The sequence below is a fragment of the Piliocolobus tephrosceles genome, chromosome 9 (assembly GCF_002776525.5).
Source record: "Piliocolobus tephrosceles isolate RC106 chromosome 9, ASM277652v3, whole genome shotgun sequence".
Lineage (NCBI taxonomy): Eukaryota > Metazoa > Chordata > Mammalia > Primates > Cercopithecidae > Piliocolobus > Piliocolobus tephrosceles.
This window is the reverse complement of record NC_045442.1, coordinates 34,023,050-34,094,843: the sequence shown is the minus strand read 5'-3', so window position 1 is coordinate 34,094,843 and position 71,794 is coordinate 34,023,050. Positions and strand designations below refer to the sequence as shown.

Here is a 71,794-nt window from a genome sequence, read left to right as displayed (position 1 = left end):
TTACCTGACATGAAAAAAAGAAATGAACTTAGCTCTATTTTAATTAACTCTATTTCAAACAAATAATATTAAGATGCTGAAGGGAGGATAAAACCAAACAAACAAGCCCAACAAATATTTAATTCTAGTTATAAGGATTTTTTCTGTAGTGATATGGGTTAGCGGTTCTGAAATACCTTTTGTGTGCTGTAGAGTTGGGCAAATGAGTAAATGTACTGAGGATATTGGAAGCTAGTTCTTGCTGTTGGAGAGAGTTATAAATATGGAGAAAGGGAGGACTAAAATGAATCTTGTAGTGTCGAGTTGGAACTGGAGGTATCTATATGAATCCATGATTGTGTGTGTGTGTGTGTGTATACAGATGTAGAAATTAAGATATGTCTATTTCTTAGCTCTGTGGGCTAAAGGGCTTAGAAGTAGACACTATGGTAGCATTGAGTACACCTGGCACTCGAATCTTGGTTTCTAAATACCATTTGTACTGAAAAAAAAAAAAAAAAAAAACTAGGGCTCCTTGGAGAAATGGCTAATTCTAGGGCTGAGAGGGGGAAAGTACAAGATAAGCTTAGAATATCATGTTGTGCCAGAAAGCAAGGAAGTGCTTTTTAAAAAATGGAGATATGAAAAAAGAACACAGGAATCAGAAGGGACCCCCATAGGCCAAATCTGGGACTATTTGAACATCAGAATAAATAATGGTAATTCTTTATTATCATTATAGTGGTATTATATGACAATATTACAGTGGTAATATCACTATAGAATAGCCATAGAATAAAATAATCTATGAGTTCATACAAATATAAATAAATAAAGGAGAAAGGATAGCTCTCTCTTATAGTAGAAATGATGGAGTCAGAATATCATCTTTGTGCAACCATGATTTAGACAAGAATTATCAATGGATGCTAAAACTAGTGGGTAGAAGTTTGATAAAGAAGAGTATATGTACAAAGATTCTGAGCACCTCCATGAAAATAACTTGTTGATTATAAAGGGAAAATTAGTAACTCCACGGTGAGTTAATCTGATGAACACAACCATAACCATTTAACCACAGTTAACAATACCAATAAAGAGATGCACTGACCTCACTGCCTTGAAAAGGACTCCATATCATTTCTATGGTACACCTGCCAAAACTGTATAACCTTAACCTAATTATGAGGCAGCATCAAACAAACCAAACTGAAGGACATTCTACATAACAACTGGCCTGTAATCTAAAAACAAAATAAAACAAAAAAAAATCAAATTCATGAAAGGTAAGGGAAGGCTGAGAACCTGATCTAGCTGAAAGAAGACTTAAGAGATATGAACAGTAAATGCAAAGTGTGATCATTAATTGGATGCTGGATCAGAAAAAAAAAAAGATATGAAGGACATTATTGGAGCAATGGGTGAAATTTAAATATAAACTATAGCTCAGATAAGCATTTTGTATCAGTGTTACAAATTCCCTGATTTCCATACATGTGTTGGGATTACGTAAGAGAAAATCCTGCCTTTTCAGACTGAGTCGCCTTGTTGTTGTCGCGGAGATTTTCCTGCTACTGCTGCTGCTGCCGCCGCCACTACCACTAGGCTCATTTGCCCCAACCCCTTCCCACTGCCCCGCCCCCAGCCCCACACAAGATGTCAGAGGATTTAGCAAAGCAGCTGGCAAGCTACAAAGCTCAGCTCCAGCAAGTTGAAGCTGCATTATCTGGAAATGGAGAAAATGAAGATTTGCTAAAATTGAAGAAAGATTTACAAGAAGTTATAGAACTAACCAAAGACCTGTCAACTCAACCTTCTGAGATGCTTGCAAGTTCAGACAGTTTTGCTTCTATTCAACCTACTCATGGAAAGTAGGAGACAAGTGTATGGCAATCTGAAGTCAAGATGGATAGTGTTATGAAGCGGAGATTGAAGAGATAGATGAAGAAAATGGCACTGCTGCAATCACTTTTGCTGGTTATGGCAATGCTGAAGTGACTTCACTGTTGAACCTCAAGCCTGTAGAAGGAAGGAAGGCAAAGGAGGACAGTGGTAACAAACCCATGTCAAAAAAAGAAATGATTGCCCAGCAGCATGAATATAAAAAGAAGGCGGCTTTGAAAAAAGCTCAGAGAATAAAAGAATTTGAGCAGGAAAGAGAGGACCAGAAAGTGAAATGGCAACAATTCAACAACAGAGCCTATTCCAAAAGCAAAAAAGGCCAGGTAAAGAGGAGTATTTTTGCTTCTGAGAGTGTGACTGGCAAAGTTGGAGTAGGAACTTGTGGAATTGCCGATAAAACTATGACACAATATCAAGATAACTCTACATATAATGTCAGGCATTTGATGCCTCAATAATCAGAAAAACTGTTGGATTTTATCTCTGCAGGGCTTTACATTTACCTTTTTATCCTTATATTTTTCTAAAGGTAAATTATTTGTTAGATGAGTAAGCAAGATACCATTGTCGTCATTGGTTGACTTCACTAGAATGAAACGTGAAGAAATTGCATTTGATAACTGCTATTTGTTTAACTTTTCTCATTATCAGTACCATGGACCCCTCAAACTTTGTTGAATAAAGCAACTTTTGTAGATGCTGTTTCATACAGCACTTAGATGAATTATTGATCTTCCTAATATCAGGCGCCTACTTAACCTATGGTATGTACTTTTTGTAAGCTGTAATTTGAAACTTTCAGATGCTTTGAACTTGACACATACTCTAGCAATTCATTGGAACACCAAGGCAAAAACACCAACCTGCTAAAGAGATCCTTTCATTTTTCTTATTTTCAACTTTAAAACTTGGCTGTTGTTCAGTTAAGCCTAAAGATAGGTTAACTTGTAAATGGCAAAGTTTGTTTTGAGGTTTTTCCTCAAAAACTTGTTTCCTAGGCCTATTAGGCCATCTCTAAAATTGATCTGTTTTATTTTTATGTACTCTTAGTTTTATGTAAGAAACCTTAGAATGAGCTCCCTTTTCTAAGGTGTTTTTGTGTTTTGTATGTTTGCCTTTTTCCTGTTTTTTGTTTTTTTCATTTACGGCAGTGGTACCATGTTTTGGATGTGTAATGTTTATATGGGAGAACAAAAAGCTGATGTATAGCCCTGTATACAGCGTAGATACTATTTTTGTAAAAACACAAGGCTAAATTAACGAACAAGAGAACTGAATGTTTCATCATTAAAATATTCTTGTATTTCTTGTGCATTAATCTGACCATAATTTCCCTGTATATTATGTTCATTTAGCTGTTTGTAATTTTTGTTAATTAGATCAAATTGTCTGCATTTGTTGGTGTAAATGAACATCACAATTATCCTGAGTTGAGTTTAAGCCAGATACATCCATAGGAAAGGGTCTTCCTATTAATGGAAGAAGGTAATTTTTAGGATGTGTGTTATTTCAGTTTTGTATGTTTAACTTTTATTAAATAAAGTGTTTTTAAAATTAAAAAAATCCTTGTTCTTAGGAAATACTTACATATTTATGGATAAAGGGGGCATAAATAGTTCAGAAAAAAATATGTGTATGCACATATATGGATTGATAGAAAGACGATAGATCCAATGGGGCAAAATTATAGCAATTAGTGAATCTGGTAAAGAATATGCTGTTTCTGCAACTTTTCTGTAAAAGTGTGAAATTATATAAAAATTAAAAAGTAGATAAAAAGAGTATTTGCTGTAAGCTGTAACTCTTTTTTTTGGAGACAGAGTCTTGCTGTGTCATGTATGCTGGAGTGCAGTGGTGCAACCTTGGCTTACTGCAACCTCCCAGGGTCAAGAGATTCTCATGCCTCAGCCTCCTGAGTAGCTGGGACCACAGGCATGTGCCACCACACCCGGCTAATTTTTGTATTTTAGTGGAGAAGGGGTTTTACTATGTTGGCCAGGCTGGTCTCAAACTTCTGACCTCAGGTGATCTGCCCACCTCAGTCTCACAAAGTGCTGGGATTACAGGCATAATCCTACTGCGCCCAGCTAAGCTGGAACTCTTATACATTGCTGGAGGGAATACAAATTGCTACGACCTCTTTGGAACTTCGGTAGTATCTTCTAAGGCTAAACACATATATCCCTGTCACCCAGCAAGTTTGCTTTCATATTTAACCAATGGAAAAGGTGCTTCTTTTCACTAAAGGACAGGTACAAGAATGTTTATAGTAGTAAAAACTGGAAACAGTGAAACACTGGAAGCAACCTGTGATGGTTAATTTTATGTATAGTTGGCTAGGCAATGGTGCCTAGTTGGTTGGCCAAATATTAGTCTGGATGTTATTGTGAAATATTTTGTAGAGGTGATTAACCTTTACAATCAACTAACTTTAGGTAAGGGGAATTATCCATAATGGCCTCATCCAATCTGTTAAAGGCCTTAAAAGCAAAAACTGAGGTTTCCCAGAGAAGAAGGAATTCTGCCTTAAGGCTGTGACATAGAAACTCTGCCTGAGTTTCCAGCCTGCTGCTTTACAGAGCAGCAGGACTTTTGTACTTGCCAGTCCCCACATGTAGTGAATTCCTTAAAAAAATAAAAAAATAAAAAAACTCTCCTCTTTCTCTCTCATACATATATATAATTGGTTATATGTAACATGTATAATTGGCTCTGTTTCTCTGGAGAACTATGACTAATATACAACCCAAATATGTTTTGGTTGTATGAAAGAGGTAGTCAATGAGAGAATGGATACATAAAATGCATCTATATTATTCAAACTACATAGATTATTCAAACTACCCAGCAATGGAAAAGAACAAATTGCTAGATGCACAAACATAGATGAATCTTACAGACATAAAGTTGAGCCAGACACAAAAGAATATATACTGTATGAATTAATTTTTACAAAGTTCAGGAACGAGCAAGACTAATCTGTAATGACAGAAATCAGAATATTGGTTACCTTTGAGGGATGATAGTAACTAGGAGGGCACACAAAGCAGTCTTCTGGGGTTTTGGAACTGTTGTGTGTCAGTGTGGTAGTTACGCAGGAGCAAATATATGTCAAATTTTATCCAGCTGTGCGTTTTATGTATTTTTTTAAAAGAGGTTAAAAAAGAGTACTTATTTTAAATGCTCACTTTCTCCGTCCCCTCTATGGCTAAGCTGTAACCTCTGTACCAGATATTTCTACATCCATATTGCAGATCCTGAAAATCTACTCAGGCCTTAAATACATGTTCATAACTCTATTTCTTATTCCTATCCAAAAAACTTGTTTTCCTTTTAGAATTTGCAAGCCATTCAAGAATCCTCCTTCTCTGTAACCCCGAGTACATCTGATGGCCAAGTGCTGTTGATCAACTTCCTAAATATCCCTCCATTTTGTGTCTTCCTCTCTTTCCCATCACTGCCTTTGTTTAGGCACAATAATTTCTGCTTCAGTTGCATCATCACCTCGGTGACAACAACACCTAAATTAGTGTTTAAATAACTAAGGACTGTAGCTTTGCCATGCTGACACATAAAACTGACCATCACATAGGCCTAGCATCTACTCCAGTGCCCCCATCTGCTCAATCTATATGTTTGTGAAATGAAATGGCTCATTTCTAACCCCAGTACCATCATGTTCCAGACAAGTCTTGGTGTCTGACCATGGGAAGCAAGTAGTTATCATGCATCCATTATAAGTACTGCAGTGCAGAGGGTGATTCCAGAAATATATGATTCTGGGTTTTAATCTAGAGAGACAAAACACAGTCGGATGAGTACAAGACAACCTACAGGTAAGTTCCCACATGAATGTCTAAACCATCATCAGGTGCTTTTCATCTTCTTGTAACAATTTTTCTCAGGTTCATCTTTGTTTAAACGATGACAGTAGCCCCTCTGCTGGAGTCCCTGTCTCTAGCTCAGGCTCTCCCTGCTCCAGGGTCTCCTGTATCTGGGCTGCTGGTTGAATTGTCCTCAGATATTACTTTAGTCATGTCCCTCCCTGCTCAAGAACCATAGAGCTCCTCATTAGCTGCCAAGTCAACTCTAAACTCCTCTGCCTAGCTTTCAGGACCTCCATGCTCTGACCCCTCCCAGGGTGATATGACAGCTGTCTTAATATTTTTGAAGGGCTGTCAGAGAGAAGGATTAGTCTGATTTGTGCTGCCCCAGCAAGCAGAAGTATTATCATAGGTGGAAATTACAGAAAGATTTAAGTGCCTCGAAGTGTAAACATTTTCCTTTCTACTTAGTGTGTGAATGTGGGTGGCAGAGGTGGTGGTGGCAGTGGTGGCAATGTATGGAATACTGTGTGTGACTCTGACAGAACTTGTTCTCCACTCACCAGTCTAAGGTTCCAGGAAATAACAAAATACTGCACATCCAGTATTTTGATGTATACATTGTTTTTTTAATGTATATTTTTTTTTGTAATTTTCAAGAATGAGATCTCACTGTAACCAATTTCTTTCACATAACAGAATACAGTGTCTATCTTTCCACATCATTAATTTTCTTCCATCACCTCAGTGTAAATAGCCATGCCACATTTCATTGTATGAATGTTTGATAATATCAGTATCTTATTCACTAAGTCCCCTGTGGCACTTTATTTTTATTTTTATTTTTTGAGACAGAGTCTTGATCTGTCACCCAGTCTGGAGTGCAGTGGCACCATCTTGGCCTACTACAACCTCTGCCTCCTAGGTTCAAGCGATTCTTGTGCTTCAGCCTCCCGAGTAGCTGGGACTACAGGTGCATGCCACCACCCTCAGCTAATTTTTGTATTTTTAGTAGAGATGGGGTTTCACTATGTTGGCCAGGCTGGTCTCAAACTCCTGGGCTTAAGTGATCTGCCTGCCTCGGCCTCCCAAAGTGCTGGGATACAGGCTTGAGCCACCATGCCCGGCCCCCTTGGCACCTTTATAATAATTTATTATCAGAAACATTGCTATGGGTAGGTAGAATCTGAATGATCAAAATGAGAGTAGATAGGTTGGTGGAGAGAGAAAGTTCAGAGTGGTGAGACAGCCTGGCAGCACCTCCTGACAGGCACTGAAGAGATATGGCCTGACGACCAGGACGCAGGTTAGAGGATAGTGGGGCTGAGACTGTCCCTGAGAACATCTAGGGCTAGGAGGCTTCTTAGAGGTCATCTAGCTTTGCATCCCTCCGGGAGTTTGACTTCACTGTATAGAATCCCTGGCAGGGCTGACCAGCCCCAGCTCCTGTATTTGAGAGCTCGCTGCTGTGCAAGGCTGTCCGTGTCATTGCTGCAAAGCTCTGTCTGTTAGAAGGTCAAGTTCTTTGGGTAATGGGATTCGAAGTATTTTCTTTTTATCAATGCTTCTCAAATTTTATAAAATTAGCATGATTCAACTTTTATTGGCTTTTACAAAAGTATTTTTTAATTCTGTTCATCAAAGCCACCTTCTTCTCTGTTTACTCTGACCTACACTTATCTTTCCTGTCTCTAAATCTCATTGTTAATTTCTGTATAATCCAGTACATGTCTATATACTGTCTTGTGTTATTACAAGTTTGTTTCACTCATGTTGGTCTCAGCTGTCCAGTGAAGAACATTTTCCTCTGGCCAAATTGTGACTTATTTTCTCATTTTCCCTGACACATAGCACTGTGCAGGAATTGGCCACTTATGATGGCTTGGTACTGGATTCTCCAGGTGTCACATGAATTATCTGGCATTCCACAGAGGCTCTGGACCTGGGGATGCCCCCAAACACCCACAGTTCTCCTGGGCCTGCTGAACCCCTTGAAAATGACCCAGGTATCCAGTCACTGGCATTGCTAATGTTCAACCTGTCACATTATTCTGCCTCTATCTCCTCTTTGACCTCTAGTGACTGGGCCAAGAGACCTGCAGAACCTAATGTCCTGTCCAGATTTCAGATTAAATGTCCTCCAGTAGCTACAGCACAATCAGAGGCTGGAAGATCACTTTTGTATTCTTTTCTCATTATTTGTGAACAGCATTAGAGCAGAGGTGGTCTCTAGCGGTTACCAATCTTTAAGAAATTACCCCGCGTTCTATTCTTGAAAAATGAGCCTTATTGCCATCGTGTCTACTGTGTGCCAGATACCATGCCAGACAGCTCTGTAAAGCTGACTGCAGGGACTAGGTCCTGACAGCCATCCCTTTGCTCTCTTGCTCAGTCCATACTGGGAGGCAGCTACTCAATTACATTTTTACTAGCAAACCCTCTGAAATGACCTCTACAATGATATCATCACACTCTTTTTACTCAGAAACCACTGCTTAGCACTATTAACATCTCTCCTCTCCGTGCTAAATCAGAGGGGCAGGATAGCCTACTTAAATAAAGCTTAGAACAGGAGACCCTGCTGGTTTCTTGACAGTTTTTTTCAAGTGCATTCAGACATGATTCTCCAGATATTGAAGGGCTGTCAGGTGGGAGGAGGACAAGATCTACTTTGTGACCAAATCCTGTTGCTTCTACAATCCTAACATGGCTCCCTGCTCCATGCCACAGTCCTGCTTCAGACCACCATGCACTTGCCTGGATTACTGCAGCAGCCTCCTAACCAGTTGGCCTGCCTGTCCAGTCTTGCTCCTCTAATCCTTTCTCCAGAGAGCCTAAGTGATCTGTTTAAATTGTAAATCTGATCACACCACACCTCTGCTTAAAACTCCATAATGCTTTTTTGTATGGCCTTCAGGAAAAAACCTAAACTCTGTAGCATTGCTTTGAAGACCCAGTCTCTGCTTGGCTTTCAGGCTGCATGTCTTGCCCAGACTGTTTCAGTCCTACCAAACCACTTGCACACTGAATCCCAAATACTTTTTTTTTTTTTTTTGAGACGGAGTCTCACTCTGTCCACGGGGCTGGAGTGCAGTGGCGCGATCTCGGCTCACTGCAAGCTCCGCCTCCTGGGTTCACGCCATTCTCCTGCCTCAGCCTCCCTAGTAGCTGGGACTACAGGCGCCCGCCACTGCGCCTGGCTAATTTTTTGTATTTTTAGTAGAGACGGGGTTTCACCGTGGTCTCGGTCTCCTGACCTTGTGATCCGCCCGCATCGGCCTCCCAAAGTGCTGGGATTACAGGCATGAGCCACCGCGCCCGGCCCAAATACTTTTTAATTCTCTTACCTCTAGGTCTTTGCCTAGAACATAACCCCTCCTCTGTTCACCAAGTTGGCTCATTTGCCTTCCAGGTGTTACCTCAGATGTCACTTCCTCCAAAAGTCTACCCTGGTCACTCAAGGCTACGCTGGGTATCCTTCTGTCTTTTGAGTATTCTAAGTGTATTCTATCTTCTCTCCTGTCGTTTTATCTCGTGATTGCCTGTTTCCGTGTATCTTCCTCTCCAGACAATAAGCTCCTTGAGGGCTGGGATTGTTTTATCTATCATTGTATTTCCAACACCAGTGCTTGGCACAGAGACACTGAATAGTTAATGAATGAATGACAGATGAGCTAACAAGAATAGGTGGAAGACTCAGAGGGGTACATTTGTACTGAAGAACTTGCTAATAACTAGTGATATTAAAAAAAAAAAAAAAAGAACACACTGACCTACCAAGCACAGGGAAAGCCCCATCTCTGAAAAGTCTCCAAGCAGAGCCCAGCTGGTCATCAGGGAGCTTCTTCAGTAGATGGCAGTAGATGTGAGATGCCCTCCACTCACTTCCCATCTGTAGGAAGCCACGCTTAGATTCATTTGTGAGGTCAAAGGACTTGGGCCGGGGTCCCAGTTCTGCACTGACTGTGAGGCTTTGGACCAGTCACAGCCTCTGAGCTTTCTTGCTTGTGAAATAGAAATGACACCTGCACTGCCTACTTCAGATTTTTGAGGTTCGAATGAGATCACACATGCTCAAGTACTCTGTGAGAGCCTTAAAATAAAATGAAATGTATTATTTACCATGTAATCTTCAGGACTTGCAGCCTCACTGAATAATTTGAGTTTCACAACTAAAATGGAAACCAAGTGCCACATGTAAAGTACTGCTGCAAGCAGAGCTGCGAATTAGAGCAGAGACCTGCCTCTTCCGTACTGCACTACCGCCCTAGGGAAGATGGTGGGCATCTGGAGCATCTGGTTGGTTGGGGTCTGTCAAGGGCTTGTTGTTCTAGCCATCAGAGAGATTGCTTGGGGCCTAGTACTAATGTCTTAAGTCGTCATGAAAATCAGCAGAAAACAAAAACTACAGACATACGCAATAAACCTTTCCTTTGGGTCCCTTGATTTATGCTTAAAGGAAAGTCAAGAACAATTAACAGCATTTCACTTCCCCTTTAGCAAGACAAACCCAACGAAACCATTAACCATTTAATTTAAAGGCTTTTTATTAGGAACCAGGGGAATGAGCTGCTTATCCCTCTATAACAGTCTAGAGCAGGTCGTCAGGCCCAGGATGGAGAGAGGTTATCAAAGGTGCTGTGGTGTGCTTTGCTGCACGTGCTTAGGGCCTGGAAGGAAAGGTGGTGGCAACAGAGGTTGGCAGGAACTGGTGTTAGTCGAAACACCAAAATCCTGGGGGAAAGCCGCTCTACCTTCCTTCTAACTCCACTTGAGGTGGGAGCATTCCAGGAGACAGAGAATGTGAGCAGGATGCAGCAGTGTCATCTGAACCCCTGGCTTCGTTCAGTGCTACTTCACTTGCCGGCCCTCCACTCTTCTTGTCGTTTAGTGATTAGGTATTTGAAGAACTCATACACAGACCACGCTATGGCTGTGGAGGGGATCTGGTAAATTACTCTAGCCTGCACCCCTCGGAAGTAGGCGGTCACCCCACCTACTTGATATACCGTCCTGAAGGCACTAGCCATGCCTGTGATATGTCCTGTAATGTGTGAGTTCAAAGCCAAGGACTCCTGGGTGTTGAGCAGTGTTTTGCAAACGTCCAGTGGGGTTGTGGCTGCGGCAGCTACAGCTCCTGCGCAAGCTCCAGAGAGGACGTGGGAGCTTGGGTTGTACCGTCTCTGGGGGTTAAAGTGCTCCTGCAGGAATTCATAGGTCATGAAGTGAATGGCTTGGAAGGGAACGTTCATGGTCAGCTGGGTGGTGTAGCTGCGGTAAAAGGCCCCAGCCCCTTCATTTTGCCACACTGCCCGTACACAGTCTGTCACCCGGTGGTATGGCGAGTTGTACATCTGCATCCTCTGCTTGACCACTAGTAGTGCCATCATCAAGGAAGGAAATGGTGACAACAGCCAACCGGTCATGGAGATTATCCAGATTCAGAGTCCCAAGTCAGCAGATCAGCCAATGGAATAGAGAGAGAAAAAAGTATGAGTGAGCTGCTGGCTAACATGAGAAGTCAGCTTCCCTTTTTTGAGGGGAGGGAGTAGGCAGAGGGTTGGTAACGAGTCAAAAAACAATAAACTCTCTTCCATCAGGACTTTTGTAAAGCCAGCCAATTCACACACAGGACATATCTATGGTTTGGGAGCTCGAGAGAGTCTTCTTGAACTAAGTACCTATCTCTAATCTTACCCTCTTACAACTCCCAACAAGAAATGACTCCATGACAGCGAATATTATCATGAACACAGGCCCCTAACAATCCCAATCCTCAGGTACAAAGAGCACCTAACTTTTAAAATATGAGATGGTGATCCTCCTAGAGGGGAGAAGAGAGAAGTGCTACCAAAGAAAAGATTCTTAGCCAAAAAGAGTTGGCTTTAGTTTTCAAACACCTCCCACTCCCTCAAGTATATAACATGGTGTGAGCTCTGTGGAGCTTCAGCTTAGCTTTGGCTCTGTCCACCCCATGTCCTTGCCCAGACAGAAAATGAACATGGCAACGATGCTATCCCCTCCTATTTGTTCATCCTCACATGGAGAATGTTTTTGGAGAATTTTCCTCCAGCTGAAAAGCCAAGACCCCAGTAGAAATGCAGGGACTGAGTTCTACAATTTAACCTTTCATTCCTATCCCAACTAGCTTCATTCCGATAAGAAAGGCAATATATTTAAGTGTCAGTTCCTGCAAATCATAAGGGGGCTAAAAAAAAAAAAAAAAAAAGAATCCATCTTCACCTCTTCGAAGAAAAATGAACCTGCTAAACTTTCAGGACAGATCAAATCTACTACAAAGGAGACTCCCAGGAAAGCCCAAAAACAGGCCACATCTTTTTCTAGGGAAGCCCCAAGGATTAGTGAAATCCCAGTGAATCTGCTTCCTGTCCAAGAGGGTGCCTCCTAACTACCAAAAACATGGAGGGAGCACCCTCTTGTGGTAAAACAAGGTAAGAGAATTTCCCACCAAAACTGATGTGCTCTTTCTTCTGCAAACGGGAAAGAAACACAGGTGCAGCTGCCCAGAGTGATAGGTTGAGGAATCATTACCTTCCGCAGGGTTCATGGCTGCATCATGAAGTAATGTTGCCACACACCCGGCCGCACCTGCAAACAAGAAAACAACTGCCACATGTAAGGCCAAGAGAGCATGACCAACTCACTGAAGTTCCCCACTGAAGGGGAGTGGCTGTGCTACACCACAAGGTAACGTTAGGAGGTAGTCCAAAAGATGGGGACCCACTGCTCCTAAACTCCTGTTTAAGAAGGGAAGTATCTGTTCCCACCAACTTTGTAAGGTCACCAATGCATTCCACATCCATGATAGGAAGGCCAGCTCAGGTCTCATCAATAAAGATCGTTCTGAGAATAAATGCAGCGCCCCGGACAGGAAGCAGACACATTGCTGCCTAGGGATGCCAGCACATCACCTGCCATCCCTGCCAGTGGAGGCAGATACAGGCGCCAGGTGGTCAGATCTCATAGAATCCACCACAGAATCCCACCTCTGTCCTGCTGCAGAACCCATTTGCAGATCCTAACATTTGTCTATAAAGATCTTTTGTTCAGGTCCTGAACTACTCTGCCCCTCACCCTCTCCACACTCAACTTGGTTCCAGCCAGTCCTGAAGCCCTAGGCTGCTATCCTTTCTCTTACTTCCATACAACCTTTTGGTTTCTTCATGTAGTTCCTTGGCCCCACCCCCATTCACTTTGTCATGTTCTCAACAACACAAACTGCCTCTGGTGAGTTGGGATCCTGAAAAGGTGAGGTGAAAAGCAGGGGCTTCATTAGTATCTTCCTTGGGTGGCTGGCTGGGTCGCCTCCAATCCTGCCCTGAGGAGCAGGACACCATACAACTATGAAACATACACTGGGGGTAGTTCAGTGTGTCTCCACGTTACCAGGGCATTAGAAGTTGATGCCAGGGAGATGAGAGGAACAAGTCAAGCTGGTAGGTAAGGGAGGATACTGTAACCCTTTGTTGAGATGCCCCAAAGGAAAAGGCAGGGTTGAAGCGGCCCGTTGTCTGAGAACATCAGGTTTGGAAGTCCCTCCCTTATAATCTGGCCTATCCCAGCCCAAAGCTTCAGCTCCAAACCATGCTGAGACTGGAAAGCACTGACAGCAGCAAAGCCCAAAGAGTTGGGAAAGTGGGGGAACCAGCACAGGAAGGCTCAATACCATTGGCAATATGGCTATTGCCCCCAGGGTGGATTACATCACTCAATGTCTTTTTTAACTTTTCGTAGCAGGCAAAATAAAGGGCGTGGGCAGGCCCTGCGCCTGTTGCTGTGACGTTCAGCCCTCTCATGGGCCTCCATAGGCCCTCCGTTCTTATAATCCTCCAGAGGGCTTCCAACACATTGCGATAGCGGGCAGCTGGGTCAGGCTGTAGACTCTGCATCCGGGTCTGAAATTACAGCAAGGAGAAGCGCAATGTCAGCAATGCCAACTTCTCACCCCACCTCAACACACTGGGCAGACCTTCTACATGGAGCTGTGCCCATCTGTGAGAGGGATATCTGACATTCAGCTTATTTCCAATCTATGGCTGATCTTTCTTTTAAGCCTTGGACCTTTCTTTTTCTAGTCATCAATGACCCTGAGAGTGGAACATCATTATTTTCCTTGAAAAAATAATACCACCATTTGCTAAGTGTCCTGGTACTCCAAAATGATTCAGAGCCCCAGCAACAAATATCAAGCTTTCAGAAGTTGCTTTTGTGCCTTAATACACTCAAGCTGACAGTTCTTCACAGATGGATTCTAAATTCAAGTATTTACTGTCTATGACATACTTTATGCTTTATACCTAAAGACTGCCCCTGGCCCTGCTTTGTGACCACACACTGAGGGGCGGCTAATATTTTGATACTTTTTCAGACTATCTGGTAATGGCGGCTGGGTCTACACCGAGTCTGGGCAGAAGTAGCATTCTTAATAGATGATTTTATTTCTTGGGAAAGAAAGTTTACCCTGAAACTGCAAAGGTGGGAGTATCTAGCTAGAAACCAATCTAGTCTCCAATCCTGAAGGGCCCTTCCAGATTTCTAATCTAAATTGATTGAATCCCAAAATTGGCATTAGCAAATAAAATCAGTCTCAGTGAAACATAATCCTTGGAATCTCTCTAAAGGATTCAATGATTGGAATAAAAGCGTAGGGTAGACACTTTGTATGATGTTCCTTGACAAAGTTTTGTTGAAATTTGGGAAATTAATCTCACTTGAAACACCTCCCTAAATTAGACCTTTTCTGAAGAGTGTGTTTCCCCAGGAAAATTTCTCATCTACTGACCCATTTCAAGGTAAAGTAACATGGAAACTAATAGTTAATATAAAATCAATGTCTAAAAAGAAAAACCAATGTCTGGTGCCTGACACACAATAAGCACTTCTGATTTGTCTGTTGAATGAATGAATCTTTTGTCACATAACTGTATCAGCTACAAATCACTGGTGAGCCAATGGGAGCACGTGACGCCCAAGTACAGTTTAAATTTCTGCATCAATCTAATCACTAGATTCTATTTGGAATTAAAAGCTTGAACCTTTGGCCAGGCACAGTGGCTCACGCCTGTAATCCCAGCACTTTGAGAGGCTGAGGCGAGTGGATCACCTGAGGTCAGGAGTTCGAGACCAGCCTCGCCAACATGGTGAAACCCCGTCTCTACTAAAAATACAAAAAAATTAGCTGAGCATGGTGGTATGCGCCTGTAATCCCAGCTACTCAGGAGGCAGGAGAATCGCTTGAACCTGCAAGACAGAGGTTGTAGTGAGCCTTTGCTGGTTTGAGCCACTGCACTGCAGCCAGGGCAACAAGAGCAAAACTCCATCTCAAAAAAAAAAAAAAAGCTTCAACCTTCCTCTTGGCCAACTGGAATCCAAGAGTAATACCTTTCCTCAAGATCATGGGAGAAAAGAAACTAACCAGATGAACAGGTCCCGGCTAGCTGCAAGCAATCCACATTCCTCTGGTTATTTTCTCCTGCCTGCTACCAACAAAAAACCGGAAGCTTAAAAGGTTAGTTACTGGTGGTCAATCAGAAATACTCTATACAGTATCACTTATCACAATTTGACACATTCTTTCCTACTTCCCCCCACAAAACCTCATGTATTTCCAATAAAGGGTTTGTTTACTGATCTTTCACATCACACAAGGCATATAAAATCCATCAGAAGAGTTGTTCATAGAGACTACGGGTCAAATGCTGGCTAGAGCTACTAATAAGCAAAGATAAATTGAGCCTCTTGGCTTATCGTGTTTCCATGCATTTATTCAAAACTGATCTTGTATAGGGAGAATGTTCAGAAATCGCATTGCTCTGCCGCAGTCAATGGTGTATTTGGCTACCAATTCTGAAAGGTATGGCTTCGGAGGCCTGGAACTCCTCACCCCCAAGAGAAAACCAGATTGTGGGAAGCTACTTTGAACATTCTATACACACATCTAAGTCTAACTCAACAATTCTAACTCGATAAAAATACACCCTTATGGGGAGGACCTGGGCATAAGCTATGCCAAGTATAAAAATGAATATGGCTCCTCAAATTTGTGGGCCAATAAATCTGCCTTTTACAGAAAGATAAAATATCTAAGTAAGAATTTCTGAAAAATCTCAATATGAAAAACCTCGACCTGGCTTGGAGAAAAGTCAAACAACCCAGTAGAGAGGTAAGTGGTTTGGTAAAAGACAAGCCACATTTGAGTCTAAAAGCCTGAGTCTGAACCTCAGCTTTGCTAGTTGTATGATCTTGGGTATGTCACTTAACCTCTCTAAGCTTCAAAATTGTCATCTATAACAACAGGCCAAGAATGACTGGCTCATAGGGCTGTTGTGGGGATTAAAAGAGACAAGGTATGTAAAAGCCATTGGTAATGTATAAGGTTCTAGAAATATAAAGATCTTTATTGTATTCAAAATGATTCTAAGATATATTTGTTCATATCTAAGAATTTACAGATCATGGTAGCATTGCCTCCTGTATAAGTCATTTCACAAATATACATGGGCAACTAACTGTCCTTAGCCACTAATAAATCGGGGTTAATTTTGTATTTTTTGTTTTCCTTTTAAAGTTTCTCTGTGGCTATAATGATTTACATGTCCCACTATTAATCTGAAGGTCATATGTTCAGGGACAAGCTTTACTGTGAAATTCTGTGCCTTGCCTGGTTCTTGTAATCTGCTTTTGGGAAGCTATATGGAAGGCTTGAGAGTCTGATACACTGAGTTCAAACCACAACTGTGCCACTTAAACTCTGTGACCTTGGACAAGTTATATAACTGTTCCCTAAGCCTCCTTTCAACTGTAAAATAATGAAAATGGTTTCTACTTCATCAAATTGCTTCACAGATTAAATGAATAAATGTATGTAAGGTACTTCAGATAGTGCTTGGCACACAAGATCACTGAACACTTATTATTAGTTGCAAGAAAATCAAATAAGCTAATGTTTCCATTTCCTAATCTTTCACAGGTGAATATGTACAGATACCATTTACATTTGGAAACTGGAGATTTATCTCCCTCTGCTCTTCCCCTCTTTATTATATAAGTGGATATTTGCTTCACCACTTCAGAGCCAACAACAGCAGCTTGATGATAGGTGGTTACTTAGCCAGATGATTTTGAGAAGGGTTCTGACTGTTTTGGGTTGCAGAATCTGTCCCCGTAGATAAAGTCTGGAGCTTGCCTCTGAGGCCCAGAAAAGGAAACTGGGATTTATCTGGGCTCCCAAGCCTCTCCATTATGGACATGGAAATAGCTGGTTGAATAACCATGGTCCAGCAAGGCTACACTGACTTCTCATGGTCCCTCTCAAGGATATTTAAAGTCAACTTGACCCTGATAAGTAGCTGAGGACGGACAGGTTTGCATGCCAAGAGGCAATGTCAGCTTTCATTTGCAAACACTATGGTTGCCCTTTAGGCTCCAACAACATAGATACCTGCCTCCAGTCTTAAAGACTGGGCTGCTTTTCCTCCCCACCATCCACTTATTAAAAGAAGAAGAATAACTGCCGGAACATGCAAACTGGGAAGCCCTTTCTGAAGGAAGGGATTTGAATTTTACTTTCATGCCTGCACAAAAGCATTTAACATACTCACTGACACTAAATCATACTGGCCTCACCTAGTTTTTCCCTCTAAGTCATTTAAATCCCAGCATTAAGTGCAAGTCAAAATGAGCCTTCTAAAATAAGCTTTCGTTATTGTTGACAACTCCTGAGCATTTTTTTCTCAGATCATTATTTCCTTAATGGAGGGCTTTCAGATATAACTGCAATGTTGTATGACTAATTTTTAAGAAACCAAAATGCCAAAGCTTATGTAAATGAGTAAGAACTGTTCTTCAAAATAGTTACCTTGGAAGGCTACAATTGACTTATTCCAGCAATGCTGTGGTTATGCAAAACCTTTCTGGAACTTCTCTTTCAGAGGTGTTTCCTCAATGGGTTTATAGGCCTCAGAAGTAAAGCAGTCTCCTTGCTTTCAAGTCCCACCTTATTTTGACGCCAAGCAGTATTACCCATTTTGACCTCCCACTTTGTTCACCATATTTGATTCTGAATAGTCTTTGTTCCTGCAAAATCAATTTCATCTTGTCACAGGGCAAAGATTTGCCTCCCTTAAGGACATGCACCCAAATATTCTAGAAGCATTTTTAACAGGGATTTATAAAATGTTTATAGCAACAATAGCACTATGTAAATATATGGAGTAAGGAGATAACCTCCCATTATGTTATAATGGAACAGTGGTTAAATTGATAAGTTACAGTAATATTTGTAAAATAAATTATTACACTGTATTTTTCAAGCCATTAAATAATTTTCATGGTTTTCTTTGATCTGTTTTCCATTCAATACTCATCCAGAAAAACAGCATCCTAAACCCTGCACTCTACTCACACTGCACTCACTCCCTAGTCTAAGTCTAGGGAGCTAGATTATATTAACTTTTGGATACGGCATTATTAATTCACAAGTCATTCAACCTAGAGTCTATACATATAATGTATGCATCTTTTTTATTTGTACTTACTCGTTTTGCATTTCAATGTTGTTACTTCTCATGGATTTTACTGTTTATTTCTATTTCTCCCAATTGACAAGGGCATTTAACATTCTAATGCTCATTTTAGTCAAGTGCATTTACCCCATTTTCAATGGATATGGCCCTTGTTAGGAGTTACCTTGTGCTAAAATACTCCTGCCAGTTTACTGTCATTCACAAAGCTTAATGAGCACTCCCCCCATTTCCTTATCCACATTACTAACGCAAACATGAAACAGTACTGGAATCAGAGGGAGATAAAAGGGATCTACTTTGCATTTCCCAAGTTGATTCTCTCCTCCTTTTGAATACATAACACTTTCCTGATTTGACGAGAAAACATAAATCAAAAAGCTGCCAGGTTACTGTTTGACTATTACCCTTAACATGTAAAGGAGGTATCGGTCTTTGTCATATCAACAGTCCCCTCTAGTTTACCTCTCCCTCAATTCAGTCCTCACCTTTAGTGGCTGCTACCTTTACTAATGCAAGAATAAGAACTGTAAAGAACAATAATCTGTTTCTTTCTTCACCCAGCTTTCTTCAGAAGGACCTGACTTCTGTACACATTAATCATCCTGCTTGGTTGTGAATGCAATTATACTTTCACAAGAATCGTGTCCTTTTGTTGATCTCATTCCATTGTCTTCATACTTACATCTACTTTCTAATACCGTCACATTTCCTTTCTAGGCAACTTCTCCCTTTTTGTCAACTTCAGGTGGCCAAAGAAATTGCTATCAGTTTCATCTCTCTTGTTTGGAGGCTGATGTGCTCCCTGCACATACAGTTCTAATCCCAGCTCAATTTTCATGTTCAGGAAATAGGTGGGGTATCACGCTTGCTTCACAGAGAAACTGAAACCTTTTCCTGAATACGATCTTTCCCATATTACTTCCAGTCTGGAACTCTGCATTCTCACTGCACAATGATTTCCAATCACTCATGTGTTAAGATTTAACGTGTAAGTCCTTTATCTAGCTGAAAGATCCCAGATTCGGGTTCCTGCCCCGTCAGTAAAGGAAGATACAGTAAGGAGTTTGTAAAAGCACTAGCCCAGAAAACATCTCAAGCCGTTAGATCCATTTCAGGGTCTGGGTCACGCCAGCTGGCTTCACCTTAATCGAGTTAGTAGCACTTACCTGAGCTTTGGGATACCCCATCCCACCCTATTCCTGTTTAGTCCCAGGTGGGGTCCAGGGCTTTGGCTGACAGATTTTCGATCCTGAGTCCCGATTCAGATTTCACTGACGGTTAGAAATAGGTCCTGGTTCCTGACTGGGATCAACTCCCAGCTGGGACCTTGCTTGAATGGAGTGTCGGTTCGAATCGTGTGGTAGTGGCAGGAGCCAGGAAGGAACCCATGTCGGCTCCGGCTCTCAGCCGGGATCCTGGCTCCGAACAAGACCCAGGGGTCGGGTCAGCCCCAGGTCGGGTTCGAAGCCCGGTGCAGGTCTCACCTTGACGCAGTCGATGGGGTACATCACGCAGTGCTCCAGGATCCCTGCCACGGCGCCTGCCACCATGTGCGTGGTGACAGTGGCTCCAGCCGGCAGCGCCTCGTAGTCCGGGCCGGAGTCCGGATCTTGACGTACTGGGGGCCTGCAGGCCCCGGCCTCCCCGCCGCCGGCCCCCCGGCCCACGCCCCGCTGCAGCCACCCGTCCAGCAGCGCCGACTCCCCGGGGCTCCGCCCGGGCCCTGCCGCCGGCCCCCCCGCCACACCGCCAGCACCCCGCCCCTCCAACTCCATCCACCCGCGCCAGCTGCGGCGCCCACCCCCGCCGCCGCTGCCACCAGTGCCGCCGCCGCCCCCCGGCCCCGTAGCGTCCGCCTCAGGCGCGGCCCAGAGAGCCCGGGGCCTCCGGCTCCCGCTTGGCCCCGCGGACACGCCCCACAACCAACCATTGGTGCAGACCCCGAGTTAGGCCCACCCCTTTCCTGACGTGAGAAAAATCAGTCGGTAGTATTAGCGAAGTCGCCTGTCATTCCTCCACCCTGAGGCGTTGCTAGCGCCTAAATCCCACCCCTTCCCCTTTGATCTTGGAAGCTTCTTGTTTATTGGTCACTGATTGGCCGACATGTGCGATCAACCCGCCTCTGACTTTTTAGAAGGGCGGGAGAAACTTAAGGCTGAACTTTGATAGGCTCAACCACTCTTGATACTTTGACCGCGGCCATTGGCCCGCACCACGTCGGTCCCCGATTGGCTATAGAAAGAGCGGAGCGACAAGGGACTCTAGGGACCGACTTCGGGCCCCTCACTGGCGCCTGCAGGGCTGCGGTCCCGGTGCGCGGGATCGCGTCGGGGGCGGGGCGGTGACAGGCCTTCAACGTCAAACTGCTGACGGGCACCGTTACGACCCGCGCTCGAGTGCGCTCCTCAAATTCTGAGACGCGTGGCTGGAGAGCCGGCGGCCCTGGCCCGGGAGAGCCGTGTTCCCGCGGGATCTCGTCGCGGGCATGAGGCGGAGCCGGCCTGGACCGGTCATCCCCTGGCTGGCGCGACCTGCAGCCTGTCCGGGAAGCCGTTGCGACATGCGGGCCGGGAACCGCCTCACAGCCAGGGGGGGCTGCGGCGGCCTGCTAGACTCTTGTCGGGTCTGGAGTGGTCCCTGGGGCCGGACCCGGTGCTCCTCAGGCCCCGGCGGCCGGCACTGAGCCTCGCATCCACATTCGCACAGTAAACCCAACAAGTGTTGAATGAATGAGGTCTCCCGGGCCCCGGCTGTCACTGGGCTCTGCGCCAGGCCGAGAGCCGAAGGCGGGGAAGGAAGATGTCGAAATGGGCGGGATGATTCAGAGATGACGGCCGGTGGCGAGGCGGGGCTGGAATCCGCATCCCAAAGGCAGCAGGAAAGTGCGGCGGCTGTGGGGAAGCTCGGACACACTCCGTGGCCCAGTCTGAAGCATCAGCATCTTGTTCCTGAGCAGGCGCGCTGATGGGCCCCTTGCCTGGCGATGAGGGCCTCTCCCTCCCTCCGGTCAGCCCGGGTCCTGAGAGGCAAGGCCAGCGATTCCCGGCCTTAGGACCTCCTGCGCTAGGGAGCACGGCCGCTTTCTTCCGTTTGCCTTCCCTGAGCGTGTTGGCACAAGCCGCCCGCGGTTTCCAGCTCTGTCTTCTCTGTTTTACCCAGATGATGCAACTGTGGACTTCTTCATCTGTTTATAGCTTTTCCTTGGATAGGAAAGATGTTTTCCTTTTTTTCTTTCTAAAGTTTAGCCCTTCTCTGGGCTTCCTTTTTAAAAACATTTTGTACTCTTAAGCGGTCGTTGTTAACCGTTGGGTCGCGACCGTTTGGAAAATAATAAACCTACGAATTCTTTTCTCCTACTTCCACCTCCCGTCCCCTCTGTGCACCCAAAATTGTGCATATCATTTCTGCATTTCAGAGTCCCTGAAGGTGCCATGTGGACACTCTAGGGGGTCCATTAACCTAGTTAACCTCTCCCTGGCCGACGCAGTGGCTCACACCTGTAACCCCAACACTTTGAGAGGCCGAGGTGGGACGATTGCTTGAGCTCAGGAGTTCGAGACCAGCCTGGACAACATGGCAGAACCCCGTCTCTACAAAATAATAATACAAAAAAATACAAAAATTCAAAAATTAGGTGGGTATGGTGGCGTGCACCTGTAGTCTCAGCTACTTGGGGGAGGATTGCTTGCACCGGGGAGGCCGAGGCTGCAGTGAGCCGTGTTGACGCCACTACACTCCAGCCTGGGTGACAAAGCAGAACTTTGTCTCAAAAAAAATTTTTTAAAAGGAAGTCCCCCACAGCATGTTCAGTCTCTCCTTTTCTCTAGCATATATAGCTTGAGAAATGAATAGGTCTACCAAAAGACCCATTCAATCCTGCTAGAGTACTAATTCCCTTTACTGCCAGATTACTCGAGTAATGACCTATCCACCTCTATGTCCCTTCTCTCCTTAAGCTGTTTTCATTTTTCACTCTCTTATTCATTGGTCATAAATGACTTTTCCAAATCCAATGGTCTTTTTCTATTCCTGTTTTTCTTAACAGAGCTAACACTTTGCCTCCACCCCTCATTGGCACTTTTTCCTAGCTTCAGAAACCGCTCTACCTTTTAGACTTCTCAGTCACTTACACTTCTCTAGCCACTAAAGTGGAACATCCCTAAAAGTTTAATGCTTCATGGTCATCTTTAATACCTTAGAGAACTTTGCCATTCCAAACCAGGTGTCCTCATTGGAACCTATCTTTATTTCCCTTATTGCATACTTTTAACTGAAATTTCCATGGGAACATTCAGTAATGTTTATTGAATACCAACTGTGTACTCGAAGCTGGGGATACAGGACAGACAGAATCCATGTTCTCATGGAGCTTTTTAATGATGGGGGTGGGGAGGTGGGACAGAAAAACACAAAATGTCAGCTCTGGATGCTATGCTGATCTTTGAAATAGGGTGGTATGATATAGTGTGACTGGGTGGCTACATTTGTATGGCCAAGGAAGGCCTTTCTGAGGAGATGACATGTGAGTTCTGAATGACAGGCAGGAGCCAGTCACGACAGACTTGGAGAAGTCAGCAGAAGAAACAGTAGGTACGACAACCCTAAGATGAGAACAAGGTTGGTGCATGAGGAACAGAAGGCCAGTGTGGCTAGAGCATGGTGAGTGAGTGGGGAGGGGATACAACATGAGGTTGGAAAGATAAACAAGTGGTGAATATTCACCTTGATTTCCGACTCAGCATGTCCATTCCAAACTCAGCCTTTCCACTCCCCACCCTAACCCATTCCTCCACAATGTTCGTTTTCCATGAAAGTCTTCACTATTTGCTCAATCAATGAGACTGTGAAGCTGGAGTCTTCCTTGAGTGCCCATTCAGAATCATTATTCTGAACTGTTTCTTCTGTTTATGTCCTCCTTTTCCTCTGTATTGATATACTTTCCCTGAATCTGGTTACATCTGTATTGTCATAACCCCTTGAAAGGCCTGCCTGCGTCAAGGATACCCTAGCTTCAGCAGTATTTTGATTCTCCTCTTTCCAGGTACATAGTAGGATGTTTATTCCACCACCTTCCACCATGGCCGTGGGATTTGATTTCACTGGAAATACGAGGGAAGCACAAGAGTCACACATTTCCTCCTCTGCCACATGACTAGTGGAGGTTCTGTCAGCCTGCGGCTGTGGTGAGGATGACATGAAGCAGAGTTCCCTACTTGCTACCTGCTTGCTCCCAGACAGACTTCAGCATCAGTGAGAAATAAATCTTAGTTGTTTCAAGACACAGAACTTTTAGGATTATTCCACACCGTAGCATAAACTAACCCAGTACTTCTGAGACTTTAATGTGATGATAAATGATATTACCTGAAGAATTTGTTAAAATGCAGATTGCAGTTCTGTATGTCTGGGTGGGGCCTAAGATTCTTCCCTCCTCCCTCCCTCCCTCCCTCCCTTCCTTCCTTCCTTCCTTCCTTCCTCTTTCTCTTCTTTCTTCCTTTCTCCTTCCTTCCTTCATTCCTTCCTTCCTTTCCTTCCTTCTTTCTTTCTTTCTCTTTCTTCTTTCTTTTCTCCTCCCTCCTTTCCTTCCTTCCTTCCTTCTTTCTTTTTCTTTCTCTCTTTTTTTCTTTCTCTCTCTTCTTTCTTTCTCTCTTTTTCTTTCTCTCTCTCTCTTTCTTTTGTAGACACAGGGTCTTGCTATCTTGCCCAAAATGGCCTTAGAACTCCTGGACTCAAGCAATCCTCTTGTCTCAGCTTCCCAAAGTGCTGAGATTACAGGTGTGAGCCACCATGCCTACCTAGATTCTGCATTTCTGACAAGCTCCCGAGTGATGCTGATGCTGCTAGACCTTGGACCACACTTTGAATAGTAAGCACCTAACCTGCACACAAACCCATACACACTGTCGTACATCTCACCAGCATTAAACCTTCCTAAAAAATTAATAGTGGTAAGCAGGCCAGGCACGGTGGCTCATGCGTGTAATCCCAGCACTTTGGGAGACCGAGGCAGGCGGATCACTTGAGGTCAGGAGTTTGAGATCAGCCTGGCCAAAATGGTGAAACTCCATCTCTACTGAAAATACAAAAATTAGCCAGGTGTGGTGGTGTGTGCCTGTAATCCCAGCTACTCAGGAGGGTGAGGTGGGAGAATCACTTGAACCTGGGATGCAGATGTTGCAGTGAGCCAAGATTGTGCCACTGCACTCCAGCCTGGGTGATAGAGTGAGACTCTATCTCGAAGAAAATAAAAGTAGGCAAGGAACTTCATTGGTGATATTCTTCACAAACCCTCAACAGTTTCCTCCACCTGCAACTCCTCAGGTACTATAGTCATGTTTTCTTGTATTCCAGTGTCCGGAATTTATTCCTTCCAGTGGGTTCTTGGTCTTGCTGACTTCAAGAATGAAGCTGCGGACCCTTGCAGTGAGTGTTACAGTTCTTAAAGATGGTGTGTACGGAGTTTGTTCCTTCAGATGTTCAGATGTGTCCAGAGTTTCTTCCTTCCAGTGGGTTTGTGGTCTCGCTGACTTCAGGAGTGAAGCTGCAGACCTTCGCAGTGAGTGTTACAGCCCTTAAAGGTGGCGTGTCCGGAGTTGTTTGTTTCTCCTGGTGATTTCGTGGTCTCGCTGACTTCAGAAATGAAGCCGCAGACACCTGCGATGAGTGTTATAGCTGATAAAGGTAGTGTGGACCCAAAGAGTGAGCAGCAGAGAGACTTATCGTGAAGAGTGAAAGAACAAAACTTCCACAGCGTGGAAGGGGACCTGAGTGGGTTTCCGCTGCTGGCTTGGGTGGCCAGCTTTTATTCCCTTACTTGGCCCCCACGCCCCACATCCTGCTGATTGGTCCATTTTACAGAGCGTTGATTGGCCCATTTTATGGAGTCCTGATTGGTCCATTTCACAGAGTGCTGACTGATGCGTTTACAATTCTTTAGCTAGACACAGAGTGCTGATTGGTGCATTTACAATCCGTTAGATAGACACAGAGTGCTGACTGGTGTGTTTACAATCCTCTAGCTAGACAGAGAAGTTCTCCAAGTCCCCACCTGACTCAGAAGCCCAGCTGGCTTCACCTCTCAATCCCCCCTGTAAACAGGACACCCCAACTGCTATTGGAAATTGGGTGATGACCACTGTAGCTACTTCCTGCTGGATAGGGGCAATGAAGGGGCCCTGCAGTTGTAGTGTCCTCCAGAGGGGAGCTCGTTAGGCCAGTGAAAGGGCCAGTGGGTTGGTCCAGGGGTCTTCGGTAGAAGTTGTTAGTTGAGCTCATTTGGGGTTCCATTTGTAAGACCATCTGTAGCTTGATGGCCTCGATCCTAGAGGAAACAAATTTGACAAGGAGATTCAAAATACAGGGCCTGAATGCGAGTAATAGCAAGATGGCTGTCACAAGACCTAGAAAAGGGAGAAGCAATGTCGCCCAACTCCAGAGGTTGGTTATGAGAGTTTGAAAGGCATTGTCTGATTTCAGAAACCTTTTCCTGTAAATGCCGGGTGGCATCTCATACTATCCCTGACTGGTTAATGTAAAAACAACACTCTTCCCCTAAGAAGGTGCAGAGTCCTCCTTTCTCAACAGTGAGGAGGTCTAGGCCTTGGTGGTTTTGGAGAGTCACTGCTGCCAAAGAGTCTATTTGGGATTATAGAGTAAGGATAGATTTTGCTATTTCTTGCAAACTGTCTGAGAAATCTTTTGAGAGTGTGTGGTAGTAGCATAATGAAGTAGATAAACTGGCTATTCCAGTTCCTGTAACAGTAGCCGTTCCTAACCATATAAGTAGGGGTATTAGTTGTATGGCTATGTGCTGACAGACCTGAGCTTTGAGGGGTACTGATAGGGTCTGATTTCCATAAGATTAGAAGTTATGATAATACATGTTACACTGTTAACTTTTAGCAAATTTTACTTTTGTTGAAAACCTTGTAAGTTTGGGATTTTAATTTTTCTTTGCTATTAATAAAACCTCATTCAGTCCATATTAACTTAGAATTGGTATAGATGGCTCCTTCCTGATTCTGCATGTACTTTAAGGTCTGGCTGAGTGCAAACAACTCGCATGTTTGAGCAGACCAATTATTAGGCAATTTTCCTAACTCTGCTTCTACAAGAGTTTGCTTATCACTTACTGAATACCCACTGTGTCTTTTTTCCTTAATCTCTGGGTAGGAACCATCTATCGTCCTGCCCTGAAGGGAGTTCCTCCTAGGTCTGGTCAGACCTTTGTATGGTAATTAATTAAGATTTAGATCCCCTGTTAGGAAACCTGCTGGGTTAAGGATTTTTGATAGGAAAGCTATGGGTTGTCACTGGCCTTAGTGCTTTCAGGCTATGCCCTTGTTTACACTGACAACAAGGTGGTATTGGAGTATTATAGGGTTACAGAGAAGACCTTCAATTATCAATTATAGGTTTTAAATTTACCCTGGCTTTTAAGGGAATAGGGTACACTGTTTTTTCTTTACTACTTCTATCTCTCTCTTTTTCTCTCTTTGACTTCTTTGTCTGTCTCTCTCTTTCTCTCTGATTCCCTCTTTGTCTCTTCCTCTCTTTCCGTCTTTGGCTTTCTGTCTCTCTGTCTCTTCCTCTCTCTGTCTCTCTCTTTGACTCCTTTTGTCTCTGTCTCTTCCTCTCTCTGTCTCCTTCTCTGTCTCTCTGTTTCTTCCTCTCTCTCTTTCTCTGACTTTCTCTTTCTCTCCTTTCTACTGCCTCTGCCAGCTGCTTATGCTGCTGTTCTCCCCTCTCCTTTCCTTTTTGATGGTTTTGACCATGTAAGACTGACACTTCTTTGGGTTTTTGCTTTGCATGCAATAACTCCATGGTTTCCTTGTGATGTTTAATGGGGGTTCCCCCAGAGGTTAGGAACTCCCTTTCTTTCCATATTGCAGCATGGGCATGTAGGATTAGATAAGCATACTTACTATCTGTAGCAAAGTCTCCCAATTACAACTGAGGAGGTGGGAGAAATACCTGGTTACAGGCTGTCCCAGGATTCCTCAGATGGTAATGGACCTTGAGGACAGTTGTCCGGGACAGGAGATTAATACTGAGAAAGCCGCACCAGTATCAAGGAGGAAGTCAATTTCCTGGCCTTCACTGGTTATAGGTACCCAGGGCTCAGTGAAGGTGATGATATGAGCTGGTGCTTGCCTCAGTCCTATTGTTGGATCATCTGGTTGGGGGCTTCTGGCCCAGAGAAACTTTGTCCTTCCAGTGATTGCCTCAACATAGTGGACATGGGAAAGGGGACAGCTTATTTCTCATAGGACACTCTTTTTTAAAGTGTCCTTGTAAATAACAAGCCCTACCAGGTGATTGGCCTGCTCCATTTTCTGTCCTCTCTGAACCACCAAGGTTTGTTTGTCTGACGGCCATGACTAAGGCCGCAGCCTTTCTCTGATCTCACTTTTCCTTTTCGGTCTGTTCCCCTTGGTCCCTATTATAGAACACCAAGGTTGCCAGGTTTAATAATGCCTCCAGATTTTGTTTCGGGCCCAGGGCTCGCTTTTGTAGTATTCTCCTGATATCTGCAACTGATTGGGTAATAAACTTATCTTTTAGGATCAATTGACCCTCGAGTGAGTCGGATGACAGGGTAGTATATTTTCTTAAGGCCTCCCGTAGCTGCTCAAGGAAGGCAGAAGGATTTTCTTCCTTTCCCTGAGTTTTGGTGGACATCATTGAATAATTCATGGGCTTTTTCCTAATTCTCCTTAGTCCTTCTACAACACAGGTCAACAGATGTTTGTGTCTCCAGTCCCCATGATCTGAATTGAGGTCCCAGTGGGGATCCATACTGGGGATGGCTTGCTGACCAGTAGGGAATTTGTCCCTTTCTTTGGCTGTCATCCTGTCATTTACTTGACTAAGATACTAGGTATCTCCAAACTCTCAGGCTACAGCTAAAGTTGCATGCTTTTCATTAAAGGCCAGGGTTTGATCTAATAATAGCATGACATCTCTCCAAGTGAGATAGAAAGTTTGCGCTAGACCCTATAGGACATCTATGTACCTATCAGGATCATCTGAAAACTTCTCCAGGTCTGCCTTGATCTGCTTTAAATCAGAGAAGGAGAGGGGACATGTACCTGGTTGGGCTAAATTCCCCTCCCCCCTCAGCTTGAAGGGGACATAACCGATAGTCCTGGGGGTTTTTGTGGTCCTTTGGAGATTTCTTTGCTTATTTTCTTCTGGGCAGGGGAGATTAGAGGAGGCTTATCATTAATAGGAAAGGGAGCTATATATTAATAGGAAGGATATGGAGGTAAGCAGAGAGGTCCTCCTGTGGGATGTAAATTGCAAGCTTTGCATAGTTGTGGATTCTCCTTCAGTGAAAAGAAAGCTTGGACATAATGTATTTCACTCCATTTGCCTTCCCTCTTATAGAAAAGGTCAAGCTGCAGGATAGTATTGTAATTTATACTTCCCTCAGGTGGCCATTTTTCCCCATCAGAGAGAGAATATTGTGGCTAGGCTGTAGTGCAGAAAAAAAAATGAGCTGCCTCTTTTTCAGGGTTTGTGGGTCAAATTGGTCCCAATGGCTTAGGATGCATTTCAAGGGTGAGCCTGTTGATGCCTGAGTGTTTCCCATATGAAAGACAAAACAGCCCACAGTTTTGGTTTGTTTCTCCCCCTGCTCAAGAACCCTCAATGGTCCCTGGACCCTGCTGATAGGTAATAGTTGTGCTCACAGATGCAGCAGCAGACATCTCTTGCCAAGAACCCCCAACAGTCCCTGGACTCTGCTGGTCAGAATAGTTGTGCTCACTGATGCAGCAGTAGAAACACTAGTTTTCCTCCTAGACCACAAGGAGGACTGAGAAAGGTCGGAATAGTGACCCTTACTGACGTAGTCTCTAAAACCTGTTAGAGTCCTAAGCATTCTCCTGTTAATATTGGGACATTACTCCTGTCCTATAAAGATGTTATGTCCCCAAAATGAAGTGGATGGCCATACCCTGAGGGAGGGGAGGGATCTCCATAGTTGGAAGAGTGATGCCTTTTGCCCTCACTTATATGAATAGGAATGACACAATTTCTGAGGATCCCCAAATCCTAGCTTCAGGAATAGCTTTTGTTAGGCCTGCTAGTCTGAGGAGGGATCCTAAGATTCCAGATAGTCCCCACTTTGATGGGGCTTTGGGCAAAAATTATGTCTTTCTAATTGGTGAACCCGGGTGCCTAAAGAAGGGAATAGAGTCCTGAAGTTTATACTAGAAATCATTCTTATAGGAGAAACTAGAAAAGCACCAGAGACAGGGAGTGGTTTTTAGAAGCAGGACTAGCTTTGGAGAAGAGAGGCGAGAGGAAGTTTGTCTGACAGGTAGTAGGACCCAGGAGGCAAGGGTCAGGATAGATAGGATAGATGGGTGAGTCTCGCTTGGGCGACGTGACTTTGAGAGTTGTGCTCATGGCCACAGGGTCAACCAACTTGTTGGCTTTCCTCTCTGTTGACCCTCAGCTCAGCCCAGAAGTACAGGAAAAGCAGAAGCTGGTTCCAGGCAAACCAACGCTCCCAACCCCAAAGAGTCAGAGGCTGTTAGAGAGCCCTTTCCCAGAAAGCCTGATGTGTCTTTAGTCCGGCAGCCATGCTAGTCACTTTTAACTGGCTGACAGGTGCCCGGTATTTAGCCCCCAAATCCTAAGGAAAAATAGGCCACAATAGCAAGCGAAAGGGGTCCAGTGGTACTCACCACTTGGCAATAGCTCCATGTTAGTTGCCAAAATGTGTCCCTTCATGGTCACCAAAATGTTTCCAGAATTTATTCCTTCCGGTTAGTTCTTGGTCTTGCTGACTTCAAGAATGAAGCCACAGACCCTCATGGTGAGTGTTACAGTTGTTAAAGATGGTGTGTCTGGAGTTTGTTCCTTCAGATGTTCAGATGTGTCCAGAGTTTCTTCCTTCTGGCGGGCTTGTGGTCTCACGGATTTCAGGAATGAAGCCACAAACCCTCACAGTGAGTGTTACAGCTCATAAAGGTAGTGTGGACCCAAAGAGTGAGCAGCAGCAAGATTTATTGTGAAGAGCAAAAGAACAAAGCTTCCACAGCGTGGAAGGGGACCCAAGAGGGTTGCTGCGGCTGGCTTGGGTGGCTAACTTTTATTCCTTTATTTGGCCCCACCCACATCCTGCTGATTGGTCTATTTTACAAAGCATTGATTGGTCCATTTTTCAGAGTGCTGATTAGTGTGTTTACAATCCTTTAGCTAGACACAGAGCACTGACTGGTGCATTTTTACAGAGTGTTGATTGGTGCGTTTACAATCCTCTAGCTAGACAGAAAAGTTCTCCAAGTCCCCACCCAACCCAGAAGCCCAGCTGGCTTCACCTTTCATTCCCAGTACAATTGTTTTTCACATTCTCCCTTCTATCTTGTCATTTTCTACATCTCTCTATGAGACCACTGGTTTTCTTAACGTCAAGTCTCATTTTTTTTCTTTAGTAATAGAAACCTCAAGTTTCAAACTGGGCATGTGGCTTCCCAGCTAAAGCTGATTCCTAAATTGTGAAGAAACAGAACATAAGAGCTGCAGGAATTCAGAGATGGAGTGATATTTTCCCCAGCTTCCCTGGCAACCAACATTGGCTGTATGACTAAGTTCAAGTTAGTGGCATGTGAGTGAAAGTGATGTTTGAAACACCTGGGTTGTGCCTTTAAAAGAAACGGGTATGTTCTCCTTGTGCTCATTTTCTCCCTTCTTGTCAGAACACAGACCCAGAAGATAATTATTTTTGGTCATGAGGACAAGGCCTATACCTTAGCTGGTGGCAGAGCAAAAGTTAGAAGAAACCTGTGTCCTTAACACCATGAGGCATCCTATCACCTCAGACCACTTGTGCTCAGATATGAGAGAGCTTGTTAAGCAATTGCTGTTAATGGGAATCTTTGTTACAGCAGCTGAATTTGTATCCTAGAGAAACTGCTCTTCCCTAGAATGCATTTTGCCCTTTGTTCGTATCAAAATTCTCATTATTGAAGATTCAAAACAGGTCCCACTGCTGCCTCCAGCTTACACTACCCTCCTTCCCTGAGCTGCCATCATACCTGGGCATGAGGTATGAGTGTAGAATAAAATGAGATAGATTCCAGCAGCCACACATGAAAATTAAGACTGCTAACCTTACAGTCACTTAAAGATAAACTGATTCCTAAATTATGAAGAAACAGAACATAAGAGCTGCAGGAATTCAGAGATGGGGTAAGCAATGGGGACTGAAAGGATCAGGAGAGTCATTATTTATTTCATTAGTTTTCAAACTGGAGACTGTGTACAGGAAGACTTTCCAAGGGGTAGTTAGGAAACATTGTTTCAAGGGAATCAATTTGCTACTCCTCATCTGGATTAATTCTTTCCTAAAATTCATCTTCCTGAAAAAGCCATTGAAACAATTCTTCTTTCTTACCTCCCTTTTCTCAATCTTTCCTTTCATCTTGCAAAAGAAAAGTGTGACCTGACTCACTTTTCATCTTATTATCATTTATTTTCTGGATGCATAAAACATCCAGGTTGTCAAACAATCCTTGTGCTGGCAAGGCCTTCAATCAAGATATAACAGTAGACTTCATGTCTTTCCCTGACTCACGTATATTCCTGCTAAGGGCAAAACATGGCTTTAAGGATGGATATTTCAGCCCATGTGGGATATTCTGAGTACATAAATATTGTACAGTGGAGCAGTGTTTTTTTAATTTGTAATCTCATTTATTGAGGAAAATATAAGTAGAGGGCAGTTTTCTATCCCAACGTTAGTCCTTCTTCCCCAGATTTCTTATTCCACTTTTGTCTGTCTGATGAGTCACTTTCATTCTTTAATCCTGCTCTTTGTATTTTTAAAAAAATAATTAATTTTTTTGGCCAGATATGGTGGCTCACACCTCCCAGCACTTTGGGAGGCCACAGTGGGCAGATCACTTAAGTCCAGGAGTTCAAGACCAGCCTGGCCAACATGGTGAAACGCTGTCTGTACTAAAAATACAAAAATTAGCTGGGTATGGTGTTGCATGCCTGTAATCCCAGCTACCTGGGAGGCTGAGGCATGAGAATGGCTTGAACCAGGGAGGCAGAGGTTGCAGTGAGCAAAGATCATGCCACCACACTCCAGCCTAGGAGACAGACTGAGACAATCTCAAAAAACAAAACAAACAAATAAACAAAACAAAAAATAACTTTTTTTGGATACATAGTTGTATATTTATAGGGTATATGAGATGTTTTAATATAGGCCTGCAGTGTAAAATAATCACATCATGGAGAATGGGGTATCCATCCCCTCAAGCATTTATCCTTCAAGCTATAAACAATCCAGTTACACGCTTTATTTATGTATTTGTTTATTTATTCATCTTTTATTTTTTATTTATTTTTTTATTTTTTTTGAGACGAAGTCTCGCTCTGTCGCCCAGGCTGGAGTGCAGTGGCCGGATCTCAGCTCACTGCAAGCTCTGCCTCCCGGGTTCCCGCCATTCTCCTGCCTCAGCCTCCCAAGTAGCTGGGACTACAGGCGCCCGCCACCTCGCCCGGCTAGTTTTTTGTATTTTTAGTAGAGACGGGGTTTCACGGTGTTAGCCAGGATGGTCTCGATCTCCTGACCTCGTGATCCACCCGTCTCGGCCTCCCAAAGTGCTGGGATTACAGGCTTGAGCCACCGCGCCCGGCCCATCTTTTATTTTTTTGAGACAAGGTATTGCTCCATCACTCAGACTAGAATACAGTAGCATGATCATGGCTCACTGCACCTTTGACCTCCTAGTCTCAAGTGATCTTCCTGCTTCTGTCCCCCAAGTAGTGGGACTACAGTCATGCGCTAATACATCCGGCTAATTTTTTTGAATTTTAGTAGAGACAAGGTCACATTATGTTGCTCAGACTGGTCTCAAACTCCTGAGCTCAAGTGACCCTCCCACTTCAGCCTCCCAAAGTGATGGGATTACAGGCATGGGCTACCATACCCTGCCCACTTTTAAGTTATTTTAAAACGTACAATTAAGTTATTATCGACTATAGTCACCCTATTTTGCTGTCAAATAGTAGGTCTTATTCATTCTTTCAATTTTTTTTTTGGACCCATTAACCATTCTTACCCCCTGCAAGCTCCCCACCACCCTTCCCAGCCTCTGGTAACCATCTTTCTACTCTCTATGTCCATGAGTTCAATTGTTTTGATTTTTAGATCCCACAAATAAGTGAGAACAGAGTAGTGCGTTTTTGATTTACATCACTGATTCCAATCTCTGACTATTTTCAAAGAATACGTTGCTTCTGGAGGGAGATTCTCCTGAGAGCAAAGTGAAAAGAGCATAATTAAATATTAAAGGTGAGAGAGCCTTATTTCATTTAAGTGGCACATTCATGGCAAGGTTTGTGGCTTATCTCTCTTGGGACTATGATATTCAAGACTTAACAATTTTTATTTTTTGCTGGGAAGAAATAAAGGGCAATGATCCCTCTCTGGTCAGAAACAAGAAAAAGCTGAGTAATACTCCTCATTTATTCATGTCTCAACTTGAGTTTCAATTTTATATTTTGCATCATTTCTAGAAGAAGTATAGGGAAAGTACATGTTTACATGTTTTCACAGATCGACATGCCATCAAGTAAAAGGAAAATATGTCAAAAACAAATTTGTCTTTTATATTTTTTTGAATGTTTATCCAGGCTTGCAGTAAAAACGTTTTCATCTTCCTTTGTCAAAAGATTATTGGCTATGCCACTTCATACCTATGAGGATGGCTATAATAAAAAAACACAATCAGCCGGGCGCGGTGGCTCAAGCCTGTAATCCCAGCACTTTGGGAGGCCGAGACGGGCGGATCACGAGGTCAGGAGATCGAGACCATCCTGGCTAACACGGTGAAACCCCGTCTCTACTAAAAATACAAAAAAAACTAGCCGGGCGAGGTGGCGGGCGCCTGTAGTCCCAGCTACTCGGGAGGCTGAGGCAGGAGAATGGCGGAAACCCGGGAGGCGGAGCTTGCAGTGAGCTGAGATCTGGCCACTGCACTCCAGCCCGGGCGGCAGAGCAAGACTCGGTCTCAAAAAAAAAAAAAAAACAAAAAAACAAAAAAACAAAAAAAACACACAATCATTGGGCTGGGTGCCATGGCTCACGCCTGCAATCCTAGCACTTTGGGAGGCCGAGGTGGGCGGATCACCTGAGGTCGGGAGTTCAAGACCAGCCTGACCAACATGGAGAAACCCCGTCTCTACTAAAAATTAATTAGCCGGGCCTGGTGGTGCATGCCTGTAATCCCAGCTACTCAGGAGGCTGACGTAGGAGAATCGCTTGAACACGGAAGGCAGAGGTTGTGGTGAGCTGAGATCATGCCATTGGACTCCAGCCTGCACAAAAAGAGCAAAACTCTGCCTCAAAAACAACAACAAAAAAACCCACCACAATCATTGTTGAAAATAACAACCATTGAGGAAATTGGAACCCTCATACATTGCTGGTGAGAATGCAAAATCATTCAGCCACTATGGAAAACAGTTTGGCAGTTCCTCAAAAAGTTAAACATAGAATTACCATATGACCCAGGAATTCCACTCCTAGATATATGTCTGCTATAATTTGAATGCTCACTGCAACCTCTGCCTCCCGTGTCCAAGCGATTCTCCTGCCTCAGCCTCCCGAGTAGCTGGGATTACAGGCATGTGCCACCATGCCTGGCTAATTAATTTTTAGTTGAGACGGGGTTTCTCCATGTTGGTCAGGCTGGTCTTGAACTCCCGACCTCAGGTGATCCACTCGCCTCAGCCTCCCAAAGTGCTGGGATTGCAGGCGTGAGCCATGGCGCCCGGCCCACTGAATGTCCCCTCCAAATCTCATGATGAAATTTGATCTCCAGTGTTCCAGGTGGGCCTACTGGGAGGTATTTGAGTCATGGGACTAGATCTCTCATGAATAGATTAATGCCCTCTGTGGGGGACAGGTGTGAGTGAGTTCTCATTCTATTACTTTCAGAGAGAGCTGGTTATTAAAAAGAGCCTGGCACACCCCCCACCCTACCGCCCCATGCCCCTTGCCTCATCTCTTGTCATGTGATCTCTGCAGAAGCAGAGATGCTGATTTCCTGCTTCTTGTATAACCTGCACAACCATGAGCCAAATAAACCTCTTTTCTTAATAAATTACCCAGCCTCAGGTATTCCTTTATAGCAACGCAAAATAGACTAAGACAATATCCAAAAGAATTGAAAATAAGTACTCAAGCAAGTACATGCATGTTCACAGCAGCACCTTTCACATTAGGCAAAAGGTGGAAACAGTCCAAATGTCCATCAGACAAATAATGGATAAACAAATTGTGTATACATGCAATGAATATAATTCAACCATAGAAAGAAACAAAGAACTGATACATGCTACAATGTGAATGAATCTTGAAACAAGCCAAATGCAAAAGGTCACATACTATTCCATTTATATGAAATATCCAGAATAGATACCTCTATAGAGACAGAACACAGATTGGTGGTTACCAGATGCAGCAGGCAGAGGAGAATGAGAATAACTGCTTAATGGGGATGGGGTTTCTTGTCAGGGTGATGAAATGAGTCAGAACTAGGTAGACGTAGTGGTTGTACCACATTGTGAATGTACTAAATGCCACCGAATAGTCCACTTTAAAATGGTTAATTTGGCCAGGCACAGTGGCTCACGCCTGTAATACCAACCCTTTGGGAGGCCGAGGTGGGTGGATCACTTGAGCCCAGGAGTTCAAGACCAGCCTGGGCACCACAGGGAAACCTCCAGCTCAAAAAAGAAGAGGGGAAAAAAAAGGGTAGTGAGACTGTAAAGCAGTTTCTTCCTCTTCTTTCCTTTCTTTCCTTCCTTACGTACCAGTGGCTCTCAAATCATCCAGGGGAGCTTCGATGCACACTTTTTCTTTTCTTTATGAGAAGGAGTCTCATTCTGTCACCCTGGCTGGAGTGTGGTGGTACAGATCTCAGCTCACTGCAAACTCTGCCCCCGGGGTTCAAGCAATTCTCCTGCCTCAGCCTCCCAAGTAGCTGGGATTAACAATGTGCACCACCATGCCTGGCAAATTTTTAAAAAATATTTTTGGCAGACATGGGATTTCACCATGTTGGCCAGGCTGGTCTTAAACTCCTGACCTGAAGTGATCCACCCGCCTCAGCCTCCCAAAGTGCTAGGATTACAGGCATGAGCCACCACACTCAGCCCATGCAAACTTTTCGACCCTAACATAGGCCTAGAAAATCATCTTTCAGAGTGAGGCATGAGAATCTGCATTTTATAAGCAGGTCATTTGAAAAATACTGCTATGATATCACCATACTAGTTCCGAACATCCAATTGGTGTTAGTTTAATAGCCTAAAAGCCATGACTCAGCAGGGGGCAGCAAAGCTTAATAGTGCTAGCCAATTCAGTTATTCTCTCAATATGTGTCAGGCCTTAAACGAAGTCCTAGGGATACAAGATGCATAAATCCATGCATGGTCTCTTCTCTGGTGGAACTTAAAGACTTCTGGGGAAGACAGGCGTTAACCAAAGATTCACAAATGTAAAATTACAACTGGGATGTGTGAGATGAAGGAAAGGCACATGATATACTAAAAGCATATGTTAAGGGGACATAACTTAGTCTAGGGGGTTATGTCACACAAGGAAAATGACATTTGAAGTAAGATTTTAAAGATAAGAAGAGTTAATTAGGTTACATCAGATGGAAGGATGGTGGAAGGAGTAAGGGAGGCAGAACTTTCTGGACAAATAGAACGTAATAGCCGAAGTCCTGTGGTGATAAGAAAAGAACAGTGTTTGTGGGGCCAGATGAAGCATGTCTGAGTCCTGGGAAGTAAGTAAGGAGCAGTCCTTGAGAGGCTTTGAAAGTCAGGTTTCAAGGGATTAGTTTATATTTTAAGAACAATGGGATTCCATTGTGGAATTTCAAGTTGAACTTGGACAACATTGTCAATTTTGCATTTTGAAAAGTTTTCTGTGAAAAAAAGATTGAGGGCAGCAACCCTAGAAGCTGAGCTATTATTCATATTTTATAGATAAGGAAATGAGCTGTAAGAAACATAACTTCCTCAAGGTAATGCAGCTGGTAAGTGGTGAAGCCAGCTTTCAAACACTGGTCTCCTGACTTCATTTATTTTATTTAATTTTATATTGTATCTTATTTTAAAATTTTATTTTTCTTTCTCAGAAATCCTTGCTTTGATCTGCCTGACTTCAGAGTGTAAACTCTTAAATACACAGTCTGCTGCCTCTCCAGATCAAGGTAATAAACTAACAAAATAGAGTTAGTAAAAATGATTTTTAAAAAGTATAAACAGAAAGACTCATCTCTGACTCATCCCATCTTTGCTTTGGTCATGACTCCTCGTCAGAAAATGAGAACGAGAAGAGTAGCCCAGGGTAATGCAGTTCCCTTACTTGACCTAAGCTTCACTTTCCTCATCTGTAAAGCAGTAATAATACTCTTAATAGCCTGCATAGAATGCCCTCTGTATCCATGGGTTCTGCATTCGTGAATTCAACCAACTGGGACAGAAAATAGTGGGAAAAAATGCATCTGTACTGAACATGCTCATATGTTATTTTTTTAAGCAATAAACTATAATGACTATTTACATAGCATTTACATTGTGTTAGGTATTATAAGTAATCTAGAGATTATTTAAAGTAGATGAGAGGATGTGTGTAGGTTATTTGCAAATACTATGCCACTTTACATTAGTGACTTGAGCATCTGCAGATTTTGGTATCCGTGGAGGCTGGTGGGGGTGTGTGTGTGTCCTAAAACCAGTCCCCAGTGGATACTGAGGGACAACTGTACTTCACTGGATTGTTTGAGGATCAAATTACAAAAAGAATGCTAAATGCTTAGTTTACTATCAGGCATAATATGTACTATAGTTAGAACTCAACAAATGTGGATTATTATTATTATTATAATGATTACTTATTTTTTCCTTTATATCTGTCCATCCACCATCACAGAAATCAATGGCATCACATCATCTAACTCTCAAGCAAGAAACCAAAATTATCATAGTTACAGTCCTTTGCTTTTATTTTTTCTTCTTCTTTTTTTCAGGTCAACTGTGAGCAAGGAACTTTTGCTTGTTTAGACAATCAACTTGTTGTTAAACTACAGCATCAAATTTTCAGTATCTCACAAATTAGCCTCCCTTTCTTCCTACAATAACATCCTTACTTTGGGACTAGGTCATATGTGACCTTAGTTATTGCATGGACTTTGTATCATAAATAGTAGACTAAATTCCTAAGTGAAATGGCTAGAATTACAAAGCTTTCCTTGAATGTTATCAAATAACATAATGGTCTACCATCCTTGACATACAAAAATGATAAGCTGTCAGCATGGTATAAATTTTGAGTTGTTTATGGAAGAAGATGTGATGTATTTTTAGTGCTCTGTAGTATTGAATGCTTTATACATATGGGATGCATTATCAAAGCAACTAGCCAGTTATGGAGACAGCAAACATGGGCACAACAACATTTTCATTAAAAAAAAAAAAAAAAAAAAAGTTGGCCTCAAACCCATAAGCCATGAATCCCCAAGTTATCTGTGTGCATGATTTTCCTGGCTGTTCTCCAGGTCCTATTCCAATTTCTTACTACATTTTTATTATGGGCACATTCCCAACATTCACACCTGGTCTTCTGCCTCATCCAATGCTAATTTCTTCATTGCCTCCTTTTAATCAACCAGCTCTTTTCTCTTTATTACTTAGTCTTTCTTGCCTTCACAACTTACTTATTACAAACTAGCATATAAAAGCCTAGGCAGGCAAGGCACGGTGACTCACATCTGTAATCCCAGCACTTTGGGAGGCTGAGGCAGGTGGATCATCTGAGGTCAGGAGTTCAAGACCAGCCTGGCCAACATGGCAAAACCCCATCTCTACTACAAATACAAAAAATTAGCTGGGTGTGGTGGTGTACGCCTGTAATCCCAGCCACTTGGGAAGCTGAGGGAGGAGAATGGCATGAACCAGGGAGGCGGAGGTTGCAGTGAACTGAGATCATGTGCCATTGCACTCCGGCCTGGGTGAGAGAGGGAGACTGTGTCTTATGAAAAAAAAAAAAAAAAAAAAAAAAGCCTAGGCAGACCTATGAGCCTTCCCTATCCACCCTAGTAGCTGAAGACAAAGGGCATAAACTCGGGAGTTCTAGGGCACCACTCACCACAGGTTCCTCTCCATACTACCATGGCTGATGCTCTCTGGAAAGCACCACCTCCCAGCAGGAGGCCAACCAGCACAAAAATAAAGCACTAAACCACCAAAGCTAAGAATCCCCACAGAGTCCACTTCACCCCCCTGCCACCTCAACTGGAACAGGTGCTAGTATCCATGGCTGAGAGACCAACAGACAGTTCACATCACAGGACTCTGTGATAACTCCCAGTACCAGCCTGGGGCTGGGTAGACTTGCTGGGTGGCTAGACCCAGAAAAGAGATAACAATCATTGCAGCTTGGCTCACAGGAAGCCAGATTCATAGGAAAGGGGGAGAGTACTACATCAAGGGAATGCCCCGTGTGACAAAAGAATTTGAACAACAGCCTTCAGCCCTAGACCTTCCCTCTGACAGAGCCTACCCAAATGTAAGGAACCAGAAAACCGAGTCTGGTAATATGACAAAATAAGGCTCTTTTACACCCTCAAAAAATCACACTAGCTCACCAGCAATGGATCCAAACCAAGAAGAAATCCCTGATTTACCTGAAAAAGAATTTAGGAGGTTAGTTATTAAGCTATTCAGGGAGGCACCAGAGAAAGGTGAAGCCCAATGCGAGGAAATCCAAAAAAAAGATACAAGAAGTGAAGGGAGAAATATTCAAGGAAATAGATAGCATGAAGAAAAAACAATAAAAATTTCAGGAAATATCGAACACACTTATAGAAATGTAAAATGATCTGGAAAGTCTCAGCAATAGAATTGAACAAGTAGAAGAAAGAAATTCAGAACTCAAAAACAAGGTCTTTGAATTAACCCAATCAAACAAAGACAAAGAAAAAAGATTAAGAAACTATGAACAAAACCTCCAAGAAGTCTGGGATTCTGTTAAACGACCAAACCTAAGAAAAATCAGTGTTGCTGAGGAAGATGAAAAATGTAAAAGTTTGGAAAACATATTTGGGGAAATGATTGATGAAAACTTTCCTGGCCTTGGTGTAGACCTAGACATCCAAATACAAGAAGCAAAAAGAAAACCTGGAAGATTCATCACAAAAGGATCATTACCTAGGTAACATTATCATTGGGTTATCTAAAGTTAAGATGAAGGAAAGAATCTTAAGAGCTGTGAGACAAAAGCACCAGGTAACCTGTAAAGAAAACCCATCAGATTAACGGCAGATTTCTCAGCAGAAACCCTACAAGCCAGAAGGGTTTGGGGCCCTATCATCAGCCTCCTCAAACAAAACAATTATCAGCCAAAAATTTTGTATCCAGCAAGATTAAGCATCATATATGAAGGAAAGAGACAGCCTTTTTCAGACAAACAAATGCTGAGAGAATTCACCACTACAAAGCCACCATTACAAGAACTGCTAAAAGGAGCTCTAAATCTTGAAACAAATCCTGGAAACACATCAAAACAAAATCTCTTTAAAGCATAAATCACACAGGACCTATAAAACAAAAATACTAGTTAAAAGGCAAAGCTGAAAACAAAAAAACCAAGGTACACAGGCCACAAATAGCACAGTGAACGCAACATTACCTCACATCTCAATACTAGCATTGAATGTAAATGGCCTAAATGCTCCACTTAAAAGATACAGAGCTGCAGAATGGATAAGAACTCACCAAATGCTGGGCACGGTGGCTCATGCCTGTAATCCCAGCACTTTGGGAGGCCAAGGTGGGCAGATCATGAGGTCAGGAGATCAAGACCATCCTGGCTAACACAGTGAAACCCTGTCTCTACTAAAATACAAAAATCAGCTTGGTGTGGTAGCACACATCTGTAGTTCCAGCTACTCGGGAGGCTGAGACAGGAGAATCACTTGAACCTGGGAGGCAGAGGTTGCAGTGAGCAGAGATCATGCCACTGCACTCCAGCCTGGGCAACAGAGCATGATTCCATCTCAAAATAATAATAATTAATAATAATAATAATAAATAAATAAAAATAAAAAATAAAAAAGAACTCACCAACCAACTATCTGCTGCCTTCAGGAGACTCATCTAACACATAAGGACTCACATAAAGTAAAGGGGTGGAAAAAGGCATTTCACACAAATGAACACCAAAAACAAGTAGGGGCAGCTATTATTATATCAGACAAAACAAACTTTAAAGCAACAGTGGTTAAAAGAGGCAAAGAGGGAGATTATATAATGGTCAAAGTCCTTGTCCAACAGGAAAATATCACAATCCTAAACATATGTGCACCTAACACCAGAGCTCCCAAATTTATAAAGCAATTACTAATACACCTAATAAATGAGATAGACACCAGCACAATAATAGTGGGTACTTCAATACTCCACTGATGGCACTAGACAGGTCATCAAGAGACAGAAAGTCAACAAAGAAACAATAGATTTAAGCTATACCTTGGAACAAATGAACTTAACAGATATGTACAGAACATTTCTTTTTTTTTTTCCTGGGTACCAAATTTCTTTATTTGAAGGAATGGTACAAATCAAAGAACTTAAGTGGATGTTTTGGTACAACTTATAGAAAAGGTAAAGGAAACCCCAACATGCATGCACTGACTTGGTGACCAGGGAAGTCACCTCATGGCTATGGGGAAATTAGCCCTAGGCTTAGCTTTCATTATCACTGTCTCCCAGGGTGTGCTTGTCAAAGAGATACTCTGCCAAGTCAGATTCGGGTGCTCCCATCTTGCGCAAGTTGGTCACATGGTCACCCAATTCTTTGATGACTTTCACCTGCTCATTCAGGTAATGTGTCTCAGTGAAGTCACACAAATGCGGGTCATTTTTGTCAGTGGCCAGTTTGTGCAGTTCCAGTAGTGACTGATTCACATTTTTTTCCAAATGTAAAGCACACTCCATCGCATTCAGCCCGCTCTCCCAGTCGTCATAGTCTGGTTTCTTGATATCCTGAAGGAAGACTCAGCCACCTCGTTGGTTCTGCAGCTTCATCAGTTTCTCGGCATGTTCCCTTTCCTCATGAGATTGGCGAAGAAAGTATTTGGCAAAGTTCTTCAAAGCCACATCATCGCGGTCAAAGTAGTAAGACATGGACAGGTAAATGTAGGAAGCCTAGAGCTCCAGGTTGATCTGGCAGTTGATGGCGGCCTCTGAGTCCTGGTGGTAGTTCTGGTGCACCTGCGAGGTGGACGCGGTCGTCATGGGGGAGGCTAAGGACAGGTGGTGGCAGCGGTGGCTGCGTGGCACTGGAGCGGCGGTGGGGGTCTTGGGGCTGTCCGAGGACGCGGTGAAGAGGTAACGGAGGGCTGGCTATGGGCGGCCTGCCGAGATGGGGGACGAGCGCCGGGTTCCCTCCAAGCACTGTTGAAGCAGGAAACCCCCACGACTCTCCGCGAACAACCTCTCAGAACATTTCATCCAACAACCTCAGAATACACATTCCATTCAACAGCACATAGAACTTTCTCCAAGATAGTCCATATGATAGGCCATAAAACAAGCCTCAATAAATTTTAAAAAATTGAAATTATATCAATCACTCTCTCAGACCACAGTGGAATAAAACTGGAAACCAACTCCAAAAGGAACCTTCAAAACCATGCAAATACATGTAAATTAAATAACCTGCTCCCAAATGAGCATTGGGTCAAAAACGAATGGAAATTTTAAAATTCTTCAAACTGAACGACAATAATGACACAACCTATCAAAATGTCTGGGATACAGCAAAGGTGGTGCTAAGAGGAAAGTTCATAGCCCTAAACGCCTACATCAAAAAGACTGAAAGAGCACAAACTGACATTCTAAGGTCACATCTCAAGGAACTGGAGAAACAACAAACCAAACGCAAACCCAGCAGAAGAAAGGAAATATCCAAGATCAGAGCAGAACTAAACAAAATTGAAACAGACAAACAAACAAATACAAAAGATAAATGAAACAAAAAGCTGGTTCTTTGAAAAGATAAATAAAATGGATAGATCATTAGCAAGATTAACCAAGAAAATAAAAAATGAAGATTAACTGAGAAAAGAAGATAGAAAATCCAAATAACCTCAGTAAGAAATGAAACAGGAGATATTACAACTGACACTGCTGAAATACAAAAGATCATTCCAGGCTACTATGAACACCTTTATGCACATAAACTAGAAAACACAGAAAAGATGGATAAATACCTGGAAAAATATAACCCTCCTAGCTTAAGTCAGGAATAATTAGGTACCCTGAACAGATCAATTACAAGCAGTGAGATTGAAATGGCAATTTAAAAATTACCAACAACAAAAAAGTCTAGGACCAGATGAATTCACAGCAGAATTCTATCAGGCATTCAAAGAAGAATTGGTACTAATCCTTTTGACACTATTCCACAAGATAGAGAAAGAAAGAACCCTCCCTAATTCATTCTATGAAGCCAGCATCACCCTAATACCAAAACCAGGAAAGGAAGTAACCAAAAAAGAAAACTACAGACCAATATCCCTGATAAACATAGACGCTAAAATCCTTAACAAAATACTAGCTAAATGAGTCCAACAGTGTAAAAAGATAATACACCATGAGCAAATGGGTTTCATACCAGGGATACAGGGATGGTTTAACATACACAAGTTAATAAATGTGATACACCACATAAACAGAATTAAAAACAAATCACATGATCATCTCAATAGATGCAGAAAAAGCGTTTGACAAAATCCAGCCTCCCTTTATGATTAAAACTCTCAGGAAATCGGCATACATGGGACATACCTCAATGTAATAAAAGCCATCTATGACAAACCCATAGCCAACATTATACTGAATGGGGAAAAGTTGAAAGCATTCCCTCTGAGAAATGGAACAAGACAAGGTTGCTCTCTCTCACCACTCCTCTTCAACATAGTACTGGAAGTCCCAGCCAAAGCAATCAGACAAGAGAAAGAAAGGGCATTCAAATTGGTAAAGAGGAAATCAAACTGTCACTGTTCGTTTACCTTGAAAACCCTAAAGTCTCCTCCAGAAAGCTCCTAGAGCTGATAAAAGAATTCAGCAAAGTTTCTGGATACAAGATTAATGTACACAAATCAGTAGCTCTCCTATACACCAACAGCTACCAAGCGGAGAATCAAATCAGGAACTCAACTCCTTTTAAATAGCTACAAAAACAAAAACAAACAAACAAAAAAACTTAGGAATATACTTAACCAAGGAGGCGAAAGACTTCTACAAGGAAAACTACAAAACACTGCTGAAATAAATCATAGATGACACAAACAAATGGAAACACATCCCATGCTCATGGATGGGCAGAATCAATATTGTGAAAATGATGTTACTGCCAAAAGCAATCTACAAATTCAATGCAATCCCCATCAAAATACCATCATCATTCTTCACAGAATTAGAGAAAACAATCCTAAAATTCGTATGGAACCAAAAAAGAGCCTGCATAGCTAAAGCAAGACTAAGCAAAAAGAACAAATCTGGAGGCATCACACTACTTGATTTCAAACTATATTAAAAGGCCATCGTCACCAAAATAGCACAGTACTGGTATAAAATGGCACATAGACAAACAGAACAGAATAGAGAACCCAGAAATAATCCCAGATACAGTCAACTGATCTTCGATAAAGCAAACAAAAACATAAAAGTGGGGAAAAGGATACCCTTTTCCACAAATGGTAATAATTGGTTAGCCACATGTAGGAGAATGTGGGATAATTAGCTAGCCACATGTAGGAGAATGAAACTGGATCCTCATCTCTCACCTTATACAAAACTCAACTCAAGATGGATTTAGGATTTAATCTAAGACAAGAAACTGTAAAATTAAAGAAGATAGCATTGGACAAACCCTTCTAGACATTGGCTTAGGCAAGGACTTCATGACCAAGAACACTAAAGCAAATACAAAAAAAAAAGATAATTAGCTGAGACTAATTAAACTAAAGATCTTTTGCACAGCAAAAGGAACATTCAGCAGAGTAAACAGCAACCCACAGAGTGGGAGAAAATATTCACAATCTATACATCTGACAAAGGACTAATATCCACAATCTACAATGAACTCAAACAAATCACTAAGAAAAAAACAAACAATCCTATCAAAAAGTGGGCTAAGGACATGAATAGAAAATTATCAAAAGAAGATATACAAATGGCCAACAAACATATGAAAAAATGCTCAACATCACTAATGATCAGGGAAATGCAAATCAAAACTACAATGTGATACCACCTTACTCCTGCAAGAATGGCCATAATAAACACATTAAAAAACAGTAGATGTTGGCATGGATGCAGTGATCAGGGAACACTTCTACACTGCTTAGTGGGAATGTAAACTAGTACAGCCACTACGGAAAACAGTGTGGAGATTCCTCAAAGAACTAAAAGTAGAACTACCCCTTGATCCAGCAATCCCACTATTGGGTATCTACTCAGAGGAAAATAAGTCATTGTATGAAAAAGATACTTGCACACACATGTTTACAGCAGCACAATTTGCAATTGTAAACCAACCCAAATGCCCATCAATCAATGAGTGGATAAAGAAACTGTGATTGATATATATACATATATATATATTTCTCAACATATAAAAATATATATACATGTTTTGCAACACATAAATATATATCTCAACATATATAACTATATATTTATCGACATATATAAATATATATATTTATCAACATATATAAATATATATATGTTTCTCAATCATATATATGTGATGGAATACTACTCAGCCATAAAAAGGAATGAACCAATGGCATTTGCATCCACCTGGATAAGATTGGAGACCATTATTCTAAGTGAAGTAATTTAGCAATGGAAAACCAAATATTGTATGTTCTCACTGATATGTGGGAGCTAAGCTATGAGGATGCAAAGCCATAAGAATGATACAATAGATTTGGGGAACTTGGGGGTAAGGGTGGGACCGGGGTGAGGGATAAAAGACTACAAATAAGGTGCAATGTATATTGCACGGGTGACGAGTGTACCAAAATCTCACAGATCACCACAAAAGGATTTATGTAACCAAATACCACCTATACCCCAATAACCTATGGAAAATTTTTTAAAAAATAAAATAAATCCCATTTTCTCAATTTCAAAGAATGCCCAATTTTCCCAATTTTAAACTCAACCTAAAAAAAAAGTTCCCTGGGGAGGACCAAACTTGATCCACTAGGTAATAACTCTTACTCAACCTCATTGCTTCATGAAATCTCCTTGCTCCCTGCCCCCGCCAATCCCCCTACTCCACCCCAGGCTACGTTCTTGGCACTGATCTTATTCCAAGGATTGGGCCAGGCCCATGGGTACACACACACACACACACACACACACACACACACACACACAGCCTAGGCATTTACATCAACTGCATCAAAAGAGATAATCCCATATTTTAGGAAATGGAAAGTTATTCTCATAGTGACAAAGGTAAATCATGTAACCTTTGGATTTAATTCACTTACTTCATGACTTACTTATCAGACTTCAGTTATGTGTGTACCCAGTAGTATGTTAAGGGACTGAGAAGGATGAGGAGGTGCAAAGAGTACAAAAGAAGAAAACAAAAACCTAGGAAGCTATAGTCCTGCTTTTCAAGAAACTTGAAATCTCTGGTGAAAAAAGGCATGCATGTGTTATACAACGATGGTAATTGACAGTTAACATTTATGAGCAGCTCACTATGTGCCAGCCAATGTATACGTTATTATTTTCTAATCCTATATTGTGTATATTAGTTATCCATCACTCCATAACAAATTACCACAAAACTTAGTAACTTAAAACAATAAATATTAATTATCAGTTTCCGTGGATGTGGCATTTGATATAATTGGCTAAGGCTACAGACACCTGAAGGATTGACTGGGGATAGAGGATACACTTCCACAGTGGCTCACTCACACAACTGGCAAGTTGATTATGGCTATTGGCAGGAGGCCTCAGTTTCTCCCCATATGGGCATCTCTAGAGAGATGCTTAAGTGTCTTCATGACATGGTAGCACATGGTACCACATTCTAAGCAAATTATTGTATGGCTTTTGAATATATTCATTCTAGAGAATATGTAGTATCTCATTGTGGTTTTTTACTCTTAAATTTTTGTTTTAATGTTTATATATTTAGGGGATACAAGTGCAGATTTCTTCTTTTTTATTATACTTTTTAAGTTCTAGGGTACATGTGTACACGTGCAGGTTTGTTACATATGTATACATGTGCCATGTTGGTGTGCTGCACCCATTAACTCATCATTTACATTAGGTATATCTCCTAATGCTATCCCCCCACACTCTCGCCACCCCATGACAGGCCTGGTGTGTTATGTTCCCCATCCTGTGTCCAAGTGGTCTCGTTGTTCAAGTCCTACCTATGAGTGAGAATATGTGGTGTTTGGTTTTCTGTCCTTGTGATAGTTTGCTCAGAATGATGGTTTCCAGCTTCATCTATGTCCCTACAAAGGACATGAACTCATCGTTTTTTATGGCTGCATAGTATTCCATGGTGTATATAAGCCACGTTTTCTTAATCCAGTCTATCATTGATGGACATTTGGGTTGGTTCCAAGTCTTTGCTATTGTGAATAGTGCCACAATAAACATATGTGTGCATGCGTCTTTATAGCAGCATGATTTATAATCCTTTGGGTGTATACCCAGTAATGGGATGGCTGGGTCAAATGGTATTTCTAGTTCTAGATCCTTGAGGAATTGCCACACTGTCTTCCACAATGGTTGAACTAGTTTACAGTCCCACCAACAGTGTAAAAGTGTTCCTGTTTCTCCACATCCTCTCCAGCACCTGTTGTTTCCTGACTTTTTAATGATCGCCATTCTAACTGATATGAGATGGTATCTCATTGTGGTTTTGATTTTCATTTCTCTGATGGCCAGTGATGATAAGCATTTTTTAATGTGTCTGTTGGCTGCATAAATGTCTTCTTTTGAAAAGTGTCTGTTCATATCCTTTGCCCACTTTTTGATGGGGTTGATTTTTTCTTATAAATTTGTTTGAGTTCTTTGTAGATCCTGGATATTAGCCCTTTGTCAGATGGGTAGATTGCAAAAATTTTCTCCCATTCTGTAGGCTGCCTGCTCACTCTGATGATAGTTTCTTTTGCTGTGCAGAAGCTCTTTAGTTTAATTAGATTCCATTTGTCAATTTTGGCTTTTGTTGCCATTGCTTTTGGTGCTTTAGTCATGAAGTCCTTGCCCATGCCTATGTCCTGAGTAGTATTGCCTAAGTTTTCTTCTAGGGTTTTTTATGGTTTTAGATCTAACATTTAAGTCTTTAATCCATCTTGAATTAATTTTTGTATAAGGTGTAAGGAAGGGATACAGTTTCAGCTTTCTAAATATGGCTAGCCAGTTTTCCCAGCACCATTTATTAAACAGGGAATCCTTTCCCCATTTCTTGTTTTTGTCAGGTTTGTCAAAGATCAGATGGTTGTAGACGTGTGGTATTATTTCTAAGGGCTCTGTTCTGTTCCATTGGTCTATATCTTGGTTTTGGTACCAGTACCATGCTGTTTTGGTTACTGTAGCCTTGTAGTACAGTTTGAAGTCAGGTAGCATGATGCCTCCAGCTTTGTTCTTTTGGCTTAGGATTGTCTTGGCAATGTGGGCTCTTTGGCAATGTGCGCTCTTTTTTTGTTCCATGCGAACTTTAAAGTAGTTTTTTTCCAATTCTGTGAAGAAAGTCATTGGTAGCTTGATAGGGATGGCATTGAATCTATAAATTACCTTGGGCAGTACGGCCATTTTCATGATATTGATTCTTCCTATCCATGAGCATGGAATGTTCTTCCATTTGTTTGTGTCCTCTTTTATTTCATTGAGCAGTGATTTGTAGTTCTCTTTGAAGAGGTCCTCTACATCCCTTGTAAGTTGGATTCCTAGGTATTTTATTCTCTTTGAAGCAATTGTGAATGGCAGTTCACTCATGATTTGGCTCTCTGTTTGTCTGTTATTGGTGTATAGGAATGCTTGTGATTTTTGCACATTGATTTTGTATCCTGAGACTTTGCTGAAGTTGCTTACCTGCTTAAGAAGGTTTTGGGCTGAGACAATGGGATTTTCTAAATATACAATCATGTCATCTGCAAACAGGGACAATTTGATTTTCTCTTTTCCTAATTGAATACCCTTTATTTCTTTCTCCTGCCTGATTGCCCTTGCCAGAACTTCCAACACTATGTTGAAAAGGAGTGGTGAGAGAGGGCATCCCTGTCTTGTGCCAGTTTTCAAAGGGAATGCTTCCAGTTTTTGCCCATTCAGTATGATATTGGCTGTGGGTTTGTCATAAATAGCTCCTAAAGTTTGAGATACTTTCCATCAATATCTTGTTTATTGAGAGTTTTTAGCATGAAGGCTGTTGAATTTTGTCAAAGGCCTTTTCTGCATCTATTGAGATAATCATGTGGTTTTTGTCTTTGTTTCTGTTTATATGATGGATTACGTTTATTAATTTGCATATGTTGAGCCAGTCTTGCATCCCAAGGATGCAGCCCACTTGATCATGGTGGATAATAAGCCTTTTGACATGTTGCTGGATTCCGTTTGCCAGTATTTTATTGAGGATTTTTGCATCGATGTTCATCAGGGACATTTGTTTAAAATTCTCTTTTTTTGTTGTGTCTCTGCCAGGCTTTGGTATCAGGATGATGCTGGCCTCATAAAACGAGTTAGGGAGGATTCCCTCTTTTTCTATTGATTGGAATAGTTTCAGAAGGAATGGTACCAGCTCTTCTTTGTACCTCTGGTAGAATTCGGCTGTGAATCCGTTTTGTCCTGGACTCTTTTTTTGGTAGGCTCTTAATTATTGCCTCAATTTCAGATCCTGTTTTTTGTCTATTCAGGGATTCAAATTCTTTCTGGTTTGGTCTTGGGAGGGTGTATGTGTCCAGGAAAATATCCATTTCTTCTAGATTTTCTATTTATTTGCCTAGAGGTGTTTATAGTATTTTCTGATGGTAGTTTGTATTTCTGTGGGATCGGTGGTGATATCCCCTTAATCACTTTCTGTTGTGTCAATTTGATTCTTCTGTCTTTTCTTCTTTATTAGTCTTGCTAGCGGTCTATCAATTTTGTTGATCTTTTCAAACAGCCAGCTCCTGGATTCATTGATTTTTTGAAGGGTTTTTTTGTGTCTGTATCTCCTTCAGTTCTGCTCTGATCTTAGTTATTTCTTCTCTTCTGCTAGCTTTTGAATGTTTGCTCTTGTTTCTCTAGTTCTTTTAATTGTGATGTTAGGGTGTCAATTTTAGATTTTCCTGCTTTCTCTTGTGGGCATTTAGTGCTATAAATTTCCCTCTACACACTGCTTTAAATGTGTCCCAGAGATTCTGGTATGTTTTGTCTTTGTTTTTATTGGTTTCAAAGAACATCTTTATTTCTGCCTTCATTTCGTTATGTACCCAGTAGTCATTGAGTAGTAGGTTGTTCAGTTTCCATGTAGTTGAGCGGTTTTGAGTGAGTTTCTTATTCCTGAGTTCTAGTTTGATTGCACTGTGGTCTGAGAGACAGTTTGTTATAATTTCTGTTCTTTTACATTTGCTGAGGAGTGCTTTACTTCCAACTATGTGGTTAATTTTTGCATAAGTGCCATGTGGTGCTGAGAGGAATGTATTCTGTTGATTTGAGGTCGACAGTTCTGTAGATGTCTATGAGGTCCATTCGGTGCAGAGCTGAGTTCAATTCCTGGATATCCTTGTTAACTTTCTGTATCATTGATCTGTCTAATGTTGACAGTGAGGTGTTAAAGTCTCCCATTATTATTGTGTGGGAGTCTAAGTCTCTTTATAGGTCTCTAAGGACTTGCTTTATGAATCTGGGTGCTCCAGTATTGGGTGCATATATATTTAGGATAGTTAGCTCTGCTTGTTGAATTGATCCCTTTACCATTATGTAATGGCCTTCTTTGTCTCTTTTGATCTATGTTGGTTTAAAGCCTGTTTTATCAGAGACTAGGATTGCAACCCCTGCTTTTTTTTGTTTTCCATTTGCTTGGTAGATCTTCCTTCATCCCTTTATTTTGAGCCTATGTGTGTCTCTGCCTGTGAGGTGGGTCTCCTGAATACAAGACACTGATGGGTGTTGACTCTTTATCCAATTTGCCAGTCTGTGTCTTTTAACTGGAGCATTTAGCCCATTTACATTTAAGGTTAATATTGTTATGTGTGAATTTGAACTTGTCATTATGATATACCTGGTTATTTTGCTTGTTAGTTGATGCAGTTTCTTCCTAGCGTCAATGGTCTTTACAATTTGGCATGTTTTTGCGGTGGCTGGTACTGGTTTTTCCTTTCCATGTTTAGTGCTTACTTCAGGAGCTCTTGTAAGGCAGGCCTGGTGGTGACAAAATCTCTCAGCATTTGCTTGTCTGTAAAGGATTTTATTTCTCCTTCACTTAGGAAGCTTAGTTTGGCTGGATATGAAATTCTGGGTGGAAAATTCTTTTCTTTAAGAATGTTAAATATTGGCCCCCACTCTCTTCTGGCTTGTAGAGTTTCTGCCAAGAGATCTGCTGTTCGTCTGATGGGCTTCCCTTTGTGGGTAACCCGATCTTTCTCTCTGGCTGCCCTTAACATTTTTTCCTTCATTTCAACTTTGGTGAATCTGACAATTGTGTGTCTTGGAGTTTCTCTTCTTGAGGAGTATCTTTGTGGTGTTCTCTGTATTTCCTGAATTTGAATGTTGGCCTGCCTGTCTAGGTTGGGGAAGTTCTCCTGGATAACACCCTGAAGAGTGTTTTCCAACTTGATTCCATTCTCCCCGTCACTTTCAGGTACACCAATCAGATGTAGATTTGGTCTTTTCACATAGTCCCATATTTCTTGGAGGCCTTGTTAGTTCCTTTTTACTCTTTTTTCTCTAAACTTCTCTTCTCACTTCATTTCATTCATTTGATCTTCAATCACTGATACCCTTTCTTCCACTTGATCAAATCTGCTACTGAAGATTGTGCATGTGTCACATAGTTTTTGTGCCATGGTTTTCAGCTCCATCAGGTCATTTAAGGTCTTCTGTATGCTGTTTATTCTAGTTAGCCATTCGTCTAATCTTTTTTCAAGGTTTTTAGCTTCTCTGCGATAGGTTCGAATATCCTTCTTTAGCTCAGAGAAGTTTGTTATTATGGATCATCTGAAGCCTTCTTCTCTCAACTTGTCAAAGTCATTCTCCATCCAGCTTTGTTCCACTGCTGGCGAGAAACTGCATTCCTTTGGAGGAGAAGAGGCACTCTGATTGTTAGAATTTTCAGCTTTTCTGCTCTCATTTCTCCCCATCTTTGTGGTTTTATCAACCTTGTTCTTTGATGATGGTGATGTACAGATGGGGTTTTGGTGTGGATGTCCTTTCTGTTTGTTAGTTTTCCTTCTAACAGTCAGGACCCTCAGCTGTGGGTTTGTTGGAGTTTTCTGGAGGTCCACTCCAGACCCTGTTTTCCTGGGTATCACCAACGGATGCTGCAGAACAGCAAATATTGCAGGACAGCAAATGTTGCTGCCTGATCCTTCCTCTGGAAGCTTCCTCTCAGAGGGTCACCTGGCCATATGAGGTGTCAGTTGGCCCCTACTGGGAGGTGCCTCCCAGTTAGGCTACTTGGGGGTCAGGGACCCACTTGAGGAGGCAGTCTGTCTGTTCTCAGATTTCAAACTCCATTATGGGAGAACCACTACTCTCTTCAAATCTGTCAGACAGGGAAGTCTGCAGAAGTTTCTGCTGCCTTTTGTTCAGCTATGGCCTGCCCCCAGAGGTGGAATCTACAGAGGCAGGAAGACCTCCTTAAGCTGTGGTGGGCTCCACCCTGTTCAAGATTCCTGGTCACTTTGTTTAACCTACTTAAGTCTCAGCAATGGCAGACGCCCCACCCCAGCCTCACTGCTGCCTTGCAGTTCGATCTCAGACTGCTGTGTTAGCAGTGAGTGAGGCTCGTGGGTGTGGGACCCTCTGAGCCAGGTGTGGGATATAATCTCCTGGTGTGCCATTTGCTACGACCATTGTAAAAGCTCAGTATTAGGGTGGGAGTGTCCCAATTTTGCAGGTACGATCTGTCACAGCTTCCCTTGGCTAGGAATGGGAATTCTCTGACCCCTTGTGCTTCCCAGGTAGGCGATGTCCCACCCTGCTTCGGCTCACGCTCCATGGGCTGCACCCACTGTCCAACAGGCCCCAGTGAGATGAACCCAGTACCTCAGCTGGAAGTGTAGAAATCACCCGTCTTCTGTGTCACTCATGCTGGGAGCTGTAGACTGGAGCTGTTCCTATTCGGCCATCTTGGAACCTCCTCAGAAGAGGCAAGTACAGATTTCTTACATGCATATATTGCGTAGTGGTGAAGTCTGGGCTTTTAGTGTACCCATCACCCAAATAATGAATATTGTACCCAATAGGTAATTTTCCAACCCTAACCCTCCTCCTACCCTCCTACCTTCTGTAGTCTCCAATGTCTAATAGTTCACACTGTATATCCATAGGTACCCTTTGTTTAGCTCCAACTTATAAGAGAGAACACGCTGTATTTGATTTTCTGAGCTATTTCACTTAGGATAGTGACTTCAAGTTCCACCAATGTTGCTGGAAAAGATATAATTTTATTATTTCTTATGGCTGAGTAGTATTCCATGCTATATATAAAATACATTTTCTTAATCCAACCTTCTGTTGATGGACACAGTTTGATTTCATCCTTGTTATTCTGAATAGTACTGCAATAAAGACATTAATGCAGATATCTTTTTGATATAATCATTTCTTTTCATTTGGACATATACACAGTTGTGGGATTGTTGGATTGAATGGTACTTCTATCCTTAGTTCTTTAAGAAATCTCCATACTGTTTTCCTTAAAGGTTGTACTAATTTACATCCCTACCAATAACGTATAATTGTTCCCTTTTTTCTACATCTTTGCCAACATTTGTTGTTTTGACTTTTTAGTAATAGCCATTCTGACTGGTGTAATATGGTATCTTATTGCGGTTTTCAGTTGCATTTCTCTGATGATTAGTGATGTTGAACACTTTTTTTATGTTCTTTGGCCACTTGTATGTTTTCTTTTGAAAAATGTCTGTTCATATCCTTGCACAATTTTTAATGGGATTATTTCTTTTATCTTGTTGAGTTATTTGAGTTCCTTGCAGATTATTGATATTAGTCCTCTGTTGTATGCATAATGTGCAAATATTTTCTCCCATTCTGTAAGTTGTCTGTTTACTCTGTTTGTTGTTTCTTTTGTTTTGCAGAGGTTTTTTGTTTAATCAAGTCCCATTTGTCTATTTTTGTTCTTGCTTTGTTTGCTTTTGAGGACTTGGTCATAAATTCTTTGCCTAGGCCAATGTCCAGAAGAGTTTTTCCCAGATTTTCTTTGAGGATTTGTATAGTTTCAGGAATTACATTTAGTTCTTTAATCTATCTTCGTTTAATTTTTGTTTATGGCGAGAGGTATGGGTGGTTTCATTCTTTTGCATATGGCTATCCAATTTTTCCAGCACCATTTGTTGAATAGGGTGTCCTTCCCCCAGTGTTTATTTTTGTTGAGCTTGTCAAAGATCAGATTGTTATAGGTATGTGGCTTTATTTCTGGGTTCTTTATTCTATTCCATTGATTTTTTTTTTTTTTTTTCAGACAGAGTCTTGCTTTGTCACCAGGCTGGAGTGCAGTGGAGTGACATCGGCTCACTGTAGCCCCAGCCTCCCAGGCTCAAGCAATTCTCACACCTCAGCCTTGCAAATAGCTGGGATTACAGGTGTGTGCCACCATGCCCAGCTGATTTTTTTTTTTGTAGTAGAGACAAGGTTTCACCATGTTGACCAGGCTGGTCTCCAACTTCTGGCCTCAAGTAATCCACCCTCTGCCTTCCAAAGTGCTGGAATTACAGGCGTGCACCACTGCACCCAGCCTATTCCATTGATGTATGTGTATTTACTTACACCAGCACCACACTACTTTACTACTTTGGTGACTATAGCTTTGTAGTATAATTCAAACTGAGTAATGGATGCCTTGAGCTTTGTTCTTTTTGCTTAGGATTGCTCTGGCTATTCAGGCCCTTTTTTGGTTACATATGAATTTTAGGATTGTTTTTTATAATTCTGTGAAAAATGACGTTGGTAATTTGATAGGTATTGCATTGAATCCGTAGATTACTTTGGGGACTATGGTCATTTTAACAATGTTGATTCTTCCAATCCATAAGCATGGGATGTTTTTCTATTTGTGTAATCTACAATTTCTTTCATGAATGTTTTGTAGTTCTCCTTATAGAGATCTTTCACTTCCTTGGTTAAACATATTCCTAGGTATTTTTTTTTTTTTTTTTTTTTTTGTAGCTACTCTAAATAGGATTGCCTTCTTGATATGGTCCTCAGCTAGATTATTATTGTTGTATAGAAACACTACTGATTTCTGTAAGTTAATTTTGTATCCTGAAACTACTGCATTCATTTATCAAATCTAAAAGCTTTTTTGGAGGAGGCTTTGGGGTTTTCTAGATAGAAGATCATATCATCAGCAAACAGGAATAATGTGACTTCCTCTTTCCAATTTGGATGCCTTTTATTTTTTTCTCTTGCCTGATTCGCCTGGTGAAGACTTCCAGCACGAAGTTGAATAAGAGTGGTGCAAGTGGGCATTCTTGTACTGTTCCAGTTAGAGGAAATGCTTTCAATTTTTCTCCACTAAGTGTGATGTTGGCTGTGGGTTTGTCATATATGACCTTATTATGTTAAGGTATGTTTCTTCTATGCCTAGTTTTTTGAGGATTTTTATCATGAAGGGATGTTGAATTTTGTTGAATGCATTTTCTGTATCTATTGAAATGATCATATAGGTTTTTATCTTTAATTCTGTTTATGTGATGTATCACATTTATTGATTTGCATACATTGAACCATTCTTGCATTTCTGGGATAAATCCTACCTGATCATGGTGTATTATCTTTTCGATATGCTGTTGGATTTGATTTGCTAATATTTTGTTATGGGTTTTTGCATCAATGTTCATCAGGGATACTGGTCTATAGTTTTCATTTTTTGTCATGTCCTTGTCTTGTTTTGGTATCAGGATGATACTGACCTTGTAGAATGAGTTAAGGAGACTTCACTCTTCCTCTATTTTTTGAAATAGCTTCAGGAGAATTAGCAATAGTTCTTCTTTGTATATTTGGCAGAATTTGGCTGTGAATCCATATGGTTCTGGGCTTTTTCTGTTGTTGTTGATAGATTTTTTTATTACTGATTCAATCTCACTACTCATTATTGTTCTGTTTGTTCAGAAGTTCTGTTCTAGTTGAATCTCAGAAGATTGTATGTTTCCAGAAATTTACCCACTTCCTCTAGGTATTCTAGTTTGTGGGCATATAGTTGTTCATAATAGCCTCTGATGATCTTTTGTATTTCTGTGGTATCATTTTAATGTCTCATTTTTCATATCCATTTGTTTATTTGGATCTCCTCTCTTCTTTCTTGGTCTAGCTAGTGACTTATCAATTTTGTTTACATTTTCAAATAAGCAACTTTTCATTCATTGAGTTTTTTGGTCTCCATTTAGTTATGATCTAATCTTCATTATATCTTTTCTTCTGCTAACTTTGGGTTTGGTTTGTTCTTGTTCTAGTTCGTTGAGATGTGACACTAAGTTGTTATTTTGTAATCTTTCTACTTTTTGGATGTAGATATTTAATGCTATAAACTTCCCTCTTAGGATTGCTTTTGCTGTATCCCACAGGTTTTGGTACGTTGTACTTTCATTTTCATTCATTTCAAATTTTTAAAAAAATTTCCATCTTAATTTCTTTCTTTCTTTTTCAGACAGGGTTTCATTCTGTCACCCAGGCTGGAGTGCAGTGGTGCGATCACAGCTCACCACAGACTCAACTTCCTGGGCTCAAGCAATCCTTCTGCCTCAGCCTCCTGGGTAACTGGGACTATAGGTGCACATCACGATGCCCAGCAAATTTTTAAAAATTTTCTGTAGAAATTGGGTCTGACTATGTTGTCCAGGCTGGTTTTGAACTCCCACAGGGCAGTGGGTATTGTCCTGTGTGTGTGTAGGAGAGCCTGGTTTCCCTGTCTGTTCTTGGCTGGGCAGCAGCTGCAGCTGCATCAGTCTGAACTCAGCCTAAGGGCAGGATGTAGCCCAACATTAAACTCTCAAAATGGTGCCTTGGGTCTGGGACCAGAGAGGGTAGGGCACGTTCCAGGCAAGCAGTGTGGGCAAGAAGCTGTGGGGAAATGCAATCCACTCACATCTCAGTCACACAGCAGCCCACTGCAGGGCAGTGGTATTGTCTTAGATATGTATAGGAAAGGCTGGTTTCCCTGACCCTCCTTGGCTGGGTTCATGTCTCAGTCTCAATGGCAGCCCACAGAAGGGTGGTAGGGACTCTCCCAGAGGTGCGTGAGAGCACTTGGTCTCCCCTTTCCCTTTTTGGAGTAGTGCAACAGCCACAGCCATGTCTGTAGATCCCTGGTATCTAGACTATCAAAATAATGCCTGGCTGTGGCTGCTCTAGTCTCAGATGCCTGTAGGATTCCATCTGGATTTCTTTTCTGGAGCAACATCTCTGTGCAATTTTAGGCAGCTCCATATATCAGGCCCGAGGTCCTAAGTTGGTTGGGGTTTTCTTGCATAGCCAAGATCATAAAAGCTCTTTTTGGAGTGTGGAGCCCTAGGGATTTCTCTCTTATTGTTTCCCGGCATCGGGGAGCCTCTTGGAGCTCTCAGTCAGTCCCCAAACCCTCTCCTTACTTACTTCTGGCGCTTCCCATCACTTCTCTGGTGAGTCCTAGCATTCTCTACTAGACAATCTCTTTAAAATATATCTACTTACTCTTCTGGTTCCTCTCCATAAAAGAGGCACATACTACCTGTGTTTAGTCAGCCATCTTCTCATTGTAGTTTTAATTTGCATTTCTCTAATGACTAATGATTTTGAACATCTTTTGAACAGATGGCTAATTTGCCATCTGTATATCTTATTTGGTGAAGTGCACAAATCTTTCATCTATTTGCACCTGGGTTGTTTGCTTTCTTTTATTTAATTTTGAGAATTCTTTTCATATTCTAGATACAAGTCCTATATATGTGATTTGCAAATATTTTCTCCCACAGAAGGATAATCCACTGTGTGGCTTATCTTTTCATTCTCTTAGTAGTATGTTTCGAAGAGGAGTAGATCTTAGTTGCTTTTTTTTGGGGGGGGGTGGTAGGGTCTCACTCTGTCACTCAGGCTGGAGTGCAGTGGCACAGTCATAGCTCACTGCAGCCTCGAACTCCTGGGCTCACATGATTCTCTCACCTCAGCCTCCTGAGTAACTAGGATGAGAGGTCCATGCCACCACGCCTGGCATATATTTTTATTTTTAAGTTGTTTTTAGAGATAGAGTCTGATTGTGTTGCTCAGGCTGGCTGTAAACTCCTGGCCTCAATCAATCCTCCCACCTCAGCCTCCCAAAGAGCTGAGATTACAGGCATGAGCCATCATGCCTGGCCTAGATCTTAGTTTCAATGGAGACCAATTTATTAAGGTTTTCTTTTGGTGTGTGAGTGTGTGTCTTGCTTTTGCTGTTGAATCTAAGAAATTTCAAGGCTACCAAGATTTTCTCCTCTATTTTCTTTTACAAGTTTTATCGTTTTAGCTCTTACATCCAGAACTATGATCTATTTCAAGTTAGTTTTTATATGTGATGTTAGATTTTTTTGTCACTGTTAGTTTTTACTTATTAATATTTCTCTGTGATCTTATCTTATGTGTACATAAAGAGCTTCCTTTTGTTTTTCCAGGTACAACAGCAGGTTCTTTTCTGATTCCTCAAAGTCCTGCATGGGGTGGAGGCAGAGATAGAAGAGAATGTAAACACTGGGTTCCACCTGCTGGAGGTTAAGGGAAGACCCCTTACCCAGATAGGGACTGACTGGAGAGGTGGAAGGGAACAAGGTGAAAGGTAGGGGTCCTGGTGAGAGAAAGCAGGGGGGCCTGAGAAAACAGAGGAAGGTGGTTGAGAAATATTCTCTTGTATGCTCTTTAAGAAAAGCAAATGCCCCCTCCCTTTTTTTTTTTTTTTGTCCCAGAAAGCATGTCTCTTTATCTAGAATTAGGTCGTGTGCCCACTCCTGAAACGGTAGCTATGACGAAGGGATGAGATTTTTTCCAATACTCAGGTCTGGCTTGCATGTGCCATTCCCAGGGCCAGGAGTGGAGTCAGAATCCTCAAATGACTTGCTATACATGAGGAGGGCGTCCACACTCAAGTAAAATTTGGATGGATACCAAGAGAAGGGGTTACGTTCCCTTCTCACAATGCCTCATAGTTCAAGCTCATAGTTCAAGTACAATGGGCTTTTACAGTTTGCCATACTGTTCTCCCACCCCAGCCTCCCTCACCCTGGTCTCTCTGAGGAGGGGTCTTTTACTTCTCTGAATGACCTGTGGTATTGATTTTCTGTATTTTTCAAATTTTCAATCATCCTACTTGTTACTTTACTTTCTGCAGATACTGTCATCGTCCTGCTGTGCTGTCTTCATTCCTCACAGTACCCTAACACAAAGCTGTGGTGTTATCAGACTTTCACTGAAGGTTTGGGGTCCCAAAGAAGATTATAACATAGCACAAAACTCAAAATTGAACATGGATTATGTCATTATCATTATCCAAAAGTTCCCTGACCAAACTCATTTTAAGGACTGCGGTAATTTAAAAGGATGTCTACAAATTAGTTGATACTTCTTTATTCAAAAGGTGGAGCCTAATTCCCCTCCCCTTGAATGTGGGCTAGGAGTTAGTGACTCACTTTTAACAAATAATGTTAAAATGTTAAAATGTTAGTTTTTACTTATTAATATTTCTCTGTGATCTTATCTTATGTGTACATAAAGAGCTTCCTTTTGTTTTTCCAGGTACAACAGCAGGTTCTTTTCTGATTCCTCAAAGTCCTGCATGGGGTGGAGGCAGAGATAGAAGAGAATGTAAACACTGAAGTGAAGTGAAGATATTTGACTTCTGAGGCTAGGTCATACAAAGGATAAAGCTTCTACCTGGCTCATTCTCTTTAGGAGCACCCTGGGGGAAGCCAGCTACCATGGAATGAAGGTACTCAAGCAGCCCTGGGAAAGAACCATGTGAAAAGAAACTGGGGCCTCCCACCAATACCCAGCATCAACTTGCCAGCCATGCATGCCATCTTGGAAAGATATTCGCTAGTTTCAGCTAAGATTTTAGCAGACTATAACCCCAGCTGACATCTTGATTGCAACCTCATGAGAAGATCCTGAGTCGAGAGGCAACCAAGTTCTTGACCCACAGAAACTGTGAGAGATAATAATGCTTATTGTTATTTTAAGCCACAAAGTTTTGGAGTAATTTGCTATGTAGCAACAGATAAGTAATACAGTGAGTCTCTCATGGGCTGTTTTCTTCCGTCTTATCTGCCATCTTGCCTTGATCCTTCCTCTTTTTTCATCTCTTTTTCTTTTTTCCTTGCCAGAGCTCCCCAAACCCAGTCTCTAGAGGGAATGCTCAAAATTACTGTATTTCACTTTGCAGAGTAATTTAAGTCTTCTTGGTCTAAATGTCTCCCATCTAGGTTAAACCCAAGGGATTCCATCTTTTCAGACCAAACATATCTGTTAAGGTCTAAAACAGATATTCTGTCTTCCTACCAGGCCCAGTGGCATCAGGTCCAATCAGACAGCTGCCAGCTTGCCCTAATAGAAGTATATATAGGCAAAGTACTATAAGAGCAAAGAATAAGAAGCATGTAAGCTGACTTGGGGGCTCATGGAGGAAGTAATACTTGAGCTGAGTTTTTAAGGATATGCAGGAGTTCATTTGGTAGAGAAGTGAATGAAAGTTACACAGAGTAACAGCAAGTAAAAAGGCTCAGAGTTGAGAAAAGTTATAATCAATGCTGAGAACTTTAAATATGTAAGGGTTCTGGGTGATAACATCTATTAGTGAGCTTGGAAGCTGTTGGGGGCTAGATCATATCAGGCATTGAAAGTCACATGCAGGAGACTACAGGCAACATAAATCCCTGATTCACTGACTTAAAAATAAGAACAATAAGAAATTTAGTATTTCAAATAATAAGCACAAGGTGAGACTGCTCCAATGTCTTAATTTAGCAGCTTGATGATGTTATCAAGAACCCAGTTTGCTTCTGTATTTCTATTCTGTTATCCCCAATCTTGTCCCCATGATTATAAGATGGTTACAGCAGCTCCAGCCATCATGTCCTTAAGATTACACCTGGACAGCCTGGGCCACATGGTAAAACCCCATCTCTCCCAAAAATACAAAAAACTAGCCAGGTGTGGTGGCGTGTGCCTGTAGTCCCAGTTACTCAGGAGGCGGGAGGATTGCTTGAGCCTGGGAGGCAGAGGTTGCACCACCACACTCCAGCCTGGGTAACAGAGTGAGACCCATCTCAAAAACAACAACAACAAAAAGATCACACCTGGAAGTAGAAAGGGGGCCTTCTCTTCTTTCTCTCTCATTATATAAATTTTTTTTTTAAAGAAATGGGATCTTGCTATATTGCCCAGGCTGGAGTGCGGTGGCTACTGATAGGCACAATCATAACACGCATCTGGAGAAAACTGCAAATATAATTGTAAGGCAAGGCTTTAAAGAGCAGTTAAAAACTTGTCTTGAAATACAGGTTTCTAGAATTTGTTTCAACATGTTGAGTTACAGCAAATGAAATAGAGAAATAGTCTCAATGCTTTTTAATTTGCCCTGGTGACTGGAAACCTTAGAACTCAGCCTTATGAGCTGTTAATCAGATAAGCACTGCAGGTTTTCGCAAAGAATCATGCTTGACAAATGCTTGAGGGCATATGGATTTATTGAAGGAAGTATTGTCTAAACCAGACTGACAAAATTTTACAAAGAAAATAGAATTTAAAAATGTTGGGATTAAAATGTAGATCTTATTTGAGCATGGTGGTGTGCACCTGTAATCCCAGCTACTCGGGAGGCTGATGCAGGAGAATCACTTGAACCCAGGAGGCAGAGGTTGCAGTGAGCCGAGATGAAGCCACTGCATTCCAGCCTGGGGGACAAAGCGAGACCCCTTCTCAAAAAAAAGGTAGATTTTTTTCTGTTTTGAGATGTAGTTATGAAATGTAAATTAGAGAATGTTTCAATGAACTTTTGAATTATAAGTTAATATAGTTTGTAAACCATATGAATTAAGTACTATTTTAAAAATAGATAGGAATTATACTTCCACTCAAAAACACCTTGAACTCCTGGCCTCAAGAGATCCTCCTACGTCAGCTTTCTAAGTAACTGGGATTACAGCTGCATGCCACCACACCCAGCACCATTATGAAAAATTTTCATTGACTTATATCTGTATTTTTTTTTTCTTTCAATAACTTTGCTATGAATGTATCTCTTTTTAAGATGAAGAAAACTTTGCCTAGAAATGTCTTCCCTCCTCCCTGGCCATTCTTCACAACAGCTGATTTCCCTTTCATATTATTAGCTAAAATTTTATCATATGCCCATTTAAACCAATATTTTGTGAGGGTATGGGCCCACCATGATTGACTTAGACAATCGCAGTTTACCTCCTGGGACTGAGGTTGGAGCCTAGCACCCTTCAAGAACATGGTCAAGCATATTCAGTGTGGTTACTTGTCAAGTTAACAAGGTAGAAGAGAGAGCCTACTTCTGGAATAGGCTATCAGTGGGATCTCCCACACCATGCTAAGGAATTTGGACTATATCTCATTGGAATAAGAAACTACTATGGGATCACAGGATGGGCTAAACAAAATAATAATAAGGAACTTCTGGAATAGGCTGTCAGTGGGATCTGCCACACCATGCTTAGGAATTTGAACTATATCTCGTCAAAATAAGAAACTACTATGGGACCACAAGATGGGCTAAAATAAATAAATAAATAAGGAATTAGTGAAGGATTTAAAATCAGGAAGTAGCATGATGAGATTTCCCCATGGTAACAGAATCAAGGGGCACTCAGGAGGGGCATGGGTCTGGAGGCAGGGCCACCAGTTGGAAGGCTTCATTAGAAGATCTTGGAGAGGATTTTAGGCACTTGAATTCAGCACCCCTAATGACTCATTGGATGGAAAAGGAAAAAGAAATTTAGAAAGAAGATATTCTAGGATGATTCCCATACAGGTTCCTGCTCTGGTGACTCACAGGGTATTTTGTCAAAATGGAGAATATGGATGGAGGAGATTTGGGTGGATATGATGAGAGTGGAGAGATAATGCGTTTATTTGGGACAATGGGGTGCTTGAAAGACAGGTGAAGAGAGATGGGTAAACTTGGAAGGGAGAGTGTAGACCACATGACACTCCTTCAAATTCCTTTAGAGGGTAGGGTAGAATGGAGTGTGGAGGCAAGGAGAATCCACAAGGGGAAATGAAGCAAAGCAAACAACTAGCACCTAATATAGGAACTGTTGGGCTGATTTTGCTCAGGGCTGGGCATCAAGCACATCTGGAGAAAATTGCAAATGTAACTGTAAGACAAGCCTTTAAAGAGCAGTTAAAAACCTATTTTGAAACATAGGTTTCTACAATTTGTTGCAACACGTTGAGTTACAGCAAATGAAATAGAGAAATAGTCTCAGTGCTTTTTAATTTGCCCTGCTGACTGGAAACCTCAGAACTTAGCCCTATGAGCTGTTAACCAGATAAGCATTGCTGGTTTTTGTAAAGAATTATGCTTGACAAATGCTTGAGGGCATATGGATTTATTGAAGGAAGTATTGTCCAAACCAGACTGACAAATAAAGTTTTACAAAGAAAATATAATGAAAAGATGTTGGGATTAAAATGTAGGTCTTTTCTGTTTTATGATGTAGTTATGAAATCTAAATTAGAGGATGTTTCAATGAACTTTTGAATTATAAGTTAATATAGTTCATAAACCATGGGAATTAAGTACTATTTAAAAAATAGGAATTATACTTCCACTCAAAAACACCTATTTTGTGGAACACTAAAGTTTGAAATATATATATAGATAGATAGATTAGACTTAGAACTCACAGAAGGCAAATTCAAGAAATTTTAAAAAATTACTCCAAAACATTATTTTAGTTCTTTCCATATCTATTTTGTTCTAGGAACTGAACTGGGTCCTGAAATAATAAAAATAACTAGTATCTGTAATAAATAAAAATATCTGTATAATGTGGTTAATCCCAAGTTTATGCAACTATTCTATTCGATGTGATTTCTAGGGGTCCAGATAAAATATAACACTTGAGGCAGAGTGGGGATTGAGGGACAGAGAAAAAAAAACTGAGAACTGAGAATTGAAGAAAGGCAAATTAGGAAGTTCAATCAGGTTAGGAGAGTAGTGGAGCAAAAAAAATGAGTCATAAGAACTGAATATAGAAACTGGACAATGGCTAGATCTTATACGACAATTAGAACTCTGACCCACAACCTCTACAGCAACCAGCCCAGAATAATCAGGACTTGGTCAATGACTCAGTTTCCCTGTTTTTTGCCTCCTCCTTTCTTCAACTCAGGACCCACTAAAGACAGCCAAATATGCCACCTACCCCAAACCAATCACATAAGAGACACTGCTTTTGTCAGCCCACCTCCAGCTTTCCCATGCTAATACCCTCAAGTCAGAGCATACATGAAACCTTCCCTTTTTGTTCACTACTAATTTTTCCTGGCCAGGTGCAGCTGCTCATCCCTGTAATCCCAGCACTTTGGGAGGCTGAGACAGGAGGATTGCTTGAGCCCAGAGTTCAAGACCAGCCTGGACAACACAGTGAGACTCTATCTCTACAAATAATTAAAAAATACAAGCCAGGCACGGTGGCACGTGCCTGTAGAGCCAGCTACTCAGGAGGTTGAGGTAGGAGGATCACTTGCTCGGGAGGTCGAGGCTGCAGTGAACCATGATGACGCCACTGCACTCCAGCCTGGATGACAACGGAGTGAGACCCTGTAGGTAAGTAAGTAAGTAAGTAAGTAGTTTTCCTAATGTCCTGACAGGCTTTGAGTCTGCCAAATGCAAGTGATGGTGACTGACTCCCTTGTCATAGCAAGCTTTGAATAAATAAAGCATTTGGGTGGTCTTCCCCAATCCCCCCCACATTCATTTATTTGCTTATTAATTATACGTCAGTTGTGTTTTATCTGCCAGACAGTGGCCAGTATTGGGAATATGTGGAAGCAGATAGTCCTTGCCTCCAAGGATATTCTGTCTAGTGGGACAGACAGACATATACATATAATTGTAATTCAGTGTGCTAAGTGAAACAATAGGCATGTATAAAGAAGGTATAGTAGGTCAAGCAGGACTTTTAGGGGAAGGTGACCCTTAAGAGGAGTGGTAAGGAATGAAATGGAGGTGATTTGGCTAAGGGCCGGGACGGTTATTCAAGGCAGGTGGAGGGGCAGAATGAGCAAAACAGGGCGGGTTGCTGGAGCGTGGTAAGGAAGGCAAGTAGCGGCAGAGGACGCGGTAGGGCGGATTGTGGGGCGCAATGCAAGTGCCACGTTGGAAAGAGCTTGGACTTTATGCCGTCCTCGTGGAAATGAGATAACGGCTGGTGTAAGCAAGCAAGAAACACACACACACACTCAACGCGCGCGCGCGTCGTTTCCTTTGTGTTACTGTAAGGTCAAGGAGGGCGGCGACACAGAAACTCATGATGATTGGCATTAGTAGACATTCAGTGAATGAATGACTAGACATAAGGCTTTGGTGTAAACGAATGAATGGACATAAGCACTTTGGTGTAAACGTCATTGTCTTCAATGTATGCTTTTCTCACGGGGCAAGACAATGAGGTCGGGGCATCAGTTTGGGAGGTGATAGGGAAGGTTTAAGGTGGGAGAACTGCCATTCTGGTAGGGAGGGTTAGTGGGCACAAAACCAACAATAGGTTATGGGCAGGGGATGCGCTTCCGTCGCGAACACCCCGGAACCCACCCACCGGAGGTACTCTGTCCCGGGAGCAGCCGTGGAGAAAGCAACCGGCCGAGAGTTCGCGCCCCTGGGAGGGCAGCGAGTGCAGGGCCGCCCAGCGCCACTCACCTGTGAGCTTACCGCGGGCCCTGCAGGCGGAGCCTCGGTACGACGCCTTTCCGATTGGGCGCGGCTCAAAGTCCCGGGGCGGGCATTAGAGGCCAACCGGTCTAGGGGATTGGCCACCCTGGCGGACGGACGTGCTGCTGACGGAGCTGGTTCGCTCCTAGTTCGGCTCGTGAAGAGCCGGCCCCTCTCTGTGGGTCTTCTGTCAGTCATTGGCTCCCTGCGGTTTCCTTGGGGACGTGGCGGCGCCGCCGGCCCGGACCCTCCTTCCGGCTGGGCAAGGGGCCGCGGGGATCAGCTCGGGACTGAACCGAGCGGTGCCGAAGGAACCGGCTGGCCGCTTGATCCCGTGAGTGTGGGCGCGAGAGGGCTGTGGGACCCGGAGGGACGGGGAGAGGAAGCGGGACCAACACCCCGCCACCTGGGGACGACCGGTTCCTAGAGGACAGAGCTGGCCCACGAGAACGCCCCGCTCCCAGGATGCCTGGGTGGGGTCCCCTGGGCCTGAGGAACCAGAGCAGACGGAGTGGGAGCCTGGGGAGGAGGTGGGAGCCGTGGAATTTCCGTGGAGGTCTTGTCTCGTGGGCTCAGTCGGACAGAAGCCTGAAATCAAATCTTTCTAGGCTGCAGACGTAGGAGATGCCTGGGACAAGGAGGCCACCTTCTCAGGGCAAAAGAAAAAGGTGACAGGCGTTGAGACCACCGAAAGGAACCCATGGCTAGGTAAGGCTGTACACTTTCTCTCCGGCTGGGAGCACGGCAGAGGATGGCAGGCAGGTTGGGGGGCCCTGGGAGGCTGTCCCAAGTGAGGTTTGCCCTGGAGCTGCACTTGGACTTTGTATCCTGGTCAGTTGGATGCAGAGATGATCAAAGTTGTATTATTGCGAGGGCTGATAAATAATAGTTTCTAGCCCGTAGCCCGGGGTGGTGGAGTGAGTCGGCTTGCTCAGCTCTGTAAAGTACAAGGTTGTAACATTGATTCAGATTTGCATCTGAGCAAGGCTAGGTGCCACTTGAGGAGGTTAAACAAAGAAGTTTTTTGTTTTTTGTTTGTAATGAACTTTAAAAGCAGACAGACCGAGGTCCTTTTGAATCAATATAGAAAGTGAACTTCACAGATGAATACACTTATCCATACATTATAATACCCTGAAGCTTTTAAAAAATATTAATATGGATCTACATGCACCAATAAGGGACAGTTATCAAATAAAGTGGGGGAAAGATGTAGAACAGCAGGTATGGTGGACTACCATTTGTTTAAAACCGAGGGAATGGATACACACACACACACACACACATACACACACAGATATATTACTGTAAATATATTGGTGTATATTATGCTTGTGTATCCGTAGAATATCCCTGGAAAAATACACAGCAATGGCCGGGTGCGGTAGCTCACGCCTGCAATCCCAGCACTTTGGGAGGCCGAGGCAGGCGGATCACCTGAGGTCAGGAGTTCAGGACCAGCCTGGCCAAGTAGAAACCCCTCCTCTACTAAAAATAACTAAAAATACGAAAATTAGCTGGGCGTGGTGGTGGGCACCTGTAATCCCAGCTACTGGGGAGGCTGAGGGAGGAGAATCGCTTGAACCCAGGAGGTGGAGGTTGCAGTGAGCCGAGATTGCACCACTACACTCCAGCCTGGGCAACAGTGCAAGATTCCATCTCAAAAAAAAAAAAAAAAAATTACACAGCAACTGGGTAGCAATGGTTGCCTCTGAGAGAGAGATTGTGGGGTCAGGGCAAGAATCACTTTTCACTATACAATATATCCTTTTAAACTGATTTGTCTTTTGCTATGTGCATATATAATCTGATAAAACATTTAAAAAATCAGTTAAATAAATTTTCTGACCATCCTGTTTCTTGACAGCATTCTTGGTTGGGAATATGGTAGTTGCTGAGATTCTCCAATGTTATGAGGTTGCCCAGGGAGACTGGTGATCTTTTCACTAACACGAGATTAAGTCTTTGAATTGCACTCAGAAGCGCAGTTTGGAAAAAGGGCAGATAAGGCTTTTCTGATTTATATAGTAGAAGCACCATGAACTTCTAAAATTAGAGACAAAAAGAACATTTAGACTTCTGTTGGCATGGATTTTTGGGGCGTTTATCCAATTTAAAAAACGATTTTTAAGCACTCAATTGTAGAAATGTTTCAGACTCACTAATGTTTGTCTAATTTCAGGATCAGTTTTTCCTACCTCTGCCCAGCCTCCTGGTACTTCACTGTGCCCACAGTGAGTCCATTTCTCCGTCAGCGGGTAGCATTCCTGGGACTCTTCTTCATATCCTGTCTCCTTTTACTTATGTTAATCATAGACTTTCGACATTGGAGTGCTTCATTACCACGAGATAGGCAATACGAAAGGTGAGTCAGCTTTAGATTTTGGCACTGAAGTCATAAATATTTTCATAAGCCGTTTAACAGATTACTAACTTTGACCCTTTTGGGTGATACTGTACTTTTATTAGTAAAATTGCATGCCATTTATTACATAAAGAAGATCTTGAGCCCCATTTTGGCAATGTTCAGTTTGGTACAGGAATACTGATACTGCATGAAAGGCATCTTTCCATTTTCTTGTTTTGGTAGGCTGAAACTTATTGTGTGTATATATACTTAGGACTGTAATATACCTTTATGAATGGACCCCTTTATCATTATTAAATGATCCTCTTTATCCTTGATTATATAATTTGCTCTGAAATCTACTAGTCTGGTATTACTATAGCTACTCCAGCTTTCTTTTGATTAACATTAGCATGATAGATATTTCTTCTATAGTTTTAGTTTTAGCCTATTGGTGTCTTTATATAAGTGGGCTTCTTGTAGTCAGTGTTTGGTTGAGTCTTGTTTCTTAATCCAGTCTGACTATCTCTGCAGTTAATTGGGGTGTTCAGGCCATTTACATTAATCTGATTATTTAGTATGTTTAGTTTTAATCTTGCTATTTGTTTTTCATTTGTCACATTTGTTCTTGTTCTTTTTCCTCTTTTTCCCTCTTCTTTTCAGTTGAGTACAGTTTTTATGGTTCCATTTTATCTCTCACGTTGGCTTATTATATATAACTTTTTCTTTTTTTTAGTGGTTAAAGTTTATAGTGTCATCTTTAATTATCACAATCTTCCTTCAAGTAATATTACTCCTCTTCACATCTAGAATAAGAACCTAACAACAGTATACTTTCATTCCTCCCTTCCTTTTGGTCTTTGTGCTATTGTCATATATTTTATTTCTACATGTTATAAGCTCCACAATATATTGTCATTATGTTTGTGTTAGATAGTCAATTATCTTTTGAAGAGATTTTCAATATAAGAAAAAAAAGGCTTGTATATTTAACCATATTGTTGCCTGAAAGGGTCATATAAGCAAAGTGACCCTTGAATGCTGAAGGGACTGAGAAACCACAGGAGGAGGCAGGCAAATTGTTCGTTGGTATTGATTGATTTGTTGAGGGAACTTGCAGACAGAAGCGTGGTCCTGGGTAGCTGCAAGACAGGTAGATCTGCATACTGTTACTCCTGAGACCCAGGGCTTATATAGTACAGGGAGACGGGATATGCACCCTGTGCAAGACAATTAAAGACAGCCCTCCAGAACAGGCAAGAATGCTGCATGTGCCATATCCTGTCATTTGTGTGCCAACACCAAGGTTGACATGTTCTTACACTAGTAAATAAAGCAGGAATCAAGAGGCATTTACAGGACTGGGGCTAGTCAGAAGTTAACATGGCAGATTAGCATCCAAGATGGAGTCACTTTTGTCTATATTTACCGTTTCTGGGCTGCTTCATTCCTTTGTGTAGAGATATGTTTCCATCTGGACCCATATTTCCATATTTGCTTTTACCTCAAGAACATTCTCTAGCATTTCTAGTACAGCAAGTATGTGGGTGATAAATTCTTTCAACTTTTATATGACTGAAAAAGTCCTTATTTGTTTTCCTTTTGAAAGAAATGTTCATTGGGTATAGAACTCTAGGTTGATCATTTTTTTCCTTTCATTACTTTAAAGATGATGCTTCACTGTCTTTTGGCTTGCATTCTTTCTGAGATGTCTGCTGTCCTTTTAATCTTTGTTCTCTCTGTATAGAATGTGTCTTTTTTCTCTGAATACTTTTAGAATTTTCTGTTTATCACTGGTTTTAAGCAATTTGATTGTGATGTGCTTTGATGTTGTTTTCTACATGATTTTATTTATTTATTTCTTTGTTTTTGAGACTGTCTCGCTCATCTCCCAGGTTGGAGTGCAATAGTGAAATCATAGCCCACTGCAGCCTCAATCTCCTGGGCTCAAGCTATCTTCCTGCCTCAGCCTCCCGAGTAGATGGGACTACAGGCATATGCCATCATACCTGGCTAATTTTTTTTTATTTTTAGTAGAGGTGAGGTCTCGCAGTGTTGCTTAGGCTGATCTCAAACTGCTGAGCTCAACCTATCCTCCCACCTCGGCCTCCAAAGTGCTGGGATTGCAGGCATGGGCCACCATGCCCTGCTTACATGATTCTTGTGCTTGTGATTTGTTGATTCTTGGATCTATGGATTTGTAGTTTTAATCAAATTTGGAAACATTTTGTCCATTACTTCTTCAGATTTTTTTTTGTTCTTTCCTGCTTTTCCTCTGGGGATTCCAGTTACATGTATATTGAGCCATGTGATGTTTTCCCACAGCATACTGATGTTCATTTTTTTTTTCCCAGTCTTTTTTCTCTCTGTGTTTCATTCGGATTTTTTTTGCTGCTTTCAAACTTGTTAGTAATTTTTTTCTGTAGTGTTTAATCTACTGTTTCATCCAGTGAAAGTCTGACATCTTTTTTCATAGACAGTACATCTGAATTATTGGATATGCTTTTAGCTATACCGGTTGCACAGAAGGTCTATATTTCTTTATAGCAGTGATTCATTTTGCTATTTTTTTGAGATTAGTTTTTGATGAAGCTACAAAGTTAAATAATGGCATGTTATGTTCATCATCTTCAACATGATTTTCTTACTAAAAAATTTTTTTTCTTTAGAGACAGTCTCACTCTGTCACCCAGGCTGGAGTACAGTGGTGTGATCATAGCTCACTATAACCTTCAACTCCTGGGTTCAAGCAATCCTCCTGCCTTGGCATCTCAAAATGCTGGAATTACAGATGCGAGCCACTGTGCCTGGCCTTATTTTTTAAATATTTATGTTTTCTTTTTCTTTTTTTTTTTTTGAGACATTCTTACTCTGTTGCCCAGACTGGAGTGCATTGGTGCTATCTCGGCTTATTGCATCCTGTCTTCCGGGTTCAAGTGATTCTCCTGCCTCAGCCTCCTGAGTAGCTGGGACTACAGGC

At 42.1% G+C, this 71,794-nt stretch overlaps 2 protein-coding genes, 1 non-coding gene and 2 pseudogenes across 4 annotated transcripts in view; 3 read left to right on the top strand and 2 right to left on the bottom strand.

Annotated features, from left to right (window-relative positions):
- Positions 1-15, top strand: part of LOC111538955 — a 100-nt gene extending 85 nt beyond the window's left edge. The window contains exon 1 of the small nucleolar RNA XR_002730523.1: positions 1-15. This exon is cut by the window's left edge and continues 85 nt beyond it. This is a non-coding gene — a small nucleolar RNA (small nucleolar RNA U13).
- A 1,477-nt stretch (positions 16-1,492) lies between these two features.
- On the top strand, positions 1,493-2,339 carry LOC111538691 (annotated as a pseudogene).
- Positions 2,340-10,234: 7,895 nt separating this feature from the next.
- SLC25A28 (solute carrier family 25 member 28) lies at positions 10,235-20,150 on the bottom strand. Of its 2 annotated transcripts, none has more exons than XM_023206388.2 (4): positions 19,735-20,150; positions 13,393-13,621; positions 12,258-12,314; positions 10,235-11,079 (listed from the first exon to the last, which is right to left on the bottom strand). In XM_023206388.2, the coding sequence occupies exons 1-4, from the start codon at positions 20,023-20,025 to the stop codon at positions 10,562-10,564; spliced, it is 1,095 nt and encodes a 364-aa protein (XP_023062156.1). In that variant the 5' UTR covers positions 20,026-20,150; the 3' UTR covers positions 10,235-10,561. The 2 variants fall into 2 exon arrangements, with proteins under 2 accessions (XP_023062156.1, XP_023062157.1); XM_023206389.3 differs by lacking the exon at positions 19,735-20,150 and adding an exon at positions 17,584-19,692.
- Positions 20,151-42,035: 21,885 nt separating this feature from the next.
- LOC111538926 lies at positions 42,036-59,907 on the bottom strand (annotated as a pseudogene).
- A 6,679-nt stretch (positions 59,908-66,586) lies between these two features.
- The window catches only part of ENTPD7 (ectonucleoside triphosphate diphosphohydrolase 7), a 59,271-nt gene continuing 54,063 nt past the window's right edge, over positions 66,587-71,794 (top strand). The window contains exons 1-3 of the mRNA XM_023206390.2: positions 66,587-66,801; positions 67,076-67,175; positions 68,650-68,832. Coding sequence (XP_023062158.2) covers positions 67,168-67,175; positions 68,650-68,832 — 191 coding nt within the window. The 5' untranslated portion in view covers positions 66,587-66,801; positions 67,076-67,167. The remainder of the gene's footprint in view (positions 66,802-67,075; positions 67,176-68,649; positions 68,833-71,794) is intronic.

Coding starts and splice junctions, on each gene's coding strand:
- SLC25A28 (XM_023206388.2), bottom strand. CDS start 20,025: ATGGAGTTGGAGGGGCGGGGTGCTGGCGGTGTGGCGGGGGGGCCGGCG. Junction 13,622..19,734: donor ACCCCATCGACTGCGTCAAG/GTGAGACCTGCA, acceptor CTGTAATTTCAG/ACCCGGATGCAGAGTCTACA. Junction 11,080..12,257: donor AGCCATGAACCCTGCGGAAG/GTAATGATTCCT, acceptor TGGCACTACTAG/TGGTCAAGCAGAGGATGCAG.